This window comes from Nicotiana attenuata, unplaced genomic scaffold (assembly GCF_001879085.1).
Source record: "Nicotiana attenuata strain UT unplaced genomic scaffold, NIATTr2, whole genome shotgun sequence".
Classification (NCBI taxonomy): domain Eukaryota; kingdom Viridiplantae; phylum Streptophyta; class Magnoliopsida; order Solanales; family Solanaceae; genus Nicotiana; species Nicotiana attenuata.
The window spans coordinates 17,537-89,625 of NW_017673692.1; the positions used below are offsets into that span (position 1 = coordinate 17,537).

The following is a 72,089-nucleotide window of genomic DNA, read 5'->3' on the forward strand; positions in this document are numbered from 1 at the left end:
ATTTTTAGCTCACTCTACTAGTTGATTTTCTTTCCGCATTGTCTGTTATTTCGAAAATGAGCTCCGATGTTTCAAACAATTATGGATTCAATCATATATATCTCGCTTATTATTTTCTCCATCATTTACTCTATTTTATCAACATTACTATTACTTATCTTGACGATGAACCAACGACTGTGACTTCCAACGAACAACGCAACAAAAGGACATAGATTCAGAAGAAGACGAAATACCTGAAGAGGTCGTTAGAGAGGTTGAGAATTTTGAGAATAGACCTAAGTCCAACCTGGAAGAAATTGAGGTCATTAGTTTCGGAGATACAGAGAACGTCAAAGAAACTCGCATCAGTGTTCACCTGTCACCATCAGAGAAGGAAGAATATACGATATATTTGAAAGGGTATGAGGACATATTTGCCTATTCGTATGATGATATGACTGGCCTCAGCACATCCATTGTAGCTCATAAACTGCCAACAGACCCGACTTGTCCGCCAGTAAAGTAGAAGCTCAGGAAATTCAAACCCGACATGAGTTTGAAAATCAAAGAAGAGGTCACTAAGCAAGTCAAAGCCAAGGTTCTCAGGGTAGTGGAATATCCAATATGGTTAGCCAACAACGTGCCAGTACCAAAGAAGGACGGGAAGGCCAGAATCTGTGTCGACTACCGGGATCTCAACCGGGCCAGTCCCAAAGACGACTTCCCATTGCCAAACATACACATTCTCATTGACAACTGTGCCAAGCATGAGTTGCAGTCTTTTGTTGATTGTTTCGCCGGGTATCATCAGATATAGATGGATGAAGAGGATGTAGAGAAAACGGCTTTTCATCACGCCGTGGGGAATGTATTTCTACAAAATGATGCCATTTGGGTTGAAGAATGTTGGCACCACCTACATGAGAGCCATGACTACTATCTTTCACGACATGATACACAAGGAGATCGAAGTACATGTGGACGACGTCATCATCAAATCCAAGAAAGCCGCTGATCATATGGAAGATCTGAGAAAATTCTTCAACAGACTGAGAAGGTACAATCTGAAATTGAATCCTGCCAAATGTGCATTCGGGGTTCCTGCCGAAAAATTGTTGGGTTTCATCATAAGCCGTCGAGGAATAGAATTGGACCATCAAATATCAAAGCCATCCAAGAATTGCCACCGCCAAAGAACAAGAAGGATGTGATGAGTTTCTTGGGAAGACTCAACTATATCAGCCGGTTCATAGCCCAGTCTAAAGTCATTTGTGAACCCATTTTTAAATTGCTAAAGAAAGACGCTGCTACTAGATGGACCGACGATTGTCAGAAAGCCTTCGACAGAATTAAGGAATACCTATCAACGCCACCAGTTCCGCCCGAGCCAGGAAGGCCCCTATTGCTTTATCTTGCAGTTTTGGATGAAGCGTTCGGTTGTGTTCTAGGGCAACATGATGAAACGGGAAGAAAGGAGCAGGCCATCTACTATCTCAGTATAAAGTTCACCCCGTACGAGGCCCGATATTCCTTATTAGAACGCACTTGTTGTGCTCTAACTTGGGTAGCTCAGAAATTGAGGCATTATTTCTATGCCTACACTACCTATCTCATATCCAGGATGGACCCGTTGAAGTGTATCTTTCAGAAACCCATGCCTGCTGGCAAGCTCGCCAAGTGGAAAATCTTGTTGAGTGAGTTCGACATTGTTTACATGACTCAGAAAGCAGTTAAGGGCCAGGCCGTAGCAGATCACCTCGCCGAGAACCCTATCGGCGGAGAATACGAACCCCTGAAAACGTATTTTCCTGATGAAGAAGTGTCCTTTGTAGGAGGAGATATTGCAGAATCCTACGAGGGTTGGAGGTTGTTTTTCGACAGGGCCGCCAATTTTAAAGGAGTTGGCATAGGGACAGTCCTAGTATCAGAAACCGGCCAGCATTACCCGGTATCCGCCAAACTCAGGTTCCCTTGCACAAATAATATGGCCGAATACGAAGCTTGCATCCTGGGACTCAAGATGGCCATTGACATGAACATTCAAGAGCTACTAGTGATCGGGGACTCAGACCTGCTCATACATCAAGTCCGAGAAGAATGGGCCACCAAAAACTCTAAGATACTTCCCCATTTTCACCACATATAGGAGTTAAGGAAAAGATTCACAAAGACCGAATTTCAGCATGTCCCCAGGGTTCACAATGAGTTCGCTGACGCACTAGCTACCCTATCATCCATGATCCAACATCCAGACACAAATTTCATTGATCCCATCCAGTAAGGATTTATGATCAGCCAGCTTATTGTGCCAACGTTGAGGAAGAAGCGGACGGAAAGCCATGGTTCCACGACATCAAAAGGTACTTAACAACAGGGGAGTATCCAGAACTCGCAGATGCCACTCAGAAGCGCACACTTCGGAGATTATCCAACAACTTCTTTCACAACGGAGGAATCTTATACAGGAGGACTCCCGATTTAGGTTTGCTAAGGTGTGTCGAAGCAAAGGAAGCATCCAGACTATTAGATGAAGTGCACGTGGGGACATGCGGACCACACATAAATGGTTTTGTCTTAGCAAAGAAGATACTCCGAGCAGGGTATTTTTGGATGACTATGGAAACAGACTGTATCCAATATGTTCGCAAATTCCATCGCTGTCATATACATGCAGACGTGATAAAGGTGCCTCCAAACGAGCTTACTGCAACTAGCTCACCGTGGCCATTTGCCGCCTGGGGAATGGATGTTATCGGACCTATCGAGCCTGCCGCATCAAACGGGCACAGATTTATCCTGGTGGCGATTGTTTACTTTACTAAATGGGTTGAAGCAGCATCATACAAGGCAGTGACTAAGAAAGTTGTGGCAGATTTCGTCTGTGATCGTATTGTTTACCGATTCGGGATTCCAGAATCAATCATCACTGATAATGGTTCCAATCTCAACAGCGACTTAATGAAAGCAATGTGTGAGGCATTCAAGATTAAACACAAGAATTCTACAGCTTACAGACCTCAGATGAATGGAGCCGTAGAAGCAGCCAATAAAAACATCAAAAAGATACTAAGGAAGATGGTCGAAAGTCACAAACAGTGGCATGAGAAGTTATCATTTGCCTTACTAGGATACCGCACCACAGTCCTCACATCGACCGAAGCAACTCCCTACATGCTGGTTTATGGCACAGAGGCGGTCATCCCCAGCGAGGTAGAAATTCCCTCCCTGAGGATCATACAAGAAGCAGAGTTGGACGACGCAGAATGGGTAAAAGGTCGCTACGAGCAGCTAGCCCTTATAGATAGGAAAAAAATGAATGTAGTTTGCCACGGTCAGTTGTACTAGAACAGAATGTCCAGAGCCTTCAACAAAAGATTTAAGCCAAGGAAGGTTACACCGGGGCAGCTGGTGTTGAAAAAGATATTCCCACATCAAGATCAAGCCAAGGGGAAATTCTCTCCCAACTGGCAGGGTTCGTACATGGTTCACCGGGTTCTAACTGTAGGAGCCCTTAATCTTATAGAAATGGATGAAGAAGTCTGGCCAAAGCCAATCAACTCAGATGCAGTGAAACGATATTATGTGTAATCACCTATGATTTCTCTATGATGTAATTTGAACTATGCCTGACCTGATTCCCGTTTAAGAAGGGATACGTAGGCATCCCGATGGGTTCGGTCACAATTTAATAAAATTTCATTTTCCCCTACTATTGGAACTGGGGCAAAATTTTGTGGAGGGCCCTCAAAATTTCGAAGTTAGTCTTCAGCCACTCATCGCCAGGGATGCCACCTCAGTAAACTGGGGCAGAATTTTGAGGAGGACCCTCAAAATTCCGAAGATGATTCTTCAGTCATTCAGTGCAGCCGTAAGAAGTGCCAACCTAGTAAACTGGGGCAGAATTTTGAGGAGGACCCTCAAAATTCCGGAGCAAGAAAGGTTGCAATGCTTTGAACCACGTTGCAGTCGTTGGTTCATCTAAACAAAACTGTTTTCTACTTATGTTATATTTACTAAATCATGCATAATTATTGTTCGAATTGCTACTATTTAGCGACGCTACCCCAATGATGCACAATGCCGGAAGCCAAGGGAAAACGAACTAACCTTTCCCCCTTGACAAAACTCACAATTTTCTTTGGATGCAGGCGCCCGAGTCACAAACATATTACGCAATCGCATTGAGCCATCACACCCACCCGTATTTTGCTGTCCGCACGCAATATTTCCCAGCAGCCGCAATATCACAATTGGCTACCATCTGTCAGCTTAGAATCTTTTATTACTACCCACTTTTATCTCATTGCATAAGGCTACCTTTCTGCCTTCCGAGACTAAGCGTTGTCTCCATCTGCATTCCTGCATTGCATAAGGCTACCTTTCTGCCTTTCGAGACTAAGCGTTGTCTCCATCTGCATTCCTGCATTGCATAAGGCTACCTTTCTGCCTTCCGAGACTAAGCGTTGTCTCCATCTGCATTCCTGCATTGCATAAGGCTACCTTTCTGCCTTCCGAGACTAAGCGTTGTCTCCATCTGCATTTCCTGCATTGTATAAGGCTACCCTTCTGCCTTCTGAGACTAAGCGTTGTCTCTATTGCATTTCCTGCATTGCATAAGGCTACCTTTCTGCCTTCCGAGACTAAGCGTTGTCTCCATCCTGCATTCCCTGCATTGCATAAGGCTACCTTTCTGCCTTCCGAGGTTAAGCTCTACCTCCACCTGCATGGCTGAAATACCGCCACTTTATCTTTCTTGCATGGCTTAAATATCGCCACCTCACGTCTTGCAATCGGCTGAAATATCGCCAAACTTTACTTAAATTTCTGTCGGCTGAAATATCGCCATTTTACTTTTTGCATCGGCTGAAATATCGCCATTTTATTTCAATCTTTTGTCGGCTGAAACATCGCCAGTTTTGTTTTCACATCGGCTGAAACATCGCCTGTTTTGTTTAAATCTTCTGTCGGCTAAAACATCGCCATTTACGTTTTTGCATCGGCTGAAATACCGCCAAACCTTGCATTTCATGGGCTGGAATATCGCCAAATTGTCCAAAGGTGTCATCGTTTCGAGGACCCCACTTTATATCTTGCACATCATTATTCAAAGGCATCATGGTTCAGAGGCACCATCATCATGGCCCGAGAACGTCATTTCATAGCCTGCAAATCCTTTAATTTTGCGCTTCATGGCCCAGGACATCATGGTCCGAGGACGTCATCCTAACCGTCCGAGGACAGCATTCATGGTCCGACGGGAACTTGCATCATGTTTTAGTTTATGCACAATATACGCCTATATTGCTCACTTGCAGTTACACCAGCTAACAATGGCCGTCTCAGCAGGAGCGGTCCCGCTCCGGTTCTCGCAGCTGATCAGCTTCCCAAATACCTCTTGCCTCTCTAAAAGCATCGCGTCCGTCCTTTCGAATCTCCATCGGCATGTTCCGTCAATGGTTCCTGAACTACATACGGCCTGATTCCTGTAAAACTAGGGATATGTAGGCAGCTCAGAAAACCAGAGCTCGGTCAAATTCTTTGAAAATCGCCACTTCCGGTCAAAATTGGCCATCATATCTTTACCCGACAACTCTTTCATCCTTCCCGGGTAAAGAGGGGCAGCTGTTGATACCCAATTTTTCCCTAAGTATTTTTATGTACTCAAAATATCCTCAAAATAGCATATACATGCATATATAAGCATTCCTAAGAGTTTTCGTATTTTTCCTTATTTTAAATCAATTTATTGTCTATTTTAACAGTACAAAATCCAATAATTATTCCCAAAATTATCATTTTTTTTGTGAATAACTTATTTTATTCTCATATTTATACCAAATATAATTAAGGTAATTTTTTGGATATTTTTACAAATTTGTTTGGTATTTTTAAAGCTAAATTGCATGTAATTGCAATTATAGCCCATCTTGTGATTTATGACATTTTACATTTATATAATTAGTCCCAGCATTTTTTTAATTAATATTTATATAATACTTATTTATCCAGTACGTTTAATTTATTTTTAAAATCAGTATTACCATTTTTATAAAATTAAAAGGGGAAAATTGGCTATTTACAATTTGGCCTTATTGCATTTCAATTTTAGCCAATTTGGCACTCCATCTCAGCCCCAATTTAAAAACCCAATTACCCAGCCCAATTAACACGTCTACCCGACCCATACCCTTTCTATCATACCCAAACCCGTTCCCCCACTTTAACTCGTTTAATCCCTAGCCCGTTGATCCATTTGATCAACGACTCTCCTCTTTCCTTTCCTTTTTTAATTTCCAAAAGGTCCCTAAAACCCTACCTCATTTTTCCTTTGACCGTCCGCCTCTAATGCCTTCTCTCTCAACTCTCTCTCAACTTACCCCAAACCCTAGCCGCCGCCTTTCCGCGAAACCCTAATCTATGGCTTCTCAGGCTCATCGGAGGCCTATACTAGCCTCCCATGGCTTGTGTGTGCTCGCTTCTGAAGGTCCAATGACCAGATCTTGAAGGCTTCCGACCAAGCCTTTGTTCGATGACTGTTCTCCGGTCGTCTTCAATCTTTGTCTGTCCAGTCGTGGCTATTCGAGTTCGATCTTCGACTTCTCTGCTCAGATTAATGGTTTCCAAAGCCTATCTCGTCACCTGGGTTTCTTACAAAACCGTAATCTCTAAGGTTCCTTCGATTTATTTTAGATCTTTCCTGGATCTATGTGTGTGTGAACCTTCTATGCGTTTTTCTCGAAGATTCTTAATTTTTGGTTTCAGAAATTCTTTATTCTTCAACTAGGGTTTCATGTCAAGTTATTTCAAATCTCTTCTCTGATTCTCGACATGTTTTACTGTGTTTTGTTTGTGTTATATTAGCATGTTGAAAACCCTTAATTTTCTTGGGGATTTGTTTGAGTTTCTTGGTCTGTTTGTTAATGGTCGCTTGATTTGCCTTATTTTTATCTGAGTTAGCATGTTTGAAAACCCTAATTTTGGCTTATCGAGGTTCTGAACCTATTTATTGTTTATCTGCTTATCTCCTCTAAATTCGATTGATTTTTGAAAACCCTAGTCTCTCTGGGGATTATTCAATTTCTTTGAAGTTGTTTGTGCAACTCGTCAGTTGAAATTGCAGTATGCTTCAATTCTCTTGACTATTTTGGTTCTGAGTTCTTTGCATGCTTCTGATCTTCTTCTTTATTGTTAAAACACTGAAACTTGACCACCATGCTTCGAATGTCTTCTTTTGGTTACTACTATATGCTGTTATTTTGCCATAACTTGGCTTCACGTGTCTATTACTTGTGCATTCATTTATATATACTGAGTTCCTTCTGTGATTGATTCTCAAAACTTGTGATCAATTTTCAAAACTTTTCCTTTGTGAAATGCTGATTTTTACTCGCCTGTTAAGGAGTAATTGATTATTTTCCTTGATTGGCCTCCCTGAATCTTTCCAAAAATAATTTCAAACCTTGTACTTAGACTTAATTGCCCATTGTATTACCTTACTGCTTCTCTTATGGAAACAGCCATTCTATTTACAAGGCTTATTCTCCCTTTCCTTATTTAAATCCTGTTAGTATCCGTTTGAATAAGAATTCCCTGATTAAAGGAGAGTGTTATACTAATTTGATTCTGATTTGTGACCATGCCATATTTGTGATAGACTTGTACTTGTTACCTTATTTCTCTACACGTTTTCAAAGCTATAAATACTCTCCTCCCTTTCTTTGAACACACACGAACACAGAATACCATCTGAGTTCACAATTCCCTTTCACTCTCTCTTTCTGATACTCACACTGTTGTGGACTTTGCTCGCTTTCTTCTGCATTCTTTACTTCTATACCGGTATGTTTCAATTAGTTTATACGCCCCAAGAACAATGTGTTTAATTCTGTCCACATGTTTTCTAGCATATTATAACGTGTTTCCCCTTCTCTTACAGTCCAGTATTTAAATAATCTATGCAGTTGTTTGTTTGTTGTTAATATGATGCTTTATGAATTCCCTTACCCCTTTTACCCCTTTGTATGGGAGTTTATTGTTCAAGGCATAGCAGTACCCCAATATTGCTGTCTATGATCCTGAACTGGGTTCATTGAACTCCTTAACTCAATCAATTCCCACTTCCCATTCTCCCCATTATGTGTTTGAGCCTTGACTTAGGTCTAATAGTGTCCTAATCACTATCCAGACCCCTTTTACCCCTTTGTATGTGAGTTTATTGTTCAGGGCATAGCAGCACCCTAATATTGCTGTCTATGATCCTGAACTAGGTTCATTGAACTCCTTAACTCAATAAACTCCCACTTCCCATTCTCCCCATTATGTGCTTGAGCCTTGACTAAGGTCTGATAGTGTCCTAATAACTATCCAGACCTTCGTCTGACCATCAAAACGTCTGCTCCTAACTTGTTCATCTAGCAAGTGGTCAGGGGTGTGCCAGCCTACGTTATGGCTTGGTATGGCCACCACTTGTCATGGCCCCTTAATTCCCTTTCACTTTGCACTTACTCCTAGCTATAAGTTCTGCCCCTCTTTTGCAAGCCATGCTTTGGGACCCCTGAGCTCCCTCTGAACTTGGATGCCTGAGGGCTGGCTATTCCACACTGCACTATCCTATTCATAATGGCATCTTGGGTGTAAGTAAGGCCTGGAATCCCTGAGGTTCCTTGAAACTTTGAAACATCCTGGATAATGAAAAGGCTTTGGAAATCTAGACCCCGGAGTTGGTTAAATACATATTATTGGACATTAAGATTGAATTAGGCTGCTTGGATCGAGCTGTTAGTTTTTGATGTATTTCTATTATTTCAGTTGATTCATTGGGTTGTAATAACTTGTATAGAACTCGGGGAATCTAGTAAAAGGGTGTGGGAGGGGTTTTACTTTCTTGCATTAATAAAGGGTAGATATCATGACTTTAGGACTTTAATTTTTTCACTAGAAATACTGTACATAAGATGGTTCGATGTTTCTTATTCAAGTCCCCTAGATACCATGCCTATAGGGTTTAACGTCTAATTATGATATAAGTCATCTAGAAATCCTGCCTATAGGATCTTAACGTTCATGTAATCAGTGCATATAGAAATCATGCCTATAGGGAATGCATGTGCATTAGGCAAATTGTAGGGTAATTAAATAATCACCTCTTCTTACCAGTTCTTAACAGGCTTTTTTAATCATATATAGATATCATAGGATTCCGCATCAAGTTCGTCCGATTCTTCTTGAGCAATAACAATCTGCTAACTGGTCTCTAATGTCTTAATGTTTTCAGCCTCAATCTTTTGACGAAAACTCTTTTGGAATCAGTATACATTTGAGTTCTTCAAATCAGCACCTCTTCTGAAATGGTTTCTTTCTAAAATTCTGCCTAAATATTTTCCAACTAAGTTTTGGTCTTCCTGAAATTATCTTTAAAATAGTTCTGCAGTTTACTCTTTCCTTAAGTATTTCTGACTCTGGAACTCCTTTTATGGTTTATACTCATGATTCTCTTAAAACTTATTTCTAAACTGACTGCAGTCTGTACTTTCCGGCATTAGACTACTTTTCTAGAACCAGTACTTTCTAAATCACTCGCTTAAAATACCTTAAGTTCTAACAATTGGATCCAAGTCGCCTAATGTGGGCTTCCTGTCTAAACGTTTGTATCGAACCAGTTCGCTTGCTGCTTAATTTTTAATTTTAAAGACTAAACCAGTAAGTGTAATGGCATGCTATTTTATATGTTATCTGATTTACGGGGTTTATGTGAGCTTTACCTGTTTGTCTGTTCATTCCCCCTACTTGTTACTTGTTTTTGAATGTCGATTAGAATTTTTGTCATTTAAAATTCTATAAATGCCCCCATCCCTTTCTCCCCCTTTTAGGATTAGAAGTCCTAATGCCCCGGGACTGATAGCTTGGGACGGGTAATAGCATGCGATAGGCAAACGATACCATTCCGCGCTCCAATACCTTAACGGGGTGGGAAAGGGTAGACATGGAGATGATGATTACACGATAACACTATGCGTACAATTGAGTACCAGTGTTGTGCGAATGATCCATGTAATATATAAACCTAGGACCCCCTCCCTCTTTATTAGTTTAACAATTTTCTGAATCTTAAAAAGCTGTTGCACTTTCGACTTCTGTTTTTCACATAATTTTCAGATTGCTCGCACTAAGTAATTGACTTCTTCCTACTTGCACTTTTAACTAAACTGCTCCTACCCTAAAATTCAGTTTTTTTTAACCTTTTGTGCTCCTTATTTGTAATAGTTTTCTCGTATTTGCAATGCTTGCTTGTTTACTTGTTTGTTTGCATTCAAAGTCATAATTGTAGCATGGCCGGGAACCACACTAGTGGATCTTTAGGGGTGCCTAACACCTCCCCCTCGAGATAATTTCTAGCCCTTACTCAAACTCTGGTTCTTCATCTCAAATTCTTCCTTAAAGTGTCCTAATGCACTATAATCATTAGGTGGCGACTCTTCAAATTTAAAAATCCAATTCTCGCAAGGGAATAGAGTTGTCCTCCCGAATGTCGTGAACCCGATTCCGCGAGGAAAAAGGGGGCGTCGATACTGATGGAACTCATTTTCAACTCCTGCATGGCAATTTTATTAGTAGTGCATTTTAGGGCTAATCAAGCAAGCAAGCGTCTTGAGTTATTGATAAGTATTACAAACTAGATACTCTACTTATCTCAATTTAAGGAGATGATCCTCTTGAATGAATGAGAACCACATTCAACTAGAATTCACCGGCCTTATTTTGTTAATGATCATGCTATAGTGGTCATTTTTCTCCAAGAAATACATGTTGGTGAAAATACAATTACATCTGAAAAATAAAATGAAGAAAATAAAATATCTTCAGGATGACGCGCGGATATCTCGCTCTCTTTAAGGAGATTTAAGCCCAATGTAACAAAGTCTTCACTGGTCGAGCAATCATCCTCTTGACTTGTCTCCCCCAAGATACAACAGCTCGATCACGCCGTATGACTCGAACAAACTCTGGATAAATTATTGAGTCCAAAGCTCCACCAAAATAAACACCTTCCTCCAATAAAAATAATATTCTCTTCTGTAGAGAATAAGTTGGAGACTTTAATTTTCTCCTTCTAATAACTCTCTTTTTCACTACACCAATTTCGCTTTTTTCATACACACTACAATGTTTTTTCATCCCCAAACACTAGGAAGAAACACCACTATTTATAGGTGTAAAATCTCTTCCATAAAATATATAATAAGATAGTGGGATAATAAAATTGTAGAACATGGTTTGCAGTTATAAAATATAACATTTAGTGGGTAATTTGTGATAGATCATGTCATTAGTGGTTTCATGAGCTACACCAAAGTAATGACCACTTTCTTGACAATTTATAACCATTATCTCACAAGAAATAATGCACTTTAATATTAAAAATTTTAAAATTAAAATGCACTAACACCAACGTTCCCCCACTCATTTGAATATTAAAATAAGAGAGTTATCAGTTGAAGGGAGACTATTATGCATAATGAAAGTGTGCTCTACATTGAACCTCCACTTAGTAAAATAATGATCTCTAATCCAGAGTCAGTAGTGGTCTCAGACTTAAACTATGACTGCTTTAGGGAAATAAAGTATCACTGCTTACACATAAAATCAAGGTTTTGACATAAGGTTTATTAGCCAGCACATTACGACCTTGTGATATCCCGGTTTTCATGAGTGTTTTCAAGAATAAGCCCAATTCTCATAGGAAGCGGTCTACTCACATAGGTTAAATCTGTCAACGGTGCTCCTGTAACTCTAACACCCCACTCATACGATCTATATATTTTCATTAAGAGTTATAAAAAAACTCAACCTCGCAAATCATTACAGGATAAGTGCACTCACATCATAGGGATGGAACAATAATAAAATGGTGCATTTCAACCCAAGCCATCATATGATTCGTTCTTCCCATTGAACCTGGTTATAGGATCTCTAGTCCCCAGGTTGGGTTTTCTCATATATGACTTATGAGTTTATGGCCTCCAATTCCATCCCCCTCGATGTACTCCACACCTTTTCTATTGCCAAGGCTTTGGTTAGTGGATCTACAAAATTATCACATAATCAACATTAATTTTATCACTTTTCAAATATCACACAATATTGTGTTTTCTCCATATAGGTATAGATTTACTGTTGTAATAACGGTTTTGTACTCTACCCATAGCAGGAGTGCTACCACAATGAATTAAAATAGGAAGAATTAGTTTTTCAAAATAAGGAATTTGAAATAATAAATCTCTCAACCAATTTCCTTCCTCACTAGCTGAAGCTAAAGCAATTAGTTCAGCCTCATGGTGGAGTTAGCAATTTTTTTTAATTTCGAACAAATAGCATCACCTCTCAAAGATAAAAATTTTCAATCTGCATCAGAAAAGCTTTCAAGTACAGTAGGATATTTTTTATATGATAAGCCATAGGTTTTTGTACCAAGTAAATACCTCATAACTCTTGTTATGGCATGCCAATGTTCATTACCTGGCTTGCTTGTAAACCTGTTAAGTGCTTATACTGCATATGCAATATCAGGCCAAGTACAACCAGTCACATATCTCAAGCTTCCAATTAAGCTAGCATATTCCTTTTGATTTATCACATCATTGTCAAATTGTACAGGAAATAAGTGAACACTTAAATCAAAAGGGGTTACAACATGCTTGCAATCAATAAAATTATATTTTTTCAAAATTTTCTCAACATAATGTGACTGGTCAAGGAAAATTCCATCACATGTTCTAGTAATTTTTCCAAGAATGAAATTTTCCTCACCCAAATCTTTCATATCAAAATGGCTACTAAGCATGCTTTTAGTTTCTTCAATAACATTCATGTTAGAATCAAATATTAACAAATCATCAACATAGTGCCAAACAGTAACGATTCAGTTGGTCGTTTTGAGAATTTAAGCTCCGTTCGGCGGCGTAAAGTCTTGAACAAATTCGTATGGTGATTTTGGACTTAGGCATGCGTCCAAATTTGGATTTGAAAGTCTGTAGGGTAAATTGAAGCATTTCGGCAAAAGTTAAAAAAAATTGACGTTTTGAAGGTTGAAAGGTTTGACCGAGAGTTGACTTTGGTTATATCGGTGTCGGAATGCGATTCCGAGAGTTGGAACAGCTCTGTCATGTCATCTGGGACTTGCCTGCAAAATTTGAAGTCATTCTGGGTTGGTTTAATAGGTTTCTGGTGCGAGTTTTAGAAGTTGAAATATTGGAAAGTTCATAAGTTCGATTCATAGTGCGATTCATAGTTTCCTCGTTGTTTGATGTGATTTGAGGTCTCGAGCGGTCTGTGTTAGGTTATTGAACTTGTCGGTAGGCTTGGACGGGGTCTCATGGGCCCCGGGCGTGTTTTGGTCGAGTTTCGGTCGAGTTTTTGATGTTTTTCATGTTTTGGAACAGGTGTGGTTCTGGTGTCTCACACCTGCAACACTTTGGAGCGCACGTGCGGCTCCGCTTCTGCATGAGCCTAGTCGCTTCTGTGATTGTTGAGGCTTGGGGGCTAGCTGGCTTCTACGGATGATAGCTCGCATCTATGAAGGAGTCCGCTTCTGCGCTCCTGCCAATGCTTCTGCGGCGCCGCTGGTGCGGCTATATTGTCCGCAGATGCGGACCTAGGTCTAGTAAGTAAAGTTCGCAGATGCGTTCTTCTTCCCGCAAATGCAATAGCGCAAATGCGCTTATTTTTCCGCAGATGCGGAAGTCCTGGGCAGAGTCATATAAGTCGAGGGTTTGGCCATTTTCTTCGTATTTCGAGTTTTAGACCACGGTTTTGGGAGCTTCTTTGTGGAGTTTTCAAGCAAATCGATTGGGTAAGTGTTCTTTACCTAGAATTTATTATATTCCATGATTTTATCTTCATTTTTATCATTTAAGTTGTATTTTGAGTTGAGGAAAATGGTGATGTTTGAAGAAAGTTTTCAAAATGAAAAATCATGATTTGAGGGACGAAATGGTATCGGAATTTGATAATTTTGGTATGGTTGAACTCGTACCGAAATGGGTGTATGTGTTTTACGATATTTGTCGGGTTCCGAGGTGCGGGCCCGAGGGACGACTTTTGGGGTCGATTTAGATTTTGATAAAGATTGAGTCTTTATGATCCAAAATAGTTTCTTATGAGTTTTATTTGTGCTTTGAAGCTATTTTGGTTAGATTTGGGTCGTGCGGAGGTCATTTCACCCGAGAAGTTCATTTTAGAGTATTAGTTTGTCTTCTTTGAGGTAAGTATCTTGCCTAACCTTGTGTGGGGGAACTACCCCTTAGGATTTGGGTCTTCTATGTTGATTGTAGTCCGTGTACGTGAGGTGACGAGTATGTGCTCGGACTTATTTGTGGAATTTGGCCTTTTAGAGTTCCTAGGTCCTTGTTTTCATTGAATATGCAGTTGTTTTTGTTCTGATTACATTTCCTTCATTGCTAGTTCCACATCTACCTGCTTAATTAGAATCAATTGCTTCATGATCCACTATTATTGTTACTTGATTCATATATGCCTTAATTGAAACTGTTATCTCTTTATTAGCCATGTTATCTTTTCCCTAAACTGCTTATCTTAATTTGAATTGTAGTTACCCCTTCTATAAATGCTTACCCTTAATTGAGGTTATGGTTATCCTCCCGCTGCCTACCTTTATTTGAATTGGTTTTCTCTCTTTCGTAGTTGCCCAGCTTTAAAAGAAGCTTAGATATTCTGCGCCTTAGATGACTTGCCCTGATGTGGAATTATTTGACTCGTGTTAGTTTCCTTGCTATTTAACTGTACATCGTGGGACCATTGTTACATATTGTTTCCTTCCCTGTTGAGCTGTTCTTATTACGCCTAGTATTTTTTATTATGGTTATTCCTTGTGAACTAGTTCTACCATTTCTTGTGATCGAAGGTTCCTGAGTTGGTTTACTTGTCGTACTTTATATTATTGTCGTTGTTGCTGTTGTACTTGTTGTGGTGATGCATGAGATTTCCGCCGTGCTGTTGTTACTATTGATATTTGCACATGCGCCATGATAAGGCGGGATATATATATATATATATATATATATATATATATATATATATATATATATATATATATATATGGGTTGTGCATGAGGCGAGAAAAGGTGGGAACATTATTATGCACGTGTGGCGAGAGAGGACGCTATTGCACACATAGCGAGACAATGTAGGCTATGTAAGGGATTGATTTATGATGATTTGTGATGGCCTGGGGGCATTTTTGTTGTTGTGATGACCAGGCCGGTCGTCTCATGAGTTACTGCTCCATTTTCCCCATTTCTGCTTCTATTTGCTTTGTTTGTCGGTTCTATAGGTGATCGGGTTGGTTGGCTCGGGTTCAGAAGGGTTTTGAGAAGGTTTGAGACACTTAGTCTCTTTTAAGAAAGCTTAAGTTGGAAAAGTCAACCGGATGTTGAATTATGTGTTAGAGGACTCGGATGTGAGTTCCGATGGGTCGGATAGCTTCGGGAGATGATTTGGGACTTAGGAGCATGATCGGAATGTGTTTTGGAGGTCCGGAGCAGATTTAGGCTTGAATTGGCGAAATTGAGTTTTTGACATTTTCCGGTTGATAGGTGAGATTTTGATATAGGGGTCGGAATGGAATTCCGGAAGTTACAGTAGCTTCGTTATGTCAGTTGGGATGTGTGTGCAATATTTCTGGTCATTCAGACGTGGTTTGGTATACTTTTTGATCAAAAGCGGAATGCGGAAGATTTTAGAACCTTAGGCTTGAATTCATGTGTTTTGGTGGTTTTGATGTTGTTTGAGGTGTTTTGAAGGTTTGTATAAAATTGAATAGTAGTATAGGATGTGTTTGTGCTGTTGGTTGAGGTCCCGAGGGCCTCGGGGTGATTTCGGATGGTTGACGGGAAGTTTGGGAAGTGGTTTGGAAGCTGAAGTGTTGGAATTGCTGTCATAACCGCACCTGCGGCTAGGTGACCGTAGGTGCAGTTTCGCAGAAGCGATAAGGGGGCCGCAGATGCGGCCAGAGGCGTGTTTGGATGGGACCGCAGAAGCAGGTGTTTGACCGCACCTGCGATGGCGCAGGTGCGGATTGGGCATCACAGATGCGGAAAGGCGGGCTTAAGTGAAAACCGCAGATGCGGTGGATTGACCGCAAGTGCGAAAAGCCTGGGTCAGAATGTATATATTTCTTCCTTCGCGGTTTTCAAAGGGTTTTACCATTTTTAAAAGCGATTTCAGGAGTTTTGAGCGATTTTTGAAGAAGGATTTCAAGGGAGCTTCATTGAGGTAAGGATTTTGGACCTAAAACTCGTTCCTATTGTATTAATTCACGGATTAGGGCTGAGATTAGTGGAATTTAAGAGGAAAATTGGAGGAACTAGGGCTTAGAAACTTGCCTTTGATTTGGAATTTGAAAGACCATTTGTGGTCGGATTTTGGAACTTTTGATATGTATGAACTCGTGGGGAGATAAAGAATCTAATGATGTAAAATTTATCGAATTCCGAGACGTGGGCCCGGGTGTCGGGTTTTGGTAATTTCAGTATTTGCGTTGTTTTTGATTATTTTCGAGTGGGCTTCATCCCTTTAGCAAAATTTAATGGTTACGTTCTATTTTGGTAGATTCGGAGCATCCGTAGGCCGATTCGAGGGGCAAAGGCATCGCAAGCTAGAGTTTGGGCCGGATTGAGGTGAGTAATGATTTTAAATGTTGTCCTGAGGGTATGAAACCCGGATTACACAGCGTTCGGCTATGTTGAGGTGACGCACATGCTAGATGACGAGCGTGGGGTCGTGCACCATTGGGGATTGTGACTTAGTCTATCCCGAATGACTGTTTTACTGCGTATTTGATAGCAAATTGGTTGATATTGTCATGCTTTGGGCTAAATGCTATATTTGGGCTTCGTGCCAACTGCTTGGACCCTTACGGAATTTTTACTGATATTTTCCTCACTGTTTGATTTCATACTTGTGCTCAATCATGCCATATTTTTACTGTTTTCAGAACTCAGCTATGTTATTTTGTTTTAAACACCTTAAATGATATTTTTAAAGATATTTTGAGTTGAGCTTCATGTTTTATAGTTGCCCGAGGGGCTTGTGAGATTCTGACTGAGTAAGGCCGAGGGCCTGTATCGTGAGGATACATTGCTGCACGCCGCAACAGTGATATACTGACTATGATAATGAGGCCGAGGGCCTGAGATTGTACGCCACGAGGTGGCTTGTGATTGATATGAGGCCGAGAGCTTGTTTATGATGCCACGAGATGGCTTGATATTATGCTTGGGCCGTAAGGGGCCCCTCCTGGAGTCTGTACACCCCCAGTGAGCGTGGGTACCCATTGAGATATGAGATATAGCCCAAGCGGCTGGTGTTGTTCTGTGATATTTGTCCGAGGGGCCGATTCTGTTGTTACTTTGCCCGAGGGGCAGTTCTTATGTGTTTACCATTTCTAGTTGTTTTTCCTATATATTGTTGGATTGCTTAAAAGGTGTTTTATGAGATTTCACTGTTTAATTATGTTTACTTATTTTGTTCTTCCTTTTTTGTCTATGTTGTGTTTAACGTGATTTTATATCGCTCAGTCTTCATTTATTATTATTACTCACTGAGTTGGAGTACTCACTTTACTCCCTGCACCCCTGTGTGCAGATTCGGGCGCTACAAGTCTTGCTAGCGAGGGTTGAGAGCTGTCCAGCGGATTTTTGGAGATTTACTAGGTAGCTGCCTGGCGATTCGCAGCCCAGTGCATTCTCCCTCTATCTTATTTCCTTTCTGATTCAGTTATGTAGTAGTGGAGTAGACTTCCAGACTTGTAGTACTGTTTTAGATGCTCATGACTGGTGACACCCCGATGTCGGGCTGTGTTGGTTTTTAACTCCGCAAATTATACTGTTCACTGATATTTTTGGGATTTTATTTCTGTTAAAGACTTAGTATTTATTATTTTAATTGCTTAAAGTGAATTGGAAGTGTGTCGGCTGGTCTTGTCTTCACGAGAGGCGCCATCACAACCGGGTCCGAGTTTAGGGTCGTGACAAGTTGGTATCAGAGCCTAGGTTACATAGGTCTCACGAGTCATGAGCAGGTTTAGTAGAGTCTCGCGGATCGGTACAAAAACGTCTGTATTTACCCTCGAGAGGTTGCAGAACCTTTAGGAAAATTCCATATTCTTGAAATTCTTGTCGTGCGAATCTGTTGATCCGAGTACTAAAATTCTGTTATTCTATTCTCTAAGAGATGGTGAGGACACGAGCGACCGATCAGGACGGACGACCACCAGTACCACCAGCTGGAGCCACTAGAGGTCGAGCACGCGATCGAGGTCGTGGTAGGGGTAGAGGTGCAGCCCACACAGCAGCTGGGGCAGCACCTGCAGATCCACCAGCCACCCCAGTTCAGGATCAAGTCCCAATTGTGGACGCTCCAGCAGTACCAGTTCAGGCACCAGTTGTGCCCATTGTGATTCCGGGTCTTCAGGAGACTTTGGCCCAAATATTGACAGTATGTACAATTCTTGCTCAGGCGGTCGTGATTTCTACTACCGCAGCCACTTCTCTGGCAGGGGGATGCTCTCAGACTCCTGCCGCCCGCACACCCGATCAGGTGATTTAGGGATTGCTCACACCGGAGGAACCACCAGCCCATCCAGTGGAAGCTGTTCAAGGTTATGCAGCTCCAGTTATGCCAGAGGACGAGCAGCGTAGATTGGAGAGGTTTGGCAAACTCCAGCCTCCTACTTTCGGTGGTGACGAGGGCGAGGATGCCCAGGGTTTCTTAGACAGATGTCAGAGGATACTTCGCACTGCGGGTATTCTGGAGACCAGCGGGGTTGCTTTCACGACCTTTCAGTTTACCGGAGCCGCCTTGTCTTGGTGGGAGGCATATGAGAGGCGTAGGCCTGTTGGTTCGGCACCTCTGACTTGGCAGCAGTTCTCCGCTCTATTTTTGGAGAAGTATGTCCCACAGTCCCGTAGGGAGGAGCTGCGTAGGCAGTTCGAGCAGTTATGACAAGGGGATATGACTGTTACTCAGTACGAGATGAGGTTCTCGGAGTTAGCTCGACATGCTATTTGGCTGGTTGCTACGGAGAAAGAGAGGATCGGGAGGTTTGTTGATGGCCTCACCTACCAGCTTCGGGTTCTCATAACCAGGGAGAGAGTGTCAGGTGCTACGTTCGAGGAGGTTGTGGATATTGCTCGTGAGATTGAGTTAGTTCATCGGTAGGAGCGCGAGGAGAGGGAGTCCAAGAGGCCTCGAGGTCATGGTAGCTTTGGGGGCGCTCCTTCGAGGGGCCAGTTTCAGCATGGCAGAGGCCGTCAGTTCAACCATGCTCAGTCAGCTCGCCCAGGTTATCATGGGGCATCATCGGTCCATAGTTCTCACGGTTCTCAACAGGATCATTCTTCACTCAGTGCACTTCTAGCCCAGGGTTCGTCCCGGCTCCACCAGTTCAGGATTCTTCTATGCCAGGTGAGTCTGCTAGTCATTCTAGTGCTAGGGGTTCTCTTCAGTCCCCGTCTCCAGCACCTGGGAGTTGCTATGAGTGTGGGGAGATGGGTCACCTATGGAGGCAGTGTCCTCGTCGTCTTGGGGGTTCATCTCAGCAGTGGGGTCAGCCATCAGCTTCAGCCCCAGTAACTTCACCATCCACCCAGCCAGCTAGGGGTGGAGGACAGTCATCTAGGGGTCGCCCCAGAGGGGGAGGTCGATCCGGTGGTGGTCAGGCCCACTTCTATGCACTTCCAGCTAGGCCTGATGTGATTGCTTCAGATGCGATGATTACGGGTATTATTTCAGTCTGCCACAGAAATGCTTCTGTGTTATTTGACCCTGGTTCTACTTTCTCTTATATGTCGTCTTATTTTGCCCATTATCTGGATATGCCCTGCGAGTCCCTTGTTTCTTCTGTTCATATCTCTACACCGATGGGCGATACTGTTGTGGTAGACCGTGTGTACCAGTCGTGTGTAGTGTCTATTGGGGGTCTGGAGATCCGAGTGGATCTATTGTTGTTATGTATGGTGGACTTCGATGTTATTCTGGGCATGGACTGGTTATCTCCGTGCCGGGCTATCCTGGACTGTCATGCCCAAAACAGTGACTTTGGCTATGCCTGGTGTGCCACGGATTGAGTGGCGAGGTTCTACCGATTATGTCCCCAGCAGGGTGATTTCTTTCATGAAGGCCCAGCGTATGGTTGGGAAAGGTTGTCTTTCATATCTAGACTTTGTGAGGGATGTTGGTGCAGAGGCTCCCAGTATTGATTTTGTTCCAGCTGTGAGGGATCTTCCCGATGTATTTCCTGCAGACCTGCCGGGCATGCCACCGGACAAGGATATAGATTTTGGTATTGACCTGGTGCCAGGAACTCAGCCCATTTCTGTTCCACCTTATCGTATGGCACTAGAGGAGTTGAAGGAGTTAAAGGAGCAACTTCAGGAACTCCTGGATAAGGGGTTCATTCATCCTAGTGTGTCACCGTGGGGTGCGCCGGTTCTCTTTGTGAAGAAGAAGGATGGTTCGATGAGAATGTGCATTGATTACAGGAAATTGAACAAGGTAACAATTAAGAATAAGTATCCTTTGCCTCGTATCGATAATTTGTTCGACCAGCTTCAGGGAGCGAGAGTGTTCTCCGAGATTGATCTCTGTTCGGGTTATCACCAGTTGAATATCAGGGACTCATACATTCTTAAGACAGCTTTCAGGACCCGATAAGGTCATTATGAGTTCTTGGTGATGTTATTCGGGCTGACCAATGCCCCAGCAGCGTTCATGCATCTGATGAACAGTGTGTTCCAGCTGTATCTCGACTCGTTTGTCATAGTCTTTATTGACGATATTCTGGTGTACTCGCATAGTCAGGAGGAGCACGCGGAGCATTTGAGAGTGGTGTTATAGAGATTTAGAGAGTAGAAGTTGCATGCAAAGTTCTCCGAATGTGAGTTCTGGCTCAGTTTAGTGGCTTTCGTGGGGGATGTGGTGTCCAACGAGGGTATTCAGGTCGACCCGAAGAAGATAGAGGCGGTTCAGAGTTGGCCCAGACCATCCTCAGCTACAGAGATTCGTAGCTTTCTTTGTTTGGTGGGTTATTATCGCCGGTTTGTTCAGGTATTTTTGTTTATTGCATCGCCCTTGACCAAGTTGACTCAGAAGGGTGTTTCACTTCAGTGGTCTGATCAGTGTGAGGAGAGATTTCAGAAGCTCAAGACTGCCTTGACCACAGCTCCAATGATAGTATTGCCATCAGCTTCAGGTTCTTATACCGTATATTGTGATGCTTCGAGAGTTGGTATTGGGTGTGTTCTGATGCAGGAAGGTAGAGTTATTGCTTATACTTCTTGTCAGTTGAAGCCTCATGAGAAGAACTACCCCGTTCATGATTTGGAGTTGGCTGCCATTGTTCACACGTTGAAGATTTGGAGGCATTATTTGTATGGTGTGTCTTGTGAGGTGTATACTGATCATCGTAGCCCCTAGCACTTGTTCAAGCAAAAGGATCTCAATTTGAGGAAGCGGAGGTGGTTGGGGTTGCTTAAGGATTATGACATTACTATCTTGTATCACCCGGGGAAGGCCAACGTGGTGGCCGACGCTTTAAGCCGAAAGGCGGTGAGTATGGGGAGTTGGCGTATATTCCAGTTGGGGAGAGACCTCTTGCAGTTGATGTTCAGGCTTTGGCCAATCGGTTCGTGAGGTTGGATATTTCGGAGCCCAGTAGGGTATTTGCTTGTGTGATTTCTCGGTCTTCCTTATATGAGCGCATCAGAGAACGCCAGTATGATGATCCTCATTTGCTTGTCCTTAAGGACAGAGTTCAGCATGATGATGCCAGAGATGTGACTATCGGAGATGATGGGGGTGTTGAGGCTGTAGAGCCGGATTTGTGTGCCCAATGTGTAGGGGTTTCGGGAGTTGATTCTGGAGGAGTCCCATAGCTCGTGGTACTCCATTCATCCAGGTGCCGCGAAGATGTATCAGGATCTGAGACAACATTATTGGTGGAGGAGAATGAAAAAAGACATTGTGGGGTTTGTAGCTCGGTGTCTCAATTGTCAGCAAGTGAAATATGAGCATCAGAGACCAGGTGGCTTGCTTCAGGAGATGGATATTCCAGAGTGGAAATGGGAGCGAATCACTATGGACTTTGTAGTTGGACTCCCACAGACTTTGAAGAAGTTCGATGCTATTTGGGTGGTTGTGGATCGGCTGACCAAGTCCGCACACTTCATTCATGTGAGTACTACTTATTCTTCAGAGCGGTTGGCCGAGATTTATATCCGGGAGATTGTTCGGATGCATGGTGTCCCTGTTTCCATCATTTTAGATAGGGTTACTCAGTTTACTTCACATTTTTGGATATTTGTACAGCGAGAGGTGGGTACTCAAGTCGAGTTTAGCACACCCTTTCACCCTCAGACAGATGGGCAATCCGAGCGCACTATTCAAATATTGGAGGACATGTTACGCGCTTGTGTCATTGATTTCGGAGGGTCATGGGATCAGTTTCTACCACTCGCAGAGTTTGCTTATAACAATAGTTACCAGTCGAGTATTCAGATGGCTCCATATGAGGCTTTGTATGGGAGGCAGTGTAGATCTCTAGTTGGTTGGTTTGAGCCGGGCGAGGCTAGGCTATTGGGTACAGATTTGGTACAGGACAGACAAGGTGAAGATGATTCAGGAGAGGCTTCGTACAGCGCAGTCGAGACAAAAGAGCTATGCGGACCGGAAGGTTCGGGATGTGTCCTACATGGTTGGTAAGAAGGTTCTGTTGAAGGTTTCACCCATGAAGGGTGCTATGATATTTGGAAAGAAGGGTAAATTGAGTCCTCGATTTATTGGCCCTTTTGAGGTACTTCAGAGAATTAGGGAGGAGGCTTATGAGCTTGCTTTGCCACCCAGCTTGTCGAGTGTGCACCTGGTATTTCATGTTTCTATGCTCCGAAAGTATATTGGGGATCCGTCTCATGTTCTAGATTTCAGCACGGTTCAGTTGGAGGGTGATCTGACTTATGATGTGGAGCCAGCAGCTATTTTGGAGCGTCGGGTTTGAATGTTGAGATCAAAGGATATAGCTTCAGTGAAAGTGTAGTGGAGAGGTCGGCCCGTAGAGGAGGCTACCTGGGAGACCGAGCGGGTTATGCAGAGCATATATCCTCACCTATTTGAGGCTTCAGGTATGTTTCTTGACTCGTTCGAGGACGAACGTTTGTTTAAAAGGGGGAGGATGTGACGATCCGGCCGGTCGTCTCATGAGTTACCGCTCCATTTTCCCCATTTCCGCATCTATTTGCTTTGTTTGGCGGTTCTATAGGTGACCGGGTTGGTTGGCTCGGGTTCGGAAGGGTTTTGAGAAGGTTTGAGACACTTAGTCTCTTTTAAGAAAGCTTAAGTTGGAAAAGTCAACCGGATGTTGACTTATGTGTTAGAGGGCTCGGATGTGAATTCTGATGGTTCGGATAGCTTCGGGAGATGATTTGGGACTCAGGAGCGTGATCGTAATGTGTTTTGGAGGTCCGGAGCAGACTTAGGCTTGAATTGACGAAATTGAGTTTTTGACGTTTTTTGTTTGATAGGTGAGATTTTGATATAGGGGTCGGAATGGAATTCCGGAAGTTGCAGTAGCTTTGTTATGTCAGTTGGGATGTGTGTGCAAAATTTCAGGTCATTCTGATGTGGTTTGGTAAACTTTTTGATCTAAAGCGGAATGCGGAAGATTTAAGAACCTTAGGCTTGAATTCGATGTGTTTTGGTGGTTTTGATGTTGTTTGAGGTGTTTTGAAGGTTGGTATAAGTTTGAATAGTATTACAGGATGTGTTTGTGCTGTTGGTTGAGGTTCCGGGGGCCTCGGGGTGATTTCAGATGGTTGACGGGAAGTTTTCGGAAGTGGTTGGCAGCTGAAGTGTTGGAATTGCTGTCATAACCGCACATGCGGCTAGGTGACCGCACGTGGGGTCTCGCAGAAGCGATAAGGGGGCCGCAGATGCGGCCAGAGGCGTGTTTGGGTGGGACCACTGAAGCGGGTGTTTAACCGCACCTGCGACGGCGCAGGTGCGGTTGGGCATCGCAGATGCGGAAAGGCGGGCTTAAGTGAAAACCGCAGATGCGGTACCTTGGACCGCAGATGCGGTGGATTGACCGCAGGTGCGAAAAGCCTGGGTCAGAATGTATATATTTCTTCCTTCGCGATTCTCAGAGGGTTTCACCATTTTTAAAAGCGATTTCGGAAGTTTTGAGCGATTTTTGAAGAAGGATTTCAAGGGAGCTTCATTGAGGTAAGGATTTTGGACCTAAAACTCGTTCCTATTGTATTAATTCACGGATTAGGGCTGCAATTAGTGGAATTTAATCCAAAAACTGGAGGAACTAGGGCTTAGAAACTTAGGCCTTTATTGGAAATTTGAAACACCATTTGTGGTCGGATTTCTGAACTTTCGATATGTATGAACTCGTGAGGAGATAAGGAATCTAATTATGTAAATTTATCGAATTCCGAGACGTGGGCCCGGGGGTCAAGTTTTGGTAATTTCAGGATTTGCGTTGTTTTTCAATTATTTTTGAGTGGGCTTCGTTCCTTTTGAATAATTTATTGGTTACGTTCTGTTTTGGTAGATTCGGAGCATCCGAAGGCCGATTCGAGGGGCAAAGGCATCGCAAGCTAGAGTTTGGGCCGGATTGAGGTGAGTAATGATTTTAAATGTTGTCCTGAGGGTATGAAACCCCGGATTACACAGCGTTCGGCTATGTTGAGGTGACGCACACGCTAGATGACGAGCGTGGGATTGTGCACCGTTAGGGATTGTGACTTAGTCCATCCCGGATGACTGTTTTATTGCGTATTTGATAGCAAATTGTTTGATATTGTCATGTTTTGGGCTAAATGCCATATTTGGGCTTCGTGCCAACTGTTTGGACCCTTAGGGGATTTTTACTGATATTGTCCTCACTGTTTGATTTCATACTTGTGCTCAGTCATGCAATATTTTTACTGTTTGCAAAACTCAGCTATGTTATTCTGTTTTAAACACCTTAAATGATATTTTTAAAGATATTTTGAGCTAAGCTTCATGTTTTACTGTTGCCCGAGGGCTTATGAGATTCTGATTGAGTAAGGCCGAGGGCATGTGTCGCGAGGATACTTTTGGGTCGGGTTGCACGCTGCAGCAGTGATATACTGACTATGATAATGAGGCCGAGGGCCTGAGATTGTATGCCACGAGGTGGCTTGTGATTGATATGAGGCCGAGAGACTGTTTATGATGCCACGAGATGGCTTGATATTGCGCCTGGGCCGTAAGGGGCCCCTCCCGGAGTCTGTACACCCCTAGTGAGCGCGGGTACCCATTGAGATATGAGATATAGCCCGAGGGGCTGGTATTGTTCTGTGATATTGCCCGAGGGGCCGATTCTGTTGTTACTTTGCCGGAGGGGTAGTTCTTATGTGTTTACCATTTCTAGTTGGTGTTCCTCTATATTGTTTGACTGCCTAAAAGGTGTTTTATGAGATTTCACTATTTAATTATGTTTACTGATTTTGTTCTGCCTGTTATAGCTAAATGTTGTGTTTAACGTGATTTTATATCGCCCCGTCTTCATTTATTGTTATTACTCAATGAGTTGGAGTACTCACTTTACTCCCTGCACCCCTGTGTGCAGATTCGGGCGCTATAGGTTGTCACGACCCCAACCCCGGTCGTGATGGCGCCCAACATAATGCTAGGCAAGCCTGACCAATTCAACACTCTCAATCCCTCACATAGAGTTCATTACCAACAAACAGGGGTTTAATTACCAAATCAGCATGAATAGCAATTTGTAACAGAAGATAAAATGTACGAAATCAAGTAACATCATTACATAACCCACCGATCCAGTGTCACGAGCTAGGAGCCTCTAATACAAGTCTGAAAAACAGCCTAAACAAGATATAGTCTAAAATACTGAATGTAAAGAGGATAGAGGGAGAAATCGGGTCTGCGGACGCCATGCAACTACCTCGATGACTTCGGTGAGATCTAAATAGCAGAGATAGCTCGAACTATGCCTCACGGATACCTATATCTGCACACACGGTGCAGGGAGTAATGTGAGTACTCCGACCCAGTGAGTAATAATAATAAATAATGACTGACGGAAAGAAATCTCGTAAAAATACTAAGCAGTTCTATATCAAAGCAGTAAGAACATTTAAATAGCAGCTAAATGAAAAAAAGCCAGGAAGAATCCTTTAAGCCAGTACTCAACTCATTTATTTCTCACGATAACCGAAATCATAGTATACAGCTGCGGTGTGCAGCCCGATCCGTATAAATATACTACTGCGGCGTGCAGCCCGATCCATAATATATATATATATATATATATATATATATATATATATATATATATATATATATATATATATATATACTGTTGCGGCGTGCAGTCCGATCCAATAATAATAGTCGACTGCGCTCACTGGGGGTGTGCAGACTCCGGAGGGGCTCCTACAGCCCAAGCGCTATACTGCTGCGGCGTGCAGTCCGATCCATATGAATGTACTACTGCGGCGCGCAGCCCGATCCAATAATATACTGCTGCAGCGTGCATCCCGATCCATATAAATATATACTGCTGCGGCGTGCAGCCCGATCCATAACATATCAAATACCCTCACTATGGGGTTCTCAACCCCTCTCAGTCACTATAAACTTAGCCTCTCGGGCATNCTGTGGCAGACTGAAATAATACCTGTAATCACAGCATCCGAAGCAATAGCATCTGTCCTGCCCTGAAGAGCATAAAAGCGAGCCTGACCACCTCCCGATCGACCACCACCCCTGGGGAGACCCCTGGCTGCCTGACCCTCACCCCTAGCTGGCGGGGCGGGTGCTGAAGAAACTGGACCAGAAGATGAGGGCTGACCCCTCTGCTGAGATGAGCTAGCAGCACGACGAGGACACTCCCTCCGCATATGCCCGAATCTCCACACTCATAGCAACTCCCGGGTGCTGGGAACTGGGACTGGAGGGAACCCCTCGCGCCAGAGTGACTAGCTGATGCACTCGGCCTGGAAGAACCCTAAGTAGACAGAGCACGAGATGAAATTTGTGCTGGAAGAGCGCTGAGAGATAGCTGACCCTGCTGAGAACCCTGATAACCACGACCTGAAGATCCTCCTCGGTACTCGGGTCGAGCTGACTGAGCGGGCCTGAAAGAACGACCCCAACCCTGCTGGAATTGGCCCCTCGAAGAAGCACCACTGTAACTACCAGAACCTCGAGGCCTCTTGGCCTCCCTCTCATCTCGATCCTGCCGGCGAACCGACTCAATCTCTTGGGCCATATCAACCACCTCCTCGAATGTGGCACCCAGCACCTCGCTCCCCAGTCATAAGAACACGAAGAGGGTAGGTGAGACCATCAACAAATCTCCGGATACGCTCACGATCCATCGGAACCAACCAAACTGCATGACGAGACAACTCAGAAAATCTCATCTCATACTGGGACACTGTCATATCTCCCTGCCGTAGCCCCTCAAACTGCCTGCGCAGCTCCTCCCTGCGAGACTGCGGTACATACTTCTCCAAGAAGAGAGTAGAGAACTCCTGCCAAGTCAAAGGTGCTGCACCAACCGGCCTACGCCGCTCATACGCCTCCCACCAAGTGAAGGCAACTCCAGTAAACTGAAAAGTAGTAAAAGCCACACCACTGGACTCAAGAATCCCCGCTGTACGGAGCATCCGCTGACATCTGTCAAGAAAACCCTGGGCATCCTCGCCCTCAGCTCCACTAAATACCAGAGGCTGGAGTCTACCAAACCTCTCGAGGCGACGCTGCTCGTCCTCGGGCATAACTGAAACCCTGAACTCCTGTACTAGTACCACTGGCTGAGCTGGAGGTGCCTCTGGAGTCTGTAGTCCCTGTGCTACCTGCTCAGGTGTGCGAGCAGCGGGGGTCTGATTGCCTCCCCCGGCCTGTGAAGTAGCTGTTGGTGCTGTGGTGGCTGAAACCACCTGAGCCAGGCCTGTGCACACTGTCAAGATCTGAGCTAATGTCTCCTGAAGGCCAGGAATCACTATGGGCACAGCCGGTGCCTGAGCTGGTACTGCTGGAGCCTAATCCGGAACTGGGGCAGCTGGTGGATCAATAGGTGCTGCCCTTGCTGCTCTGCCTCAGCCACGACCACGACCGCGTCCACGGCCTCTGGTGGCCTCTGTAGGTGGCACTGGTGGTCGTCCGTCACGTCCGGTAGCTCGTGTCCTCACCATCTGTGAGAGAATAGAATAAGCAGAAATTTAGTATTCGGATCAACAAGTTCGCACGACAAGAATTTCCAAAATGTGGAATTTTTCTTAAAGGTTCTGCAGCCTCTCGAGGAGAAATACAGGAATCCCCCTACCGCTCCGCGAGACTCTACTAAACCGGCTCATGACTCGCGAGACCAAGTAACCTAGGCTCTGATACCAACTTGTCACGATCCCAACCCCGGTCGTGATGGCGCCCAACACAATGCTAGGCAAGCCCGACCATTTCAGCACTCTCAATCCCTCACATAGAGTTCGTTATCAATTAACAGGGTTCAAATACCAAATTAACATAAAACACAAGTCTGAAACAGTGGATACAATGCGCGGAAAGAACGTAATAACATCACTACAAGCCCACCGATCCGGTGGTCACGAGTCAAGAGCCTCTAATACAAGTCTGAGAAACAGCCTAAACAAAAGATAGTCTAAAATACTGAAAGTAAAGAGGATAGAGGGAGAAATCGGGTTTGCGAACGCCATGCAGCTACCTCGATGACTCCGGTGAGATCTGAACAGCAGAGATAGCTCGAACTATGCCTCAAGGATACCTGTATCTGCACACACAATTCAGGGAGTAATGTGAGTACTCCGACTCAGTGAGTAATAGCAATAAATAATGACCGACGGAAAGAAATATCGTAAAGAGCACTAAGCAGTTCTATATCAAGCAGTAAGAACATTTTAACAGCAACTAAATGAAGAAGCCAGGAAAAATCCTTTAAGCCAGTACCCAACTCATTTATTTCTCATAATAACCGAAATCATAGTATACCGCTGCGACGTGCAGCCCGATCCGTATAAATATACTGCTGCGGCGTGCAGCCCGATCCATAATATATATATACTGCTGCGGCGTGCAGCCCGATCCAATAATAATAGTCGACTGCGCTCACTGGGGGTGTGCAGACTCCGGAGGGGCTCCTACAGCCTAAGCGCTATACTGCTGCGGCGTGCAGCCCGATCTACATAATATACTACTGCGGCGTGCAACCCGATCCATATAAGTATACTGCTGCGGTGTGCAGCCCGATCCATATAAGCATACTGCTGCGGCGTGCAGCCCGATCCACATAATATATCAGTCATCCTCACTTTTGGGTTCTCAACCCCTCTCATTCAATATAAACTTCGCCCCTCGGGCATACTAAGATAAGATAGGGATTCCAACCCACATATTACTCTCATTTTGGTTTAGCTATTTCAAAGCCAGTTCATATTTTATTAAACAGTTAGAAACATGACTGAGGGTATGATTTTTAACAAGTAACATGAGGTCAATCAGTACCAATGCCCCTAAGGGTTCTACAAGTCGGCACAAGGCCCCAAACATGGCAACTAGCCCAAACTATAATGATAAAATTTAAGTCTTAGTCAAAAATACAGTAGAATCATCAATCGGGATGGACCAAGTTCAAATCCCCAGCAGTAATGGACCCCACGCTCATCATGCAGCGTGTGTCTCACCTCAACATAGCACTACGTTGTGAAATTCAGGGGTTTCAAACCCTCAAGACATCATTTATAACCATTACTCACCTCAAGCCGGCCAAAATCCTAGCTCGCTATACCCTTGCCTCGCAAATCAACCTCCCCGCGCGTCGAATCTGGCCAAAACCACAACGAATACGTTACAATAGGCTAAGGGAATATAACCCAATCGAAAAGACTCGAAAAACATTGAAATTCACGAAGTTGGCAAAACCCGAGCCCCGGGCCCACTTATCGAAAAAATCAGAAAATTAACATCACCGGATTTCTTATCTCGCCACGAATCTATGCATATCAAATTTACCAAAATCGGAGTCCATTTGACCCCTCAAATTCCATTTTGAAATACCAAATTCCCAAGCCCTAGCTTTACCCTCTTTTGATGAATTTCCACAAATTTCCATGTTAATTCTACCTTTAAATCATGTATTAAGGTCAAGGAACTCGCCTCCAATCACACCTAGTCGAAATCCCCTTCAATTTCCGTCCAATAGCTCTCAAGATTACTCAAAAATGGTGGAAATGAGACTTGGTTCGCGGATGAAATGTCTAATAAAAACCTTCTGCCCAGGCTTATTTTCCTCTATGCGAACGCGAGGGACCTCTTGCGTTCGCGATGAACAAAATCCACCTCTGCCAAAAATACCCTTTGCGAACGTGGTTGCACCCATGCGAACGCGAAGGTCTGGAACCTTAAGCTTACGCGAACGCGGACAGTACCACGCGAACGCGAAGGGCAAAAGCCCTGGAACCCAACTCCTTATACGCGAACGCGATGACTCAACACCTGATCCTTCCGCGATCGCGAGGCCCAAGACGCGAACGCGAAGGCCAAAACACTGGTCCTGAAATTCCCTTCTACGCGTTCGCGACTCACCAACGCGAACGCGAAGATCAATTCTTCTGCAACAAAATAGCTGGAAACCTGCAATCTTCAAAGGCCAAAATTGGTCCGATTGACCATCCGAAATCATCCCGAGGCCCCCGGGACCTCAACCAAAAGCACCAACCCATCTTAAAACATCATTCAAACTTGTTCCAATCATCAAAACACATCTAACAACGCTAAAATCATCAATTCTCACCGAATTCAAGCCTAAGTTTCTCAAAAACTTCCGAAATATGCATTTGATCAAAAACCCGACCAAAACACCTCCGAATGACCTGAAATTTTGCACACACATCCAAAATCACCTAACGAAGCTACAGCAACTCTTGAAATTCCATTCCGACCCTCGGATCAAAATCTCACCTATCAACCGGAATTCGCCAAAATACTAACTTCGCCAATTCAAGCCTAATTCTACACCGGACCTCCAAAATCAATTCCGATCACACTCCTAAGTCACAAATCACCATCCGAAGCTAACCAAATCACCGGAAATCACATCCGAGCCCTCTAACTCATAAGTCAACATCCGGTTGACTTTTCCAATTCAAACCTTCCTTAAAGAGACTAGGTGTCTTATTTCCATCTAAAACCAATCCAATTCAACTCACTCACTCGAGACTCTCATAATGAAACATAAGGAAGCAGAAAATGGGGGAAACGGGGCGGTAACTCACGTGACGACGGGCCGGGTCGTCACATATCCTCTCCATGTCAACATTTTTAATTGGTTGAAAATTAGATTTAAAATTATGAGATATATTGTTTGTATATTCCTTCCAACCATACCAAACAATAGTAGAAAACAAATCATCATGGTTAATTTAAAGATAGTTTAATTATATTAAAAATAATTTTTCGACCATGCTGCTTAAAAACCAACTACCTTTGTGCATTGAGCATAAAATAAAGTTTTTTCAATTTGTTTCACACATGATCTTTTTGCTTGTTTTTCACTAGTGAAAACTAGAGTCCTCCCAAAAATCATATACCCTCAACAGAGCGTAAAAATAATACCAGATAGCTTCTTATACCACTATTTAAAACATCATTAATTTTTAAAAATTATTTGAAATTTAATTAGTTTTGACAAATACTATCAAATTGAACATGTTGCTGTTGTTTTTTTTGTAGACTTTCGAGTTTAAAACTGGGATCTTTGAAGTTGGGCTTTGCAAAGGCTTATTTCATACTTGAAGTTTATAATACAAATTCTGACATGAGATTTAAAATGGGGTTTTAACACAGTTACCCACAAAAATAAAATTATTTACCCTTATCTACCCATTTGTTTTTCTACCCATAAACTAATTATATTTCTTACCCATAGTAGTTTTGTAGGGAACTTTTTCTTTATTCTCCAATTCTTTTTTATTTCTATGCTTCTTTTCTTCTTTTTTTTCTTTTTTTTTCTTTTCTGTTTTTCTTTTTTCTCGTTTTCTTCTTATTTTTTTCTTTTTTCCTTTTCTAATTTCATTTAACTTCTTTTTTTTTATATTCTTTTTCTCTTCATAATCTAATTTCATTTACCGTTTTCACTATTTTTTATTATTCTTTTTTTATACAATAAGAAAAATAATTGATATAGAAAATATTTGTTCACCTTTTTTTAATATAACTAGTACAATATACCTTTTATTTTATTTTTCTTTCTCATTTTTTAAATTTAATTATTAAACTGAAATAATATCAGTTGTCACTTGATCTAATACACTGAATATCACATTGACTGCTGTTGAGCACCATAGATTACATAATCAGATTCTAAGAATCAACATGTGATTGCCATGCAAACCTTGATCTCCTTCCCTATAAATATCAATACACACTCTACTATTAGCAGTAATACAACCAGTTATAGAGCAAGAAAATATAATCTACGGCAACCAAATCTCCATATATACTAGTTTGAATAAAAATGATAATAAAATATTAAAAAATAGAACAAAGTATAAGTAGCGAAAAAGACTTCTAGTACCATGTGATACCAATATGGTATATATATACACCAACAGAGCATATGATTTCTCTAGAATATTGCTACAACTATCTGCGACTATACTACTCTACCAAAACATTAAAGGACGTAATAAAATTATGAGAAAATAACATGCTCGTATTGCAAGCTAAATATTCGCAAAACAACTTGCTCATTTCGTATACTAAGAGGGTATATAGTTGTATGAGGTCGTTCCAACAATTGCCTATAACTATAAATACTATTAATACGCATAATTTATGTCCATCGGCACACAAAAATTCCAGCATTATTGCAACTCATGTTGATATAAATAATTTCAAAATAGAATTCACTTAAAATGCAGCTAAAACAACCAAAACAATGTTCAAACTACCATATGACACCAATATGGCATATAACTATACCAACATGGTATAGATTTTTACTAGTTAATTTCCGACAACTATATGACTATACTACTATTACATAACACACATGCATAAAGAGAAAATAAAAAAATAGTGCACCACATATTAATATAATAAAGTATTTCAAGATATTGTACTATATTACTATTATTAAAAGAAAATCAAATATTGTACCAATTAAATGCAGCTAATACAATCAAAAAATAATTCAACTAGCATATGATAACAATATAGTATATAGCTATACTAATAGGGTATATAGTTGGAATGAATTGTATATAATAATGGTATATTTGTATACTATTTGCGTATACAATACAAATTCGTCTTCTTCTCTGGTTCAACTATATTTCAACCCAAATTTCTAAAATTTACTACAAAATCTCCACCAAATTGACTAAAACTTTAGCTACAACCTCCAATCAACTTTCTAACTAACACATACAGGATCGGATCAAAACAATTAAAAACTCAAACAAAACAAGTTATGAGTTTCAAGCTTCAAGGTCCGTCAATGGTGGATTTAAATTTTTGTACAATAAATCTCCAAAAACCAGCATCAAAGGTACAATCTACACATCAAAGAACAATATTAGCTACATTTAATTGGAGACCAATGGAGTAGTGCTGGATCGATTTGATTCAGCACACCTGCTTATAATAACACACCTGCTTACTATTTTTTTTCCCTGTATGCTAACACGCAAAAGTAATACAAGATGGAATTATCTCCTAATGAAACTGCAATTTCACTAATTTGTCCTTCAACGAGTACAAAATATAAGCACCAGGCAAGTATAAAAAAACTACACTTATTACAAAAGAATATCCCATGTCCACCACTCTATATTAAAAGGTAAAGACGACGCTAACAATCTGTATTAGAAAGGAAGAAAAAAATAAAAACGAATAGCTAACCACTCCAAAGAATCTAATGTGGGCGAGCAAATAGTATTGATTGCATACGTAGGAAAAGTAAATAGTTTAGGCATGGATATTTAAGGGTAAATAGTTTGAATTTAATGAGTATAAAGTGAGATTTTCCCATTTGAAAATTAGGCTTGACAGTTGAATTTTGAACTTTGAACTCACAATTTCAATTTTAGACCTGTATGTCTAAAAGTGATTGTAAAGCGACTAAACTTCATAAATTTTGTGAATTTGGGCTATTTTCAATATAGGTCCTAAAATGGCTAATTGTGCATTTCGCCTCCAAAAGGCGACCATTATAGGGGCAAGTACACAAATAGTTATTCTCATGGATGTTAGTTAGGAATTAGCCAATACTTATTTTGCCGTGAAATTTTAAACTAAAAATTTTAACTTCAACAAAATTTAGAATATTGTTGTCCTGAGAAATTGAACTGAAAAAGTAAATTCAGAACGCACTGGCTAATTTCTAGATAGCAGCCCTTTAGAAGGGCTAATCGGTGTCATTTCTACCCATTATAGGACTGGTTCGCAGTAGCCCAATAACTACCAGAGCCTAGGGCCCAAACTCTTGTGCTGAAAGCCATACGGACTCCCGTTCCTTTAGCTTCTAGCAACCGTTTTGAGAATCCTTTAGCGCGGTGAAAACCGCTATTATTCCGACGGGTCTCTTGCCGGCTCTACTTTCCGATGTCGGAAATGGTAAGCATCTGACTCTTCTCTATCCTCTTTGCTCCAATTTACTCCCTGGAAGCCTAATTTTTCGCATTTTTGCCGGTAAATGTATTTTACAAAATCATAGTGAACTGGTTAATATCATTCTTCCTACAAACAAATAATGTTAGTTAGCATTATCATTGATCATTCGGTGAATATAATTTCGTGACATGTCAAATAATGGGCGGGAAGTACTTAAAGGCTGAAGTATAGTATATTAGTATTTTGAATTGCATTCGAGCTGCTAGGAACCTAGTATTGGCATCTTTCCTTGTCTGCCTGATAGTTGATCTTAATTTCCCGAATTTTACTTATAATCGACAATGCTTGAGATTGTGGAGGGGGTGATGCATAGCTGGGCATTAAGGAGAAGAAGACGGTTTAGAGCGTGAAATGTAGCCCTACTAGTACTTATGTGGGTGCTTTGGAGGGAAAGGAACAGAATAATAGCATTGGTGACTTAATGGTCAATGAAGTTGGGAAGAACCATGAGGTCTTAGGTTCAAATCACAATGGAGGCGAGAAATGCTGCGTGATTTCATTCCATTTGCCTAAACCTTTGTGGACAAAATTACCGCTGTACATGTTAAATTGCAAATGAAAGTCACGTAACACTACCTTAAAGTATTGTTTCGAATCTTTTCACATATTTTAATCCAAATAAATTGAACATGTGTCGGAACTCTGAAGTTGGAATATGGTGTGATGTATATGGAGAATTTCTTTTACGATCTAGAAATCTGTCTGGGACCGACAACAACCTTCAAAACTCGAGGATAATGGCTCGCCCCTCTACCCTTGGCTTCTTAAATACCAGGCTTGTTCGCATGACGTAGGGCTCGAACATGTGACCTTAGTCACAAATCCTTCAACCTTTGTCACTTGAACCAGGCCTTGAAGTGAATGAAGTGAAATATCTTATAATCAAATTTGATATAAATTAACAGCTCACCTGAAGTCAAACTTTCTGTATGTGAGATGTAAGTGTACATATATTTAAGTTTAAACTTACTGCCTAGTAGTGGAATTCGCATGTGTTCATTCTCTAGTTCTTATAAAACATTAAGTAGACAACTCAAATCAGCATTTAACATTACACATTGTGTCAATAACGTTAATGCTTTTGGTGCTGAAATTTCAGTGGTTTAACCATTAAGTGACACTCAGGACACACTCTGGACTTAAATTTTCAAGTTTATCAATATGGGTATTACACCCGTGTGGATTAACGAAGAGTAGGATGCACTGATCTTAGGCCCTGACTCACCTTCCTTGTGCGAACGGCCGAACATTGTGGAGGAAATCTTAGGTTTTCATCCATTGGATTCTCACCAATGTTTGTGTTATTCAAGCAGTCATTCTTACTCAATAGAAGTAACAGATTCATATATACCACCTAGTTGAGATTAAGGCTTAGTCTTGTTCTTACACTTAAATTAGGTCTGGTGTTTGCCGGAAGTTTTCTTTTTTAAGATTTTTTCCTATAGTAACTTATTGCTAATGATCTTAAGTCTAAATTCCAGGTAGCTGGAATAGGCCAAGGTCCCGGGATCCTCATTCTGTTGGGTCTGGATTTGTTGATGATATTTGTGGGCCTTCAGATAATTTAAATGCGGCGCAGAATACTTTTCAGGGATTTGAGTCTTCTGCTGGAGGGAGCAGTGAAGTTCAGCAGAGTGCTTACACTCAATAAAGCAGTTACCAAAATTATATTGCTCAAGGTAGCAACTCTAGCATTTGTCCTTCTCAGTATGTTGCGCAGACTCTCCAAAATGCTGCCGCCCCCGTGTCGGATCCTCTAAAAATGCACTATTTTTGGAGGATCCGACACACACCTAGGGACATTTTCGGTGAGTCCGAGCAGCGTGGATATTTTATTTGCCTTACCAGAATGTTAATCCTCATCAAGCGCCATACCGAAGCGTCAAGACGCAACAGCAGTCTTACCAGCGTATGAGTGCACAAGGTTCTTACTGCTATTGATGTTGCATGCTAAGTTCCTTTGCCAACTGATGGCAAATATTAGGCACTTTGGTACTTTAATGTAGTGTTTCATTATGTTATGTTGCTGCTATGTCAGCATGTTTAGATGGTTCGAGAGGTTTAAGATCTTGCATCATATTGAAGCTTTCTGGCATTCATGAAAAGTGACACATTCTAATCGGGCAGAGCACCATGGATTCTTCACTTCATTTCCTGGTATCCAACTTGATTTTATTATTATTATTATTATTATTATTATTATTATTATTGTTTTGGAATTTGATAATTTCCTGGTATCCAGAAAGCCACTTATATATTGTTTGAATTTACTACATAGTACTGCCTTTGGCGAATGTAGATATGCCCGTGTGACCAGAATTGCTGTATTATGGTCTTTCCTTCATTCCTGGCAAGACTGGAGGTTCATATTTGTTGGCAACCTTTATCTGCTTTGATGGTTGCAAGCATACTTGAATACTCGAGGTTAGTATGCGTTTGGCTCTAAATTTTCGTGTGTCAATTCGACAATTTTCATATCTAAATTGGATTAGATTAATTTATTCAATTAAACATAATTAAAATTTGAATCTTCATGAAATGCACTATAGGCTGCGATATTACTCATGTCTAAATAGGGGAAGTAAAAATGTCAAACATTTTGTGATTAAAAACATTAAACTAGCTGTGAGCTGTCTCTCCCTCATTTTTCTCTAACCAGCTGGGCTCAAACCTCGGGCTGTATACTGGTCCCATGGGCTAAAAACAGTGAGAAAAGGTTGGGCTGGTTGGACAGGGTCAAACCCATGTGTAACTTTAGCAGGGATGTCTGGGCCTTGCTGGCCCACGTGGAACGATTCTCTTGTGGGACAATAAATTGTTTGATATACTTGCTTAGCATTCGCTTTACAAGAATTATGTTTTAGTCCTCTTATAATTTGTTTTGACATCGAACAGCTGGGCTATCCTGATTTTCCTTCATTCCGTTCTTTCATTTGTTTCTTCATCCTGTTGCTATGATAAAGGAGACTGGTACTCTGCATTGCATTCTAATACCTTTTGAATTAATATAAGCTTGGGCATGCACTTGATTTACAGATTTATTTTAAATACACATACAATGTTATAATTCTTTTAGACTATCAGTGTATTTTACCTGTTGTGTAACCGGTTACCTGCTTTGTTTCCGTATCACTAATCCTAATTATTATAGAGAGTTACTTGGCGACATAATCGTGTTCGGTATATTTTGTATACTACAAGTTAAACCCTTGTTTTAATGGGTGGCTCATAGTTTTCCCTGATTTACCTGATTGGATTGAGATCTCGTTGAAAACGAAGTAAGTGGTGCACACAGACTGATTATAGTAGATTTGTCGACCAGTGCATGATGTCTGCCTTTTTTTTTGCGAGTTATGACTTACTTTGGTGAAGCAAATGGTGGACTATTCTTGGGTGTTTGACATACTTTTTTGAGTGGTTTTCCCAAACGGTACAGAGCAAGAACAGTGAAATGGCAATGGACTTTCTTATTGCGTTTTACACATGATGCTATTACTCTCATGTACGTAAATGAGCTTCTTTCTCTCGCCTCGTCTCCTATCTTGTCGTGTCAAAGAGTTTAGGCCAAAAAAGAAAAGGAAGTCTTTATAGGCTTGCTATTATTATGCCTACAACATTTCGATAAATTTCACGATATATATGGCCATAATAAAGTGTTTGCTGTTTTCAATTTGTCATATGCTCCACCCAGAGATTAGTGCTCTTACCCACTTGTCCACTCTATCCAGTCTCCAGAGAGAAAATTGGGTGGGTAGCTCTATTTTGGAAAAGGTTGAATTAGCATCTATCAAATACCCCTCATAAGTCTATGTGATTGCATATCCCTGCATGTTAAGATTTTGGATCATCTTCTTGTCATTTCGTGGCATTAGTTTCTTTTGCATCTCTACAGAAACTATCACTAATCTTGAATAATGCACAACATATACTGGCAATTAATTTATCCAAAATAATAGTACGTTCCAGTTTGTACCCTTAAATTGGATAGCAAAGAAGAGTTACTATTTCAATCTAGTCTATTGTTGCTTGACACATCAGGTTCGGCATATACTACAAAAACAGAATCTACATAAGATAACCATGTCTCTGTTAGGCAGTGCGATGACTATTTGATGTTTGGCTTAAGAAGAGATGGCATAATAAAACAATCACATTATAACAAGTTGTTTTTAGATAATGGTTTCATGGCCGGCAATCTTGAGAGGATATCCGGGAAATGATGGTTCAAATAAGGAATAGTATTCCAAGTGAATAAGAAAGTCACCATGAAAAAACCACTCAATTTCAGGTAATCCTTTTGTTAGAATATTGCCATTTTCGTTTGTGGCTAGTAGTGACAAAATAGATAAGAGAAAACAGTTATTCACCCATATTATCTCAGTGTTATCAAAGGCGAAAAGCGCAAAAAAGTTCTAAGGTCCGTTGCTTCTTAAAGCGCAAATAAAGCGTGAACTTTAATGAAAAAAGCGCAACTGGAGAAAAAGTAAAAATATGTATATATGTAGTCCAAGATTAATAATTATAAGCATGAATAAAAAACATTGGACAAAGAAATTAAAAAAAATAAAATTACGATAAAGTGAAAATCAATTGTTTAGTGTCGCGTTTTCAGGATTACACTCATTGACAAGGAAAAGTATGCCTTAGAGCCTTAATGCCACACTAAAGCGCCACAAAGCGAGGCAAAGCGCTCAACATGTTTTGAGCCTCGCTTCAGGGCTTAAGCGCGCTTTAAGTGCATCTTTGACAACACTAATTATTCATTAAAATTGGGTTGGATAATGAACTTTTTAAAAACGCTTGAATATGGATAAGAATCAGGGGCGGACCCACGTGGAGAGGTGAGGGGTCACTGGCACCCTATAGGTTCGGGGAAAACTATGTATATATTACTGTATATATGTCGAGGAACCCTATAATAATTTAATTGTGCCCCCCAAAACAAGTTGCTCCATCGTTGCACTGGTTCAGCCGGCTTTTAAAGTTTTGTTCGCTTGCTGCTAGACCCAGGATCGAGACCACACCACCGTTTCTTTCTTTTTTCCTTTTTTAATTGAACGATAGTTTAGTACTCCATATTTAGTAGTCAACTTGGTCTATTTATTTTTTAATTCAAACATTAATTTTGTACTAGTACATAGAAGTCACTTTTTTTTTTTTTTTTTTTTTAGATCTCTCCATCTAAGCTCCAAAATTCAACTTCTCTTCACGATTAGTTTTTCATCTACATAAAATAGTCAAAAACTCCATTGGAGATACATCTTTCTAGACTCTGAAAAGTTAATATGGAGACATAAAAATAATGATTAAAGACAGTAGGAAAGGGGGATAAAATATTTCATTAACTAGTACCATTAGTCTATAATCTTTATCTCTAACCAATTTTTATTATTATTTCATTTTAGAAAAAATAAAGACAACTAAACCCTTCTTCCTTCAACGTTTACTTTGGCAAAGTAGCAAGTATCTGTTGACTCTGCGACGTCGGTTGAGACTTTTTGGACTGCTTATAGACCTTTATTAGTCTTGATTTTGTTTAAATTTTTAAATTTTGAACATTCTTTTGGCTACAAATTCGTAATCATTAAGTTTTCAAAGAGTTGAACGCCAGACTTTATTGCAACTACTATTATTTTCATATTTACATTAAAGATAATGGTGCCCCCGTAATGTTCAAATCCTGGGTCCGCCTCTGATAAGAATTATATCCATTTAGAAAATAGATAGCCAATGAGTTTAATTTTTACCTTTGTAAAGCCTCAAATTGGGGTTCCTCAAGTTTAGGAGAATAGGAATTCTCCCAAAAGTGATCATATTCAATAAGTCATGGATAATATGGATATTCATATTATCCGCCGGTTAATCTATTTTTTATCTGTATGAAATGGGGGCCGGGTCAAATAATTTATCCGTTTATGCATCATCCGTTTTCGACCCTCTCACATTCGACCCAACCTGCCCGTTTGTCACCCCTATGGCTATTGACTTCATAGAGGAAAAAGAGAGAAAAAATGGGGTAAATCACAATTTGGCGTTTACTTATTTTCCATGAGTGGAATTCTCAGCCCTTAATTATGGATGATAGGTCTCTACTCTTCTCTAGTATGAATCTAGTTTTATCTTAGAACTCTTTTCCATTCGGTCTTTTGTATTTGTTGAAAGACGCTAATTAATAGGTTAGGTTGTAGTGTTGTACCAAAAATCCTATTTTGGAGGCTTTATCTTTTCTGGTTGCTGACACTCCTTCCACAGAGATAATTATACAATTGTGTTAGTCAACTGGTTTATGAGTGCCTTAATCTCAGCCAAACAGTGGCAGATCTAGAGGCTAAGATGTGGGTTTCTCGAGAATCCAGTAGCTTTTGTCCAGACTTTATATATGCATTACAATTTTATTAAATATTTGTAAGTATTTGATTGTAAACCCAATTATTAACTTGAGATCGCTGTAAAAGTTTATAAACTTCAAATCTTAGATCCGCGCCTTTGCAGCGAAGACCTTTAAAGAGAGCACACACATAAAGTCAATGTCAATGATTTTCCCCACGTATTGCATGGGGACTTTTATTTCGATTGTACGTGACACAAGATGGTTTCCCTAAAATTCCTCTACTTCCAAAAAATCAACATAATTAGTGGTTTGATTTCTTCAAGACCCTCATAGTATACTGGTATGGTTGTCGGTCGTGTATCAGACAGGTTGTTTACGTATATCAGTTGTATATTCACGAATTTATTTATACCTAGTTGGTGTGACAAAATATGTAAATGATCGAGTAGTGAAAAGCTATTAAACCAAATTCGGTCAATTAGCATAGGCCTTCTTTGTCTTTTTCATTTCAAGAGTGAAATGCCTGTATCTAAATATATATTTTGAGTATTAAGATATTGTGAGTTAGCCTAAGCATCTTGCTTTATCTAAGTAATTTAAAACTAATCCTCTTTTATTTAGAATTAAATCAGTTTCAGTACGATTTATTTATGTCTACTTTCTGTCTTTGGACTTATGACGACAATGTCAATATTAATAAAGTCTGGCGCCAACATTAGTTATATTGTTATAGTTGAAAATTACAAAAACACTGTAGTTGACATCATATTTGTATCCAAACACATACAGTCATTTTTTAGGTTTTTATTTCATTTCTTGTAAAATGGTTTCTTTCGTAGTTGATTATATAAAGGTTTTCAGATAACAGTACCAAATTGGTGTGAAAACTTAGTTTAGAATTCGAAAATACCATTTTCCAAAAGTAGCACTCATGCTGTTTTATTTTATATATCATTGTCATTAATATTTGGGAAGTCAAATAATTGTTACTTTTTTATAAAATAATTTTTTCTTTGAGTAGTACTATTTTTCATTTTTTTACAATATTTTTAATTAAAAATTGTGAATTATAGTGCTTTAGGTGTTTTCTAATTGTGTAATTGATTCAATAGTTGAATTAAGACCGTATTGATCTTATATAGTAGCATATAGTAAGCTTCTCGTTTGATTTAGTATTAACTATCTGTGAGTTTTATATATCGATATTGTAATCTTTTAAAGTAATAAAAAAGGTAAATCTTCATTGCCACTAATATAAGATCAATCTTTCAACGCACTTATTGCCGCCATGTGAGTCCAATAGAGTCAACGCATTAGTCTAGATTGAGTGGATTTTGGTAAGATTTTCCACTCATTATCTCAACACTTCTAAGTATGTTGGTCAGTTTCAATGCTCTTCGCTACTGTAAATTCACACCATAGTTATAAACCTATATTTAAAGAAAACGACAATTTCTTTATTTACCAGCTTTTATTAAACTAATAAAGCTAAGACACTTAAGTTTCACTTTCACCATCAACCTTTCTCCTTTCTTGTATCGGTCTTTCAGAATAGTTGAAAGTCACTTTATCGAAAATTAATTTGGATGCAATTATTTATGTCTTTGCATGATTCAAGGGGTTTCTTTAAAGTAAAGGTAAACAAATTTGTTGAAAATTAAAAAGAAACTATTTGAGGGGTTTGTCATCGGTGTAGTAGCAATTCTGTGTTGGAGTAATGTAAATGTAGCCACAGGCGTGTCCGTTTGAACTTTATATACAAATTCAAGGAGATATATGCATATAATAAGATCACACTGAATATGGTCCAGCGACTTTTAAATTTTGGATTTGACTTTTAAATGCAACAGAAAAGGTTACTTACATTAATTTTTAATACAGGTATTGCAGGACGGATTGCATTATGAAGTGATTGTCAGCCACTTAAGTTTATAATTATTATACACAGAATTGGAAGATAGCGTACGAAAAATTTCAATTCACAATAACTTGTTAAATTTAAAGGAAAGATTGTCTTAATTTAACATATTAAAAGGGCAATCTGGTGCACTAAGCTCCTGTTATGTACGAGGCCCGGGGAAGGGACCACAAATGTCTATTAATTTAGCACATTATAATGGAGATGTACATCATTATAAACCCGCCAAAATATAGTTATTTAAGTTAAGACTTTAAATGTAAAGTTATGGGAGCAAGGCTTGGTGGCGGGGGAAGGTGGTTAAAGTGATGAAGATTATGGTGGAGCACAAATCTTTAATCTTAAGCATGAGTTGAAACATATTTAATCAAGGGGATGATGATTAAGGGCCCTAGTTTGACTCCAAAAGGAGCTGTCTAATTATGGGATTAGGGATGGGAATAAGATTTAAGAACTAATTAATTCGAAGAGTCAAAACAATTTTAGAGCCCGTTTGGACATAAGAATTTTTTCACTTTTTTTCGAAACTTTATTACTTTGGCCATAAAATTTTTAATTTTCACTTGAAGATGAATTTTGGAATTTTTCGAAAATTTTAAAAACTCTAAAAATGTTATAAATAGAATTGTATTTATGGTGAATGTCCATATTTAGAGAGATTCTAGGGTTTATTACTTGGTGGCTAAGTCAACCTCTCCCTATAAATAGAGGGTTCTATTCCATTGTAAATCATCCCAAAATCAATAAGAATTCCCTCTCTCTCTTTCTCTGCAATATTGCTCTTGTTCTCTTATTATTTTATAACACGTTATCAGCACGAGACTCTACCGTCTCAAGAAGCTCTTTGAGAAGATTAAGGTAATTTTTCTCCTCTTTTTAATTATGACTGACATTATGAAAAGAAAGTTCGTTGCCCTTGAAATTTCGGGCAAGAACTATATGACATGGGTGTTGGATGCTGAAATCCATTTAGATGCCATGGGTCTTGGAGACGCCATTAAAGACAGAAATAACGCATCCACCCAAGATTGTGCTAAGGCCTTGATTTTCTTGCGCCATCACCTTGATGAAGGGTTGAAAATTGAATATCTCACAGTCAAAGATCCACTTATTTTGTGGAATGGCTTAAAAGAAAGATATGACAACTTAAAGTTGGTCACTCTCCCACAAGCACGATATGATTGGGCTCATCTGAGGCTCCAAGACTTTAAGTCTGTTTCTGAATATAATTCTGCGATGTTCAGAATTACTTCTAAGTTGAAACTCTATGGAGACACTATCACTGATTATGATATGCTTGAAAAAACGTTCACAACGTTTCATGCCTCCAATATGGTCTTGCAACAGCAGTAAAGAGAGAAAGGTTTCAAGAAGTACTCTGAGCTAATTTCTCTTCTCCTTGTGGCTGAGCGAAACAATGACTTGCTCATGAGAAATCACGAAAAGCGACCTACTGGGTCTACACCATTGCCTGAAATGGATGAGGTGTATTCCCATTATGCTAAGCGTGGAAAAGGTCGTGACTCTATTCGTAGTGGTGATCGTGGTCATGGTCGTAGCCGTGGCCGTAGCCGTAGACAAGGAAGAAATTTTCCTAGTGTTAATCATCCCCCAAAGAGAAATAACCACCAAAAATGGAAAGGGAAAGATGAGAAGCCAAAAGCAAATGGTTCAGAAACTGAATGCTATCGTTGCGGTGGAAAAGGGCATTTGGCAAATATTTGTCGTGTACCAAGACATTTGGTTGAGCTTTATCAAGCATCTCTAAAGAATAAAGGCCCTGAAGCCAATTTTGTCTCTGACAATGATTTTGACATCACCCACTTGGATGTGGCAGACTTCTTTGAGCGCCCTGATGAAAAAATAGACCACTTGATCGGTGATGGATCCGTGGTTAAAGATGATTGAGTAGTTCAATTTTTATTTGTGCCTGTTCGTAGTAGTTAATGAATAAAAATCATGTAATTATAGTTCTTTACATGAGTAGTAGTCATTAGTATCAATCAATATTATTTATTTTATGAAATAGTGTGAGTTCGTTTTGATTAAATATAGTTCTAGTATTCGTTTTAAACAATGTTTTAGTTTGCTTAGTAGTCAAGGATTAATATATTCTTTATTAGAGTAATATTATGATGTGAAAAGAAAATTTAGTTGCTGATTTGGGCTTCGGCTTTTGCTTTCTTCGCTTTACTTTATTGTTCTCCGTTTCCTTCTTGGCCTAGAGTTTCACAGCTACTCCTCTGTTATAGAAACAAACAGAGAACGCGACTAGTCACAATCTCTCTTTTAATTTTGTTAAATACGGTAAGATTATTAACTACCAATTTGTAATGATTTCGTTGATTTGATTGATTGTCGGTTATAATATCAGTTACACGTTCTTGAATGATAGCTGTTTCCTTGTACTTAGTATTTTCTTGAACTTGTATAACATTTACGCAATATAATAGTTTTACTTTCTGTTTAATGTTAGGTAAATCTATACTGTATATATGTTCGTTGATGTTTCTTTTTCTTATGACGTTCATTCTTTATTATTTCACTTGTCTTATTCAACTAAATTTGATAATACTTCACCTTTCGTGAAATTTCTTTGGACAGTAAGTACATAGAATTTTAAAGAATTTGATCTTGGCAAGTACAACTCGTACATTAGACACCCATAAAATTTGTAGTAGTTGTATTAGTCATATGAACAGTGTATTTATAATTACATTATTTTTTGTTACGTAATTATTTGTATCATAATGNGGATGGAGCACATCCATTAAGTACTCCGATGGTTATTCGATCACTTGATTTGAACAAGGATCCATTCCGACCTCAAGAAGAGAATGAAGAGCTACTTGGTCCTGAAGTACCATATCTTAGTGCAATTGGTGCACTAATGTATCTTGCCAATACTACAAGGCCTGACATAACTTTTTCAGTTAATGTCTTAGCAAGATATAGCTCTACTCCCACAAGGAGACATTGGAATGGAATCAAACACATATTGCGGTATCTAAAAGGGACTACCGATATGGGCTTATTTTATGGCAACAATTGCAGTCCCGATCTTATTGGTTATGCTGATGCTGGGTATTTATCCGATCCACACAAGGCTCGATCTCAAACAGGTTATGTGTTTACCTGTGGAGGCACTGCCGTATCTTGGCGATCGACTAAGCAATCAATTGTGGCTACTTCATCTAATCATGCTGAGATAATTGCTATTCATGAAGCAAGTCGAGAATGTGTGTGGTTGAGGTCTATAATACATCTTATTCGAGACAAATGTGGTGTGAAATGTGACAAGTTACCCACAATTTTGTATAAAGATAATGCAGCATGCATAGCTCAATTGAAGGGAGGATTCATAAAAGGAGACAGGACAAAGCACATTTCACCAAAGTTATTTTTCACACATGATCTTCAAAAGAATGGTGATATTAATGTGCAACAGATTCGTTCAAGTGATAATATGGCTGATTTGTTCACAAAATCTCTACCAACGTCAACCTTCAAGAAGCTAGTTTACAAGATCGGGATGCGAAGGCTCAAGGATGTGAATTGATGCTCTCATCAGGGGGAGTTAATGCGCGTTGCACTCTTTTTCCCTTACAAGGTTTTGTCCCACTGGGTTTTCCTTGCAAGGTTTTTAACGAGGCAACTAATAGGCGCATTTCTAAACATGTGTACTCTTTTTCCTTTTCTAGAATTTTTTTCCCATTGGGTTTTCTTTTAGTTAAGGTTTTAACGAGGCACATTATCTGTTGAATAGACATTCAGGGGGAGTGTTATAAATAGAATTCTATTTATGGTGAATGTCCATATTTAGAGAGATTCTAGGGTTTATTACTTGGTGGCTAAGTCAACCTCTCCCTATAAATAGAGGGTTCTATTCCATTGTAAATCATCCCAAAATCAATAAGAATTCCCTCTCTCTCTTTTTCTGCAATATTGCTCTTGTTCTCTTATTATTTTATAACAAAAAAGCTGTTTTTCAAAATTTTCACTCATATCACTCACAAAATTCAAAAAACAACCCAAAATTATATTCATGTCCAAGCACAACTCTAATTTTCAAATACCATTTTTACTTGAATTTTTTTTTTATTTAGAATTTTACAATTCTTATGTCCAAACGCCCACTTAGTCTTCGTGGTTGATTAGGTATGTTTGTCCCTTGTGATCTTCTCCACCTTTTTCCCTGTAAAGAGAACTAAAATGCAAAGAGGTTTGGAATGCTAGCTAGGATTTTGGAAATTTAGAAATGACCGGTTTTTGTAGGTTCCTTCTTCAATATTTGGCTCCATTCTAAGCTGAACAGACGTTATCTTTGTAGGATATTGTGCTTGAAATACATATAACAGAAGTCATTTTAAAATAAAATATTTTTTATGAGGAAATTATTTTCTTTTTGGTTATCAGAGAAAAATAATCTCTCATTCATCGGCGCATTTTCTTTACATGCTAATTTTTAAAAATAATTTGCTAATTTTTAAAATAAATTTTTCCTAAAAATAATTTTTACTAACTAATTAAACACCAAAAATATTTTCTAGAAAAAATAACTTCCGTTCATATTCCACATTTTAATTCTTAGGCCTAGTGCGGTTAATATCGTTTACTCATTAGTCGTTAATGATAATATCGTATGATGTTTCTGATCTTCCCTTGTTGAAGTATAATAAACTTAGAAAAAATCCTTTGGGCCACACCATTTTTTGTCACAATGATTCAAATGGGGTTATTAAAGTAAAATCGCACCCAAATTAGTGTTTCTGGACGAATTTTATACCAAAAATGCCCTTGCCGTTAGGTTTGAATTTCTCTCCATGATTCTCTCTCACCCATTTAATGCTTGTCTTCCCAATACACGGAAGAACTCAAGCATGCAAACCCTTATACAAATACTATAAGTGTTAATAAAAGTAGTAACAAGTATTGCTAAAAGAAATACATATAACAACTAAAATGATTATTAAAATATAATTTATATTAGTTAAAGTAAATAGAAAAAATAACTATGATATTCAGAAATATAGTTGACAAGTGTCATATAGGCCAATATATAAAAGAAAAAATAAAAAAATAATTATTACTAACAACAAAAAATTAAGTCTGAAAGTTTAATGATGACTTTACTTGCATAGTTAATTAACTTATTATAAATAAAATTCGCATTTAGTAATACTATTTTATATCAAAATTATAATATTATTAGCTTTGTCATATGCTCCTATTTCAATTTTATGAAATTATTAATAAAATGATTAATTATATTATAATTATTAAGTTACTAATTGTAATTGACCATAACATCAATAAAAAATTTTGCTTATTCAAATTGAATATAATTAATGATCAATGCAACTAGATAAAAGCACATAGTTTTTAAAAATGTAATATAATAAGATATTAAAATTTATGATAATTATTAAGTTATTAATTGTAATTGATCATAACATCAATAAGTTTTATGCATATATAAATTGAATATGATTAATGATCGCTGCAACTAGATAAAAGCACATAGCCATTTAAAATGTGATATAATTAGATATTCAAATTTAATTAATACAATAATATAGTTAGTTAAATGTGATATAATAGTGTCACGACCCGGATTTCTCACCCTCGGGAGTCGTAATGGCGCCTACTAATCGGAGCTAGGCAAGCCAAGTATTAAAACATTGTCCGATAACATCTCAACAATATAAATAAAACGAGTCATTTAAATTAAAGCGGAAATCTTATGTATAAATAAACTAAAAACAATTGAGGAAATTCAATTTCAACCTCTACCCAAGACTGGAGTCACTAACTCACGAACGTGTATAGAATACTACATACAAGGTCTGAACAAGGTACAATACTGTTTGCTTCGGTACAAGTGATAACAAACTAAATAAAATAGGAAGGGACTCCGGCCTGCGGACGTCAGCAAGGCTACCTCGAATGTCCCTGGACTGAAGTCAACTCCCAGTCAAATACTATTGTGGTCCAAAAGCTACTCCGGTACCGTGATCTGTGCAAAAGAGCACAGAAGTGTAGCATCAGCACAACCGACCCCATGTGCTGGTAAGTGCCTGGCCTAACCCCGGCGAAGTAGTGACGAGGCTAGACAGGACTACCAAACCAACCTGTGCAGTTCAATACATATATATGCAATAAAAGGAAAGAATGCAAAAATTAGACACTTAGGAGGGAGGGGAGCATACTATGGGGGAAGTACAACCCGGATATAAAGTCAGCAATTTAAGCAAGAAACCGTGCAATAACAATAATTAATGAGAGCAGGAAAATTAACAGTTGCACGGCATCAACCTTCGTGCTTTTACTCTCATTCTCACCAAAAACAATCAAATAAAGTGCACGGCATCAACCTTCGTGCTTTTCCTCACATAACTCTCATATCATGGCACGGAATAATCCTTCGTGCAATTGTGCTCAAGTCAGGGCACGGAATGTTCCTTCGTGCATAAATAATCAAAACATGGCACGGAATGACCCTTCGTGCAGATATAATCAAAATATGGCACGGAATGACCCTTCGTGCAAGTATAATCAAAACATGGCACGGGATGACCCTTCGTGCAAATATAATCAAAACATGGCACGGGATGACCCTTCGTGCAAATATAATCAAAACATGGCACGGAATGACCCTTCGTGCAGGTATAATCAAAACATGGCACGGAATGACCCTTCGTGCAAATATAATCAAATCATGGCACGGAATGACCCTTCGTGCAAATATAATCAAAACATGGCACGGAATGACCCTTCGTGCAAGTATAATCAAAACATGGCACGGAATGACCCTTCGTGCAAGTATAATCAAAACATGGCACAGAATGACCATTCGTGCAAATATAATCAAAACATGGCACGGAATGACCCTGCGTGCAAATATAATCAAAACATGGCACGGAATGACCCTTCGTGCAAGTATAATCAAAACATGACACGGAATGACCCTTCGTGCAAATATAATCAAAACATGGCACGGAATGACCCTTCGTGCAAATCTAATCAAAACGTGGCACGGAATGACCCTTCGTGCAAATATAATCAAAACATGGCATGAAATGATCCTTCGTGCATTATCACTCTTCCTCACCCAAACAGTAATCACAACCAAACGGGGCGAGGGGAGAAACAAATAATAAGAAATGTTCCGGCAAGGGAAAAACACAAGTAAACAGCTAAATCCCGTCAAGGGAGCAACAACAATAACTTTCACATCCCGGCAAGGGATTAATCTTTCACATCCCGGCAAGGGATTAATCATATCTCTTTCTATTTCTTTCATTTCTTACTCAATAGTCTTTTTATCGTTCGAGCCAACGCTCCAAAGAATTTACAATTCGTAATTAATCCTCATACTCTTCACATTACATAGAATTCATCAATTAACATGGAAGAGTCATAACAATATCAGAATAAGTAAAACAAGGACCCACGGTCATGCTAGACACCAGTGTATAGATACTAGTCACCATGCCTATACACCGTACTCAACATTTAGCAATTAGCAAACAACACTCTAATCCTATTCCCTCAAGCCAAAGTTAGATCGAACACTTACCTCGAATGCTCCAAACTCAACTCAATCCTCTAGTATAGCTTTACCCCTCGAATTCACTACCAAACTGCTCGAATCTAATCACAAATTACTTGAATGTATTAACAAATGCTACTTGAATCAATTTGAATGCATGAAAATGAATTTCCCAAAGTTTGTTCAAAAATTCCCAAAATGCCCCCGGGCCCACGTGGTCAAAACCCGAGGTTCGAACCAAAACTCGATTATCCATTCCCCCATGAATTCAGATATATAAGTTATTTTGGAATCAGACCTCAAATTGAGGTCCAAAACCCCCAAATTTAGGAACCCTAGTTCTACCCTAAATTCCCAAATTCCCCCATTAAAATCCTTGTTTTGAAGTTTGAAATTATGTTTAAGGATGTTAAGGAGTATAGAAAATCAGTTAGAAATCACTTACCAATCGTTTTGAAGAAGTAGAATCGTTTGAAAAATCGCCTCTTATGTTTTGGGTTTTGAAAAAGTGAAAAATAACTGAAAATTCCGACTTTATATACTGTACTGAAGACTTGGCGCGGGCCGTACAAAAATGCCCGCGGCCGCGCCGAGGAAGGGTGGGGAAACCACTCTCTGAACCTACCCAGCGCGGACCGCACTGATTTTTGGTGCGCGGCCGCGCTGGTTGAATGAAATCCCAAGGCCCCTCTCTGAATCTTCCAGCGCGGACCGCGCTGATATGGCACGCGGTTGCGCTGGTTGAATTGGGAGTCATTGGCCCTCTGAACCCAGCCATGCGGACCGCACAAAAGTGCATCGCGGCCGCGCGGCTGCCAGCGCGGACCGCGCGGAAATGACCGCGGCCGCGCTGGGGGCCTGCAACACCTGATACTTTTAAGTCTAAGACCTCCCGGGACCTACTCAAAACTCACCCGAGCCCTTGGGGCTCCAAACCGAACATACCTATAATCTCAAAAACATACTCCGAACTCATTCGTGCGATCAAATCGCCCAATTAACATCACGAATCATCTATTTGGGTCTCAATACCCATGAATTTCTTTCCAATTCCCATAAAACATTAAGTTAAGCTTTTCTAGCTCAAAACACGTCAAATGACGTCCAAATCTAACCAAACTTTACAGCAATTGCTTAAATCATATTTAAGACTTGTGCCGAGCGCCGGAAGCAAAATACGAGCCCAACAGCACAGTCTTCTAAACAAATAACACTTTCAAATTCTTTAATTATTTTCAGAAAACATTTTCACACAACAATTCATTTCTCGGACTCGGGACCTCGGAATTTGATTCCGGGCACACACCCAAGTCCCAAAATTTCCTACGGACCCTCCGGGACTATCGAATCACGAGTCCGGGTCCGTTTGCCCAAAACGTTGACCAAAGTCAAACTTAATCAATTTAAAACATCAAATTTATTATCTTTCTCACAAATTCACATTTAAACTTTCCGGTTACGCGCCCGCACTGCGCACACAACTCGAGGCAACCCCCAAGTGAGGTTTTCANCTTGGCAACGTGTGAGGGGGTTAAAATTCCTTAAGGACACACAAGAAAATTCTGGACTCGGAATATTTCTTAAACTCTTCTGTTTTTTCCAGTTTCTTTTATTTTTCTAACAATTTTTTCTGATTTTTCTGATTTTTGGTTTAACACAGTAACGCTCACACACACACATATATATATATATATATATACACACACACACACTTATCTAATGCTTAAGATTAATTTTTATATTTTAAAATTTGCTATTTGAGAATTATTAAATTCTTTGATTAAATACAATTACTAAATAGTTTATATTTTTGAAAAAATCTAATTTAAATTTAAAATTCATTATTCCTAAAATATCTCTATATTCTTTTTGGACTAGCTCTTGTAATGACCGGTAATCAAAGAATAATAATTATTTAACTATTTATGTAGTTAAATAATACCATTGATATGGTAAATGCATGACAAAAAGTTATAACTAGCTAGCGGAGTTTATTATCTTTTCGAATTTTGTGGCTATATTATTTTATCATAGCAAATAATTATAGTTATTAAGCAGACTATTGCCATGATTATTTATGACATGAATAAAAAGAGAACTTTTTACATTCAATGTTTCTTGCAAATTATGTTAATTATATCGTTGCGATTCATAGTTATATTGGCCGTGTATATAATAGCCAAGATATAATTTCATTCATTAAGGTCATACGTATCAGCCACTAGTTATTCATAGCAACCATATAAGTTCATTGACTTAGGTCGTAATCATATAACCTATGTTAATTACATCGTTGCGATTCATAGTTACATTTAATTGACATTTATATAGTAGCAAATATATAATTTCATTCATTAAGGTCATACGTATCGCCCACTAGTTATTCATGGCAACCATATAAGTCAATCGACTAAACTCTTAGTCATATAACTTATGTTAGTTACATCGTTGCGATTTATTGTTATATTGAATTGACTGTTTATATAATAGCCAATATATAATTTCATTCATTAAGGTCATACGTATCGGCCACTGGTTATTCATAGCAACCACATAAGTCCACTGACTAAGGTCATAGTCATATAACCTATGTTAATTACATCGTTGCGATTCATAGTAATATTGAATTGACCGTTTATATAATAGCCAGTATATAATTTCATTCATTAAGGTCATACGAAACGGCCACTAGGTATTCATGGCAACCATATAAGTCCACTGACTAAGGTCATAGTCATATAACCTATGTTAATTACATCGTTGCGATTCATACTAATATTGAATTGACCATTAATATAATAGCCAGTATATAATGTCGTTCATTAAGGTCATACGTATCGGCCACTAGTTATTCATAGCAACTATATAAGTCAATTGACTAAGGTCGTGGTCATATAACCTATGTTAATTACATCGTTGCGATTCATAGTTATATTGAATTGACCATTTATATATGTCACGACCGGGATTTCCCACCCTCGGGAGTCGTGATGGCGCCTACTAGTGAAAGCTAGGCAAGCCACCTAATTGAACTATTTACCTTATTCATTTTTAATCCGTTAACAGTTAAGAACCATAATTAAATAACAACAGAATTTAATAAGCGGAAGACTGAATTACAAAGTTTCAATAAAACTGCTAATACCAATCCATAAGAAATCTACCCAAGACTGGTGTCACAACTTCAGACTGTCTAGAAGTACTACAAATAAAGGTCTGAAAGAAATAATACAGTACTGTCTCTGTAAATACATGAAAGAAACAGGAATAATAGATGGAAGGAGACGCCAAGGCCTGCGGACGCCTGCAGGACTACCTCGAGTCGCCTGATGATCAAGAGGCAGCAATCTCACTGCGGTCCGTAAGCTAAAGCACCGAGATCTGCACAAAAGAGTGCAGAGTGTAGTATCAGCACAACTGACCCCATGTGCTGGTAAGTGCCTAGCCTAACCTCGGCGAAGTAATGACGAGGCTAGGACCGTACTACCAAATAAACCTGTGCAGTTAAATCATATATATATAGCAAGTAATAATAAAGGAAAACTAACAGTTTAAGATGGGAAGGGGGCATGCTGGGGGGTATCACCTACCAACAGTAACTCAGGAGAAAAGCGTAAAGAATAGTTTAAAATTCGCAACAGAAGGAATAAGGGAACAGTAACAAATCAATATCCACTTTTATTCTTTACTGTTGCGGCGCGCAACCCGATCCAAATCATAAAACACTGTTGCGGCGTGCAACCCGATCCATATAATATTGTTGCGGCGTGCAACCCGATCCATATAATATTGTTGCGGCGTGCAACCCGATCCATATAATATTGTTGTGGCGTGCAACCCGATCCCAATACACAATTCAACACCAATCACAAAGAATCCCGACAAGGGAGCAATAAGAGAACAACAATATCCCGACAAGGGAATCGATAGTAAGAAGTAAATACGTCTCGGCAAGGGAATCAGCTATAGCCAAACTTGTCTCAACATTTAACTTCACAAAAGAGACCTCAACTAGAACCAATACTCAACCATAAGCAATTTATACGAGAATAATCATAATTCTTGCCCAACACAAAGAATCAACAACTTAGGCATTCGTGGTACTTATTAAGAACACAACGATTTCATTTTAAGACTCACGGGTATGCTTGACACTAACGTATAGATACTCGTCACCATGCCTATACGTCGTACTAATCAAATAACACACAGCAAGTAGGACTCGACTCCTAATCCCTCAAGCTAAGGTTAGAACAAACACTTACCTCGATGCCACGAACACAATTCAAGCCTCAACTATCGCTTTGCCTCTTGATTCCACCACCAACTCGTTCGTATCTAGCCACAAGTTACTTAATTATATCAATAAATGCTAAATGAAACAATTCTAATGCATGGAAATAAGTTTTCTAAAGTTTTTTCCAAAAAGTCAAAAATCGACCCCGGGCCCGCTTGGTCCAAACCCGAAATTCGGACCAAAACCCGATTACCCATTCCACCCCCGAGCCCGTATATATAATTGGTTTTGGAATCCGACCTCAATTTGAGGTCTAAATTCCCAAAATTTAATATTCTTAGGTTTTACCCAAAATTCCCAATTCCACCATGAAAACCCTAGATTCTAGGATGAAATCTTGTAAAAAGAAGTTAAGGAGTATAGAAAAGGAGTTAGAAATCACTTACTAATGTTTTGGAGAAGAAAGGTTGTTTGAAAAATCACCTCTTATGTTTTTTGGATTTTGAAAAATGAAAAATAACTGAAAATCCCCTTTAAATATACCCATCTCAGACCCTCTGTGCGGACCGCACAAAATTGAGTGCGGCCGCGGAGCTCACAATGCTGACTTCAGTGACATACTTTAGTATTTTGGCTATACCTTTCTCTACAGATCTCCAAATTGTGATTTTTTTACCTTTCTGGTAACTAGACACGAAGGGCTACAACATTCATTTTTGGATCATCTCAAAATTCCTTGTAGATCAAAAGATATTGACTTCCGAAGTCAGACCAGTGAACCTGTGGATTCTTTCTCACCGCGGACCGCACAAAATCGAGTGCGGCCGCAAAGGCCCCTCCGCGGCAGCACAAAATCATTGCAGACCGCACTGGCGGGTTCAGAGATCTGCAATTTCTCTGAACCTGCAACAGCTATGTTTTAAGCTTAAAACATCCCGGAACCTACCCGAAACTAACCCGAGCCCTCGGGACTCCAAACCAAATGTGCATACTAGCTCAAATACATCATATGGACCTACTCGTGTGGTCATATCATTAAATTAACATGTAAAACCATGAATTAAACCTCAAAACTCAACATTTTCATCAAGAACACTTAAAGTTCATAACTCTTCAACCGGAAGTCCACTCACTTCAAATAAACTCCGTTTTACACCATATTTCACAGTTATCATTTAAATACTATAACATGTTTGTACCGGGCTCCGAAACTAAAATACGGGCCCGATACCTATGGTTTCAAACATTAATTCTTTTCTTCATTTCTTAGATAATTCAGCAAAACAATTTCTTTCAAAAATTGATTTCTAAGGCTTGGGACCTCGGAATTCATTTCCGGGCATACGCCCAAGTCCCATATTTTACTGCGGACCTCCCGGGATCGTCGGAACGCAGATCCGGGTCCGTTTGCTAAAAATATTGACCAAAGTCAACCATAACCAAATTTTAACTCTAGAAATTTCTATTCCTCATATTTTCACATAGAAGGCTTTTCGGATATAGGTCCGGACCACGCACGCAATTCGAGGTGAGGTAAAAAGGAGGTTTTTAGGCCTCAAAACACTGAGTTTTTTTCTAAAACAAGTGATGACCTTTTGGGTCATCACATCCTCCACCTCTAAAATAACCGTTCGTCCTCGAATGGACATAAGAAGGAAGTACCTGAGTCGGGAAAAAGATGGGGATAACGGCTCCGCATATTAGACTCGGACTACCAGGTCGATGCCTCAGCAGGCTGACCTCTCCACTGAACACGAACAGAAGAGAAACTCTTCGATCTCAACTGACGAACCTGCCGGTCTAGAATAGCTACCGGCTCCTCCTCATATGACAAGTCCTTGTCCAACTGGACAGTTCTGAAGTCTAACACGTGGGATGGATCGCCGTGATACTTCCGAAGCATGGACACATGAAATACTGGATGCACGACTGATAAGCTCGGTGGCAACGCAAGTCTGTAAGCCACCCCCCACTCGATCAAGAATCTCAAACGGGCCAATGAACCTAGGGCTAAGCTTCCCCCTTTTCCCAAATCTCATCACGCCCTTCATCGGCGACACCCGAAGCAATACCCGCTCACCGACCATGAATGCCAAATCACGAACCTTACGGTCGGCATAACTCTTTTGCCTGGACTGAGCTGTACGAAGCCTATCCTGAATGATCCTGACCTTGTCAAGGCATCCTGCACCAGATCCGTACCCTACAACCGAGCCTCTCCCGGCTCAAACCATCCAATCGGAGACCGACACCGCCTACCATATAAAGCCTCATAAGGTGCCATCTGAATACTCGACTGGTAGTTGTTGTTGTAGGCAAACTCTGCTAAAGGCAAGAACTGATCCCACGAGACTCCAAAGTCAATGACACAAGCTCGGAGCATATCTTCCAAGATATGAATAGTCCGTTTGGACTGCCCGTCCGTGTGATGATGAAACGTTGTGCTCAACTCAACCCGTGTGCCCAACTCACGCTGAACTACCCTCCAGAAATGCGAGGTAAACTGCGTACCTCGATCGAAAATGATAGACACGGGCACACCATGAAGACGAACAATATCCCGGATATAGATCTCAGCTAACCTCTCGGAAGAATAGGAGACTACCATCGGGATGAAATGCGCTGACTTGGTCATCCTATCAACAATAACCCATACTGCGTCGAACTTCCTCTGAGTTCGTGGGAGTCCAAGAACGAAGTCCATAGTGATACGCTCCCACTTCCACTCAGGAATCTCAATCTTCTGGAACAAACCACCGGGCCTCTGATGCTCGTACTTAACCTGCTGACAATTCAAACACAGATCCACATATGCAACAATGTCCTTCTTCATTCTCCTCCGCCAGTAATGCTGCCGCAAATCCTGGTACATCTTGGCGGCGCCCAGATGAATAGAGTACCGGGAACTATGGGCCTCCTCTAAAATCAACTCCCGGAGCCCATCCACATTAGGCACACAAACTCGACACTGCAGCCTCAAAACTCCATCATCTCCTAATGTAACCTGCTTGGCACCTCCGTGCTGCACCGTATCTCTAAGGACACACAAATGAGGATCATCATATTGCCGATCTCGGATACGCTCCAATAAAGAAGAGCGAGTAACTGTGCAAGCTAATATACGGCTGGGCTCAGAAATATCCAACCTCACAAACTGATTGGCCAAAGCCTGAACATCCAAAGCAAGCGGTCTCTCACCGACCGGAATATACGCAAGACTGCCCATACTGGCTGACTTCCTACTCAAAGCATCGGCCACCACATTGGCCTTTTTCGGGTGATATAAGATGGTGATATCATAGTCTTTTAAAAGCTCCAACCACCTTCTCTGCCTCAAGTTTAGCTCCTTCTGCTTGAACAAATATTGCAAACTCTTGTGATCCGTGAACACCTCACATGCCACGCCATACAGATAATGCCTCCAAATCTTCAGCGCGTGAACAATGGCTGCTATCTCCAAATCATGGACTGGATAGTTCTTCTCGTGAATCTTCAACTAACGCAAAGCATAAGCAATGACATTGCCATCCTGCATCAATACCGCACCAAGTTCAATACGAGATGCGTCACAATAAACTGTATATGGCCCTGAACCTGTGGCAAAACCAACACTGGTGCCGTAGTCAAAGCTGTCTTGAGCTTCTGAAAGCTCGCCTCACACTCGTCCGACTACCTGAACTAGGCACCCTTCTGGGTAAACCTGGTCATCGGGGCTGCAATAGATGAAAACCCCTCCACAAACCGACGATAATAGCCTGCCAATCCCAAGAAACTCCGGATCTCTGTAGCTGATGTGGGTCGAGGCCAGTTCTTGACTGCCTCTATCTTCTTTGGATCCACCTGAATACCCCATGCTGAAACAACATGACCCAAGAAAGCAACCGAACTCAACCAGAACTCACACTTCAAAAACTTAGCATACAACTGACTATCTCTCAAAGTCTGAAGAAACACTCTCAGATGCTGCTCATGCTCCTCCCGGCTGCGGGAATAAATCAAAATATCATCAATGAAGACTATCACGAACGAATCCAAGTAAAGGCCTGAACACTCGGTTCATCAAATCCATGAAAGCTGCTGGGCATTTGTCAACCCGAATGACATCACCAAGAACTCATAATGCCCGTAACGAGTGCGGAAGGCTGTCTTAGGGACATTAGATGCCCTAATCCTCAACTGATGGTAGCCAGATCGCAAGTCGATCTTAGAAAACACTTGGGCACCTTGAAGCTGGTCGAACAAATCATCAATCCTCGGCAATGGATACTTATTCATGATTGTGACCTTGTTCAATTACCAGTAATCTATACACATTCTCATCGATCCGTCCTTCTTCTTGACAAACAACACCGGCGCACCCCAAGGCGAGACACTGGACCTAATGAAGTCCTTATCAAGCAAGTCTTGCAACTGCTCCTTTAACTCTTTCAACTCAGGCGGGCCATACGATACGGCGGAATAGAAATGGGTTGAGTGCCCGGGGCTAGATCAATGCAAAAGTCAATATCTCTGTCAGGTGGCATACCCGGCAGGTCTGAAGGAAATACCTCAGGGAACTCACGAACTACAGGCACAGAATCAATAGAAGGGACCTCAGCACTAGAATCACGAACATATGCTAAATAAGCCAGACACCCCTTCTCGATCATACGCCGAGCCTTCATATATGAGATAACACTACGGGTAGAATGACCAGGAGTCCCTCTCCACTCAAGACGAAGTAGACCCGGTAAGGCTAAGGTCACAGTCTTGGCATGACAATCCAAGATAGCGTGGTAAGGTGATAACTAGTCCATCCCTAATATGACATCAAAATCAACCATGTCAAGCAGTAATAGGTCTACTCGAGTCTCAAGAACCCCAATCACAACTATGCAAAAACGATGAACACGATCTACCACAATAGAATCACCCACCGGTGTAGACACATAAACAGGAGCACCCAAAGAATCACTAGGCATGACCAGATACGGCGCAAAATAAGATGACACATAAGAGTATGTAGACCCTGGATCAAATAGCACTGAAGCATCCCTACTACAAACCAGAACCGTACCTGTTATAACTACATCGGAAGCCTCAGCCTCAGGCTTGGCTGGAAGAGCATAACATCGGGGCTGGGCCCCACCACCCTGGACTACATCTCTAGGACGGCCTGCTGCTGGTTGGCCTCCACCTCTAGCGGCCTGAGCTCCACCTCTAACACCTCTACCTCCACCTCTAGCACCTCTACCTCCACCTCTAGCTGACTGGGCGGGCTATGGAACACTCGGTGCCTGGACCATGGCACGGGAACCCTGCTGCTGCGACTGAATACCCACTAATCTCGGGCAAGCTCTCCGGATATGACCATACTCACCGCACTCAAAGCATCCACCTGAGTGCTACAGTTGAGGAAATTGAGACTGACCCTGGCGGGCCGGCTGACCATGAGAATAGCTCTGAATATGAGGTGCTCTGATAGGAGCTGGTGGTGCACTGTAGGACTGCTGATCAGAATACTGCATATGAGAACCACGGCCACCTGAAGCACCGTGAGAAACCTGAAGTGCTGACTGAAAAGGCCTAGGAGGATGGCCTCTACCATACGAATCCCTGCCTCCAGACGAGGCGCCACTGAATCTTCCTGAATGACGAGGCCTCTTGTCAGACCCCTGACCACCTCCCTGCGATAAAACCATCTCAACTCTCCTGGCCACATTGGCCGCCTCCTGGAAAGAAATCTCACTCCCCGCCTCTTTAGCCATCTGAAGTCGAATAGGCTAAATGAGCCCCTCAATGAACCTCCTCACCCTCTCTCTCTCTCTCACTGGGAAGTATAAGTAGAGCATGACGGGCCAAATCAATAAACCTGGTCTCGTACTGAGCAACAGTCATGGAACCCTGCTGGAGACGCTCAAACTGCCTCCGATAGATCTTTCTCTGAGTGACAGGAAGAAACTTCTCCAAGAATAGCTGTGAAAATTGATCCCAAGTCAGAGGTGGTGACCCAACTGGTCTAGCCAAACAATAATCTCTCCACCAAGTCTTGGCGGATCCAGATAAGCGAAAAGTAGCAAAGTCGACCCCATTGGTCTCCACTATCCCCATGTTCCTGAGAACCTCGTGACAACTGTCTAAATAATCCTGGGGATCCTCAGAAGATGCACCGCTGAAAGTGGTGGTGAAGAGCTTGGTAAACCTGTCCAATCTCCACAAGGCATCGGCAGTCATAGTTGCTCCGTCACCGGTCTGGGCTACCACACCCAGCTGAACTGCTCCAACTGGCTGAGCTGCTAGAGTCTGAAACTGGAGAGCCACCTGCTCCGGAGTGCGAGTAGCAGGAGTCTGGGCTCCTCCTCCAGCCTGAGAGACGGCTGGTGCTACAGGAAGCAAGCCTGCCCGGGTGACACTCTCCATAAGGCCCATTAGACGGACCAGAGCATCCTGGAGTACTGGGGTAGCAATGAACCCCTCTGGGACCTGAGCTGGGCCTACCGGGACTGCATGGGCCGGAACCTCCTCGTCAAACTCAACCTGAGGCTCCGCCACTGGTGTTGCTGCTCCGGGCTGAGCTCTGCCCCTACCTCGGCCTCTGGCATGACCTCGGCCTCGCCCTCTGCCCCTCGTGGGAGCTGCTACTGGGGGCTCGGGCTGCTGATCAGCGGATGAGGAAGCGCGTGTTCTCGGCATCTGCGAAAGAACAGAGTAGAAATTCAATTAGCATTGAGAAACCAAACCGCACGACAAGAAGGAATAGATGTGAAGCTTTTCCTAACTCTGTAGCCTCTAGGGGATAAATACAGACGTCTTCGTACCGATCCCTCAAACTCTACTAAGCTTGTCTGTGAATTGTGAGACCTATGTAACCTAGAGCTCTGATACCAACTTGTCACGACCCGGATTTTCCACCCTCGGGAGTCGTGATGGCGCCTACTAGTGAAAGCTAGGCAAGCCAACCAATTGAACTATTTACCTTATTTCCATTTTTAATCCATTAACAGTTAAGAACCATAATTAAATAACAACATAATTTAATAAGCGGAAGACTGAATAACAAAGTTTCAATAAAACTGCTAATACCAATCCATAACAAATCTACCCAAGACTGGTGTCACAACTTCACAGACTGTCTAGGAGTACTACAAATAAAGGTCTGAAAGAAATAATACAGTACTATCTCTGGAAATACATGAAAGAAACAAGAATAATATATGGAAGGAGACGCCAAGGCCTGCGGACGCCTGCAGGACTACCTTGGGTCGCCTGATGATCAAGAGGCAGCAATCTCATTGCAGTCCGTAAGCTAAAGCACCGGGATCTGCACAAAAGAGTGCAGAGTGTAGTATCAGCACAACCGGCCCCATGTGCTGGTAAGTGTCTAGCCTAACCTCGGCGAAGTAGTGACGAGGCTAGGACCAGACTACCAAATAAACCTGTGAAGTTAAATCATATATATATAGCAAGTAATAATAAAGGAAAACTAACAGTTTAAGATGGGAAGGGGGCATGCTGGGGGGTATCATCTACCAACAGTAACTCAGGAGAAAAGCGTAAAGAACATTTTAAAATTCGCAATAGAAGGAATAAGGGAACAATAACAAATCAATATCCACTTTTATTCTTTACTGTTGCGGCACGCAACCCGATCCAAATCATAAAACACTGTTGTGGCGTGCAACCCGATCCATATAATATTGTTGTGGCGTGCAACCCGATCCATATAATATTATTGCGATGTGCAACCGATCCATATAATAATATTGCGGCATGTAACCTGATCCCAATACACAATTCAACACCAATCACAAAGAATGCCGACAAGGGAGCAATAATAAAACAACAATATCCCGACAAGGGAATCGACAGTAAGAAGTAAATACGTCCCGGCAAGGGAATCAGCTATAGCCACACTTGTCTCAACATTTAACTTCACAAAAGAGACCTCAACTAGAACCAATACTCAACCATAAGCAATTTCCACGAGAATAATCATAATTTTTGCCCAACATAAAGAATCAACAACTTAGGCATTCGTGGTACTTATTAAGAACACAACGATTTTATTTTAAGACTCACGGGCATGCTTGACACCAACGTATAGATACTAGTCACCATGCATATACGTCGTATTCATCAAATAACACACAACAAATAGGACTCGACTCCTAATCCCTCAAGCTAAGGTTAGACCAAACACTTACCTCGATGCCACGAACACAATTCAAGCCTCAACTATCGCTTTACCTCTTGATTCCACCACCAACTCGCTCGTGTCTAGCCACAAGTTACTTAATTATATCAATAAATGTTAAATGAAACAATTCTAATGCATGGAAATAAGTTTTCTAAAGTTTTTCCCAAGAAGTCAAAAATCGACCCCGGGCCCGCTTGGTCCAAACCCGAAATTCGGACCAAAACCCGATTACCCATTCACTCCCGAGCCCGGATATATAATTAGTTTTGTAATCCGACCTCAATTTGAGGTCTAAATCCCCAAATTTCAAAATTCTTAGGTTTTACCCAAAATTCCCAATTCCACCATGAAAACCCTAGATTCTAGGATGAAATCTTGTAAAAAAAAAAGTTAGGGAGTAAAGAAAAGGAGTTAGAAATCACTTACTAATGTTTTGGAGAAGAAAGGTTGTTTGAAAAATCGCCTCTTATGTTTTTGGGGTTTTGAAAAATGAAAAAGAACTGAAAATTCCGTTTAAATATACACATCTCAGACCCTCTGTGCGGACCGCACAAAATCGAGTGCGGCCGCGGAGCTCACAATATTGACTGCAGCGACATGCTTTAGTATTTTGGCCATAACTTTCCCTACAGATGTCCAAATTGTGATTTCTTTACTTTTATGGAAACTAGACACGAAGGGCTATAACTTTTATTTTTCAATCATCCCAAAATTCCTTGTATATCAAAAGATATAGGCTTCCGAAGTCAGACCAGTGAACCTGCGGATTCTTCCTCACCGCGGACCGCACAAAATCGAGTGCGGCCGCAAAGCCCCACCGCGGACCGCACAAAATCCTTTGAGGCCGCAAAGGCCCCTCCGCTGCAGCACAAAATCATTGCGGACCACACTGGCGGGTTCAGAGATCTGCAACTTCTCTAAACCTGACACAGCTATGTTTTAAGCCTAAAACATAACTCACCCAAGCCCTCGGGACTTCAAACCAAATGTGCATACTAACCCAAATACATCATATGGACCTACTCGTGTGGTCACATCATCAAATTAACATGTAAAACCATGAATTAAATCTCAAAACTCAACATTTTCATCAAGAACACTTAAAGTTCATAACTCTTCAACCGGAAGTCCACTCACGTCAAATAAACTCCGTTTTTCACCAAATTTTACAGTTATCATTTAAATACTATAACATGTTTGTACCGGGCTCCGGAACCAAAATACGGGCCCGATATCTATGGTTTCAAACATTATTTCTTTTCTTCATTTCTTAGATAATTCAGCAAAACAATTTCTTTCAAAAATTGATTTCTAAGGCTTGGGACCTCGGAATTCATTTTCGGGCATACGCCCAAGTCCCATATTTTACTGCGGACCTCCCGGGATCGTCGGAACGCGGATCCGGGTCCGTTTGCTAAAAATATTGACCAAAGTCAACCATAATCAAATTTTAACTCTAGAAATTTCTATTCCTCATATTTTCACATAGAAGGCTTTTCGGATATAGGTCCGGACCACGCACGCAATTCGAGGTGAGGTAAAAAGAAGGTTTTTAGGCCTCAGAATACTGAATTTGTTTCTAAAATAAGTGATGACCTTTTGGGTCATCACAATATAATAGCCAATATATAATTTCATTCATTAAGGTCATACGTGTCGGCCACTAGTTATTCATGGCAACCATATAAGTCCATTGACTAAGAAAAATTAGACAAATCTAATAAGAATTAAGAAAATAAGTTTTGATCAAATTTAATTTATGGTGAAAACTAGTTATGATTGACTCCTATTTTATAGTAATAGCTTTTTAAAGCTTTCAAAAAATAAGATTCTTATTTTAATAGTTATTCACTAACCATGTGATCCGTCTTCTTCCATTCCACCTTTTTTTTTGTTTTAAATTTTTTGAAAACACTATATAGAGAAACAAAATAATAGTAGGAACGTTGTTACAAATATTGTATATAATGTGTTTAAAAAATAAGAAAATAGTTTTTTATGATTAATATTTTAATGGAGAGCGGTTAATTTAAGTCCGAACGCATAAGATATTTTTTTAAAAAATGGGTTCAATTTAAAAAATAAAAGGATAAGACTTATTTGAATTTGAGATGAGATTTTTCTTTTTGGATATGAGCAATAGAGTCAAAGTTTTTTTTAAAATATTTTTTTGTTGTTTATTTGTAATATATTAAAATGAGTGTGCTGCAATAGATATTAAATTCAAACATTGTATATGTTTATTAAATAAAGTATATAATTATTTTTTAATTAAATAAACCGTATAATTTGCTATACACATAAATACACAAGAGTATATAGAGACTTTTCATCTTCATATGCATGGAAACATGAATCAATTTTAGTTGCTCAATGTTTTTTGGTAATAGCGATAAGTTATTGTATTTATTAGTGTGTTTTGGAGGGAAAATTATTTGGGAGAAATATTGCACAACTGAATAAGGTTATGATAGTCTTTTTACGAGTGTGGCCACTTTTGGCCAAATTAATGTGGCCATTTAGCAGCTCTCTTAAACTTAGAGTGTGTTTGGTATAACGAAAAATATTTTCCGTGGAAAATATTTTTCATTTTTTGGAAAACAAGTAGCAATCTTATTCATTTTCCGGTGTTTGGTACGCTTCTAAGGAAAATAACTTCGTAAGAGTATTCATAGATAATTTAGATACAATAAACATGAAACCATAAACTTTCGAACCAACAACCTTCCGAATCCACAAATTTCATAAACTTCCGAACAGCTAAACTTTCAAAACTGCGAACTTTCGATCCCGTAAACTTTATAATTTCTAAACCCGTAAACTTCAAAACACATAAACCTCCGAACTCATAACTTTGGAACTTGTAAAATTTCGAATCTGTAAACCGAAAGATGAAAAAACTAAAACTGAAAATATATATAAAATTTTTTTTTTCTCGGGGAGGGGGGGGGGGGTAGGCGAGTGGGGTAGGTAGTGCAGAAAAACGAAAAACACAAATTTGAAAATTACAAAAAAAAAGTAAAAAAAGAACTTTGTAAGGGGGAGGGCGGGGGTGTGGTACAGAAAAACGAAAAAAACAAAAAATTTGAAACAGAAAAAAAACGGTAATTTTTTTTTAGAGGGGGAGGGGAATAGCAGGGTGGGTGGTGACGGAAAAAAACCTGAAATTTAAAAATAAATACCGTTTTTGGAGAGAGGAGGTGGGATGGGTATAGGGCGTGGGGTGGGGTTGGGCAGGTGGGTGTAGGGGTGTGCGGGGTGGGTGGGTTGGTGAGGGTGGGGTTGGGAAGGTTGAGAAGGAGTTTAGGAAAATATTTTCCCTTCTCTTGATAAGGAAAACATTTTACAATGAGTTGATAAGAAAAATATTTTCCAAAACATTTAAGCCAACCAAACATGAAAAAATTGAAAAATATTTTCCGGAAAATATTTTCCTTCGTATCAAACACACCCTTATTGCTCATTCTTTTTCCTTGGTAAAATAAGTCATTTCTTTTTCTCTTTTTAATTTGTGCGATCTCAAATAATCAGTGTACAAACCTAACCATGGTCAGTTCACTAGGGCTGGTCACTAGCTTGAAAATTTCACTACAATTATTATCTTTTTACTAGGGTAGGGGAAAAAAGAATTGAAAAAAACGATCAGAATAAAAGAAAGAGAAAAAAAAAGAAAGTGTTTATTGTAGCCATCAACTTAAAGGCACTTTAGATTCACTCGTGCAAGGAAATGAATAAAATAAGTGGTGAAGTGTTATAATCTAATCATTATCATAGGATAAATTCTTTTATGAGTGTGAGTGCGTTATTTCATTATTATAAACAGAGAAGAGTCTTTTATTTTCTGACGGCTTTGTTTATTTTATACATAAATTTAGGAGTGTGTTAACACTCGACCTCAAGATCTATAACATTGTCTGGAATAGAAAAATCCTTTCCAATGCATTGATTTGCCGTCTTAAAATTTTTATTTTCGTTTTGCTTATATTAGCTAAATTACTTCAATCATCGTTTTAAGAAAAAGGTAATAAAGTCTCTCTACTTTCAATTAAATTCTTGAGTTCGAGTTTTAAAAATAAATTTTTTTTATAGAAAAATTTTCTTTTAAATGAATTTTACCTGGCGTGAATTTAAATTAATCAGGTCAAAAAAACTGAGCTATGCGGATCAAATAGTTAAATAAAAAAATGCTAAACTACTACTTCAAACGAAATTCAGACATTCAAAAGGGGTTAGATTAACGTCAAAATTCATGACGTATAATTCAGTAAGAATCGAGTCGAAAACACCTTTCAGTAAGGAGTCTCATCCAACATCCCTTTACGAAGAATTTTCAAATATGATTTACAATAAATTGACACCACTTAAAAATAATTTGAAGTAGTTATCAGTTTAGAATATGAAGATACCTAAAAGTTACAACTATCATAATCCCAGACTTAATCCCATTTGTAAATTAAATTGTGTTAGTGAGGGAGATTCTTTTTGTCGTCAGTACAACGTCCGTAGACACGATAACTTACCGCACCAGCTGCTGTTGTTTAAATATACTAGTTTCTTGATACGTGCGTTGCACGTGTTATTCTGTACAAGCAGTAAAATAAATTTAAAATATTATTAAAACATGTGAAATATTACACCAAAGTTTCAAAAGAAAAAAATACAAGCTAAAAATAATAGTAAATAGTTTTAAAGATGTAGTGTTGAACTGGATAGCTCAACGAAGATCAATAATAATATTTAGTTAGAGAAGTGTATTTTATAATTACATAAATTTAGTTGTTATGAGTTAGAAACATATAATATGACCGTATATTTCACCTAATATTTCTTTGTAGATATTGTTCTTAAAGTTGTTTCATTTTAATATTTCAGCGAAATGATCTGTGCAACAAATAGAAAGAGAAACTAATACTTATTTGTACATGATACATTTTTTTTAAAGAATGGAAGAATTAAATATTTGTAAAATTTTGTGAACAATTAAGTAAGAAGCGACTGACAATAAATAAAACATAACAAAAAGATTTTTTTTCCATAGTTATGCAAAATTATGCAAGAATTTTGAAATATTAATTTCAAAAGGTTGAGGGAACTAAAAGGTTTTTGTACTTATTGATGAAGGTAAGAGTATCATAATCACTTAAGTTTATAGGGTTATTTTGGTCTTTCACATTCAAATTTTGATCTTCATGCTTATAATATAGTATGATATCTAATTACATATTATCATTCTTAATTAATTCAACATTAAACTTGCATTTCTCATATAGTAATAAATGTAACAATTAGAATTTATACTTCTGAATATATTGGACATAAACTTTAGGTATCATTTAGAATAAAATTAACATGGTCCATTATAAAATAAGAAAATAAAATTTCCATAAATTCAAGAATAAATAGTCCTTTATAAAATTATCTCACCAAGCATTTGAAAAAATTACCGTATAAAATTTACAGCAAGTCAACGGACCCAAAAAAAGTCCTAAACAAGGTGTTAAATGCACCTTGGGATTGACTAATGCAAATATACATTAGCATAATCTCGAGAAATAAAATCATTTTTGAAATTATTTGACAGCTGAAAAATATTATGGGAGTTAATGACTTGATTCTCTTGCGTTTTATTTGAATAGCATCTTTTACCAAGGGATCTATGCTGAATTACCATTCGTGCTTTAAATCACAATTAGAGAAGTTATCTGTAAAATCTTCATTAATGAAGAAGACAAATGTGAACTATTTAAGAAACATATATAGCCCATGGCTTTGGTTCAATTTAAGAATTAGGTATACGTCTCCAATTCGAATTTTATTAGAAAATCAAGCTTGTTATTTAAGTGGAGAAAAATAGAGAATTGATTCATTATTCATCACGTTCAAATCTAATAAATATCGGATTTTAAATTATTAAACAAATTAATAAATGTAGAGGAGTAATACATAGTAGTAACATATATTGATGGAATTGGCCGGAGTGGTGTAGACAGATCGATGATGGGTGTCATATAAAGGTTCTTAATTTTCCTACCCTACCCCTTTTATGTTAAAATAAATTCAAGTTGGTCTATATATAATTTTTGCGTTATTATTACTTTTAACCTGCATCATAAACTATTTACATATAGTAGTTAAAAAAGTGTATAATTTTTGTATATAACATACAAAATATTATATATCTACAAAAATATATAAATTTTATATATTTTTTCGATTATTATTTTTACAGCGGCTATATAGTATCATTTTTCAATAATAATTTTTCGACTTGAAAAGTGAGCACTATGTTGAATCAGTTGAGTTGGGGAAAAAGGTATATATAAAAGAACCAAAACATTATAAAAGTTAAAAAATTTATGGGGGCATCAAAAAATAAGAAAACCTTTTTAACCAATACAACTTTTGTGTTGTGATTACTTAATTAATGAATTTCTGGGTGCTTATCCAAAAAAAGACCCTCATCAACTTAATCATATCTTCTTGTCCATGACTTATTATTCTAATCTCCTAACCATCTTTTTCTGAGCCCACTGAATAAATGACAGTACTAATTCATCAACCTCAAAAGGCATAGTCGCAATCTCTCCCTCTCTTTCTATTCACTTATCTTTTGCTTAACATGATCACTCCATTTCTCTGCATAACTACAACTAATCTCGACTTTTCAAAAAATTTTTTTTTTTTCTCCTCCGTTCATTTTTATTTGTCCACAATAAACTTTACACACCCCGAAATATATACATTTTAAAAAGTTTTGGAAAATAATTGGTGAATGAGTAGTTAATGATAAAAATAAAACAAAAAAAAATTGTCTTTGTCTTAATTTGCTAAAATAGATAAATAAAAATGAAAATATATTTTTAACATAACGGACAAGTAAAAGTGAATAGTGAGAGTAATAATAACAACAAGCTTTAAAGTAAAGGCAATTTGAAGCCGATTATATAAATTTTCACTAACCATATCATTTCATGTAAACTCATCTTGATCCAATATTATATATTAAATAAAGAGCTACTCATACCATCGGTACTATTTTTTCAAGCTTCCACCCTTCTCAAAATCTCCCCTTAAATAATAAGCAAAAAAAAAAAATATTGGAAAAAACAGAGGAAAATAATCCTCTAGGCCAAAAATTTCTCAAGGAGTCAAAGGTGTCAACTTGATTTGAACCCCATATTTAGGCTTAATAGTGAGGACAATTACAGGTGCATGGCGATAATTCTCCGAAATGGTGAACCGAAATTTGGATATTAACATGGCTAATATGATCTTGGCTTCCATTAATGCAAAAGATTGGCCAACACAATTCCGGGGACCGGCGGCGAACGGGAGAAAATTCCGGCCGGCGGCAAAAGACTTAGAAGCAAAACGATCAGGCCTGAATTCATTTGCATCTTTTCCCCATATTTCTTCACTATGATGTATGGCAAGTACTGGGATCCAAATTGATAAACCCTTTGGAATATGAAGGTCACCTAATTTGAAATCCTCAAATGCCATTCTAGGAAGTACAGAAGCTGGTGGATAAAGTCTAAGCGACTCGTTGATTACCATGTTTAACTGCAAAAAAAAATAAACATTTTTAATTTACACCGTCAGTGTATATAAGTTAAATTTAAAAAAAAAAAAATGAACCATGCTACTATAGACTACAATAAATGTAATGACATTAATTCAACGAAGAATGAGGAGCCGAAAAGAGGTAACAGTATTTAAATCATTATTCTGATTTTCAGTGAATGAACTTACTCCCACCATTTTCTTACATGATTATGTAAAATAATATTAAATATTTTTCTGTGGCTTCAAAATTTGCCAAGCTACTGCTCAGTGCCAGCAAAGCAATATATGCAGCAAGATCTAAAGATAGGAATTTATTGATCAAGAACAAGTTTCAAGTTTTAGCTAGTTGACAGTTGGACACTCAAGGGTGATAATATTTATATTTCGTAATTCCCTTCCTCCCTAATTAAATAATGTCGAAGTGGGAAAAAAATAAAAGAAAAAAGAACTGTCAAAAATCCCACGTACCCAAATCGAGACTAGTCATACAATCACCACACTCAAACGTGTCCATCCAAAGACGCCTTTTGAAAAGACTTCTCTAAAATACTTATTTTTTAGTGGCGACCCCTTCTATTTTTCTATTTTTATAGTAGTTTATAAATGGTTAAAATCACCACGAAAAGTACTATTTTTCTGGCGACTTTTAAATATCGCTACGAATAAGTTTCAGCGATTGGACTATTGACCTTCAACTTTCTACATAAAGAGTCTTATTGATGATTTTTTCGCAATCTGTAGTGACCTTAGTCGTCACAAGAAAAATTCATTTAGTGGCGTATTTTAAGTATCGCTACGAGTAAATTTCAACGACTTGACTATTGACCTTCAACTTTCCACATAAAGAGTCTTTTTGAGGATTTTTCCACTTTCATATATAGTGACCTTAATCGCCACAAAAATTTATTACTTGTAGTAAATATGTATAATAATAACATAAAAAAATTGACACTTACCAAAGTAAGCTTTGGAAGATGTTCAACAGTGGGTGAATCTCCTTTGCAAACTTGGTTGACCTCATCTCTAACTTTATCTTGCCAAGAGGGATTACTTGCTAATAACATAGAAGTCCAAGTTAACAAAAGGGCAGTTGTCTCATGTCCAGCAAAGAAAAATGTCTTGCATTCATCCATTATTAGCTGCAAATTCAAACTGAATCCATTGCTGCTTCTTTTCTTTTGCATCTCATTTAATAACATTCCTAACAAATCATTCCCATATGAGCTGCTTCTTCCTATTTCTACACAATCTTTCCTGCTTTGTATTATTTCCATTAGTAGCCTCTCCACTTCCATTTTTAATGCTTTTATATCTCTGTTATATTTACTTGGCAAAAACCTGTGGAAAAACAAATAACAATATTCAATTAATTAATGTCTGTCCAGCTTAGTAAACCATGCATTTTAATACATGTTAGTAGAAGGTGAATTCAGGATTTAAATTTCAATTATTTAATCTTTGGTTCTTGTACTATACCATATTACCACTATGGTGGGATTTTGGGTCCTATTTAACCAATTAATTATACTGTCCATCCGCCAATGCATATCACATTGATGAGATTAC

General features: G+C 39.6%; 1 protein-coding gene and 1 long non-coding RNA gene across 3 annotated transcripts in view; one reads left to right on the forward strand and one right to left on the reverse strand.

Moving 5' to 3' along the window:
* The first annotated feature begins 34,553 nt into the window (after window positions 1–34,553).
* LOC109217045 lies at window positions 34,554–37,776 on the forward strand. Of its 2 annotated transcripts, none has more exons than XR_002066591.1 (3): window positions 34,554–34,686; window positions 36,225–36,900; window positions 37,022–37,776. It is a non-coding gene; the product is annotated as an uncharacterized LOC109217045 (long non-coding RNA). The 2 variants fall into 2 exon arrangements; XR_002066592.1 differs by having other exon boundaries at window positions 37,043–37,776.
* A 32,121-nt stretch (window positions 37,777–69,897) lies between these two features.
* Window positions 69,898–72,089, reverse strand: part of LOC109217046 (cytokinin hydroxylase-like) — a 3,499-nt gene continuing 1,307 nt past the window's right edge. The window contains exons 4-5 of the mRNA XM_019381271.1: window positions 71,480–71,861; window positions 69,898–70,520 (exon numbers count right to left, since the gene is read on the reverse strand). Of these exons, the coding sequence (XP_019236816.1) occupies window positions 70,098–70,520; window positions 71,480–71,861 (805 nt within the window). The 3' untranslated portion in view covers window positions 69,898–70,097. The remainder of the gene's footprint in view (window positions 70,521–71,479; window positions 71,862–72,089) is intronic.